The following is a 53,484-nucleotide window of genomic DNA, read 5'->3' on the forward strand; positions in this document are numbered from 1 at the left end:
GATCGCGGTTCAGGGGTTCTGCTTATAATCCCTGGACAGAGCACAAACTGATATTATCATCAATCTGTGACCAAATTGCAAGCTGGTTTCCTGTTAGTGCTGTTTGTTTTGTTTTGTTGTGTAAAACTTGGAATGTAGTTAAGCCTGGGGCTTGGTTGGCCAGGCCCCCTCCAGGGGCTCAACAATCTCAAGATTTCTCCCCCATCTTATCTATGGTGCTGTGAGTCTTGCACTCACAGCAGGCAGTCACTCCCAGTCAGGCAGTGTCCAGGCAGGTTAGAAGCAAGGTCAGAAGCCTGCTCATGCTTTGTCTCTGAAGCCTAAACAAGACTACTTTGTTTTAAATTTCCTAACACCCATTACCAGAAATTCAGTCAATTTGAGCTGTCCCAGAGCTAGAGACATGTGGGATCCACGTTTAAGCTCAGCACAGGTTGGGGTGACCATCACTGCAGTTCATTCATTCAAGCAAATAGCTAGTATTTAGCATGTGTCTATTTATCAGGCACTTACCATGTGAAAGGTGCTGTTCCAAGCACTTTCAATATTAACCCACTTCATTCTCATAATCCCATGAGGGGGGTATTGCTATTGTCTCCATTTTCCAGATGGAAAGTCTGAAGCACAAGCAATATTAAGTCACTTGCCCCAGATTATACAGGTGGTAAGTGGCAGAGCTGGGATTCAAACTAGGGCAGTCTGGCCCGCAGTGCCCGTGCTCCTTGGCGAGTGATGGTCCAGGGCCTGGGCTAGTAGCAGCAAGAGAGGTTAGAGCCGTGTGCAGCACAGACCTGGCCCCTGCCCCTTCCCTGTGCTTACCTTCTAGCGTGGCCCCAGGGCGGTCAATGGGTGATTACAGCACTATGGTGACGAGTCCCTCGGTCAGGGTGGGGATGCCGTGACACTGCTGCAGAGGGCCCAGTGGCGGGGCTCCAGTGCAGCAGCCAATAGGTTACAGGGACTCCTTTCTCAGGCCCAGCTTCAAAGAAGCCAAACAAAAGGCAGGGACCATTTCTGGTGGTGCAGTCTCCTGTTCGGCCCCTACTCTGAAGCCTGGAAACCAAACCGCTGTGTGAGTGGGGCTCCCATCAGAAACTGCAGGAGTGCAGGAACAAGCAAGGGTTCTTCCTCCTGTCTGGGGTCTCACAGTGGGGGCTCCCAACAGACCTGCTTCCTTGTTGCTCTTTCCTTGAAGAGACAGCAAATTCCCTGAGGAGCCAAGGCCTGCATCTTTCTCAATCATACCCTCAGCACCCAGCACAGGCGGGGACCTAGTCAGCACTCAATAAGCGCTTGATTCATTCATTCAACCAGTATTTACTGAGCATCTCCTACATTACCAGGAACTACTAGGCTCTGAGATACAACAGTGACCCCCCAAAAAACATCCCTGTCCTCACTGTGGGAGTGCCGGACAGTAAAAAAAAAAAAAAAAAGAGCAACAAAAATATGCAGGAGGGCTTCCCTGGTGGCTCAGTGGTGAAGAATCTGCCTGCCAATGCAGGAGACATGGATTCAATCCCTGGTCCAGGAAGATCCCACATGTCAAGGAGCAACTAAGCCCATGAGCCACAACTACTGAGCCCACACGCCCTAGAGCCCGTGCTCCACAACAAGAGAAGCCACTGCAGTGAGAAGCCCGTGCACCGTAACTGGAGAGCAGCCCACATAGCAACAAAGGCCCAGCACAGCCAAAAATAAATAAATAAGTAAATAAAATACACACAGTCTTAAGGGAAAAGGAAATCAAGGAAGGAAGATAGGAAGTATTGGGGGGCGGGTAATGAAATTTTAGATAGAATGGGCAACAAAGACTTCTCTGAGAAAATGACACCTAAGTCAAGACCAGAAACAGGGCAGGGGATGGGCCATGCAGATACCTGAAGGAAAAGTGTTCGAGGCAGGGGAACAGCAAATGCAAAGGCCTCAGGGAGGAATGTGTCTGACTTGTCTGAGGGTCAGGGAGAAGACCTCCAGGGCAGGAGGGAGTGAGCTGAGAGGGGGCGGTCATAGCAGGAGCTGAGGTCAGAACGAATGAACAAGGAGTGAAGACTGTGTCTGGTGCCTAGGAGCGGGAGAGCCAAACCAGCTGCCAGCGTGGCAGCCCTCCAAACCCTGCTGGGCCTCACAGGGGAGGCAGGGGAGGTCCCACAGGAATGCCTATTAATAACTCCCTCTCTCTCCAGCTCCATTCCAAAGGCCTCACTGGATTCTCAGGCCTGGATTCCCCACTCCACCCCCAACCTCAAGGCCTGGGAGGATAAACAGGGGCTTCCTTGAAACTCCTCCTCCTCTTCAATCTGGAATCAGGGCTGAGCCAGCAGGAGCAAGCTGAAATTAAGAATTGATCTTTGAGATGGGGAGGGAGGTGGGAGGGGGGTTCAGGATGGGGGACACATGTACACCCATGGCTGATTCATGTCAATGTATGGCAAAAACCACCACAATATTGTAAAGTAATTAGCCTCCAATTAAATAAATAAATTTTAAAAAATAAATAAATAAAATAAAATCAACCCCCCCTCTCTAGTCCTTCTGAGAGAAAAAAATCTTTTCAATTAGGGTCTTTAGACAGCAAATTCTCTTTCAAAGTCCCACTTTCCCACCTCCCTCCCTGACTCTGGCTCTGCCTTCAGAGGCAAAAAGAATAAGTGGCCTTGGGACTTCCTTGGTAGTCCAGTGATTAGGACTCTGAGCTTACACTGCCAAGGGCACAGGTTCCACCTCAGGTCTGGAACTAAGATCCTGCAAGCCTCAAGCACCCCCGCCCAAAAAAAAAGAATAAGTGGCTTTGCCTTCCTTTGGGGATCTGGGGACTGCACTGGTGCCCAAAGAGTCAAAAGTCAAGCTCTCTATTATCTAAAAGATGATTTGTAGTTCTTTAGATATTTTGGCTATGAGTTTCTATATATACTTTTCTGTATCACTTACTGTATTACTTCTGTATATACTTTTCTGTATTGCTTCCCACTGGCTCAGACAGTAAAGAATCTGCCCGCAATGTGGGAGACCTGGTTCAATCCCTGGGTCAGGAAGATCCCCTGGAGAAGGAAATGGCAACCCACTCCACTATTCTTGCCTGAAAAATCCCATGGACAGAGGAGGCTGGCGGGCTACAGTCCATGGGATCGCAAAGAGTCGGACACAACTGAGAGACTAACACTATTCTGTGGCTTGCTTTTTCACTCTGTTAATGACACAAACTCTTAATTTTAATGCCATCAAGTGTATCCATCTTTTATTAGTAGTATTTTTGTGTTTTAGAAGGGCCTTCATTTCCCAAAGACAATGAAAATATTTTGCTGTATTATTTTCTAGAAGTTTTATATTTTACTTTGCACATTTAGATCTATGATTTACCTAGAATTGATTCTGTGGATGATATAAGGGAGTGGTCAACTTTTATTTTTGCCATATGGATAGACAGTTGTCCCAGCAAAGTTTTTTTTTTAATCCTTTCCTAGTGGCACCTTTGTTGTATATCTGTTACATCTGTGCAGGATATGTCCAGATGTTTCTGGACATTCTATTCCATTTCATTGATCTATTTGCCTATCACTGCCTATTTGCTGTTTTAATTATTTTCACTATATAATAAGATAATATCTAGTAGAATAAGTCTTCCCACTAGTTCTTCAAGAGTGCTTTGGCCATTCTTGGACCTTTTTATTTCCATATAATTTAAAGTAGCTTGTCAGTTCTCCTGCACTTATGCACACATATACAAACCCTGGGATTTCTGAATGGGGTTTCATTGAATCTATAAATCAGTTTTCAGAGAATTGACACCTTAAACATATTGAATCTTCCAGTTTGTAAACACAGTATATCACTCCATTGATTTAGGTTTTCATTTTTCTCGATAATCTGTTATAGTTTTCTATGTCAAGGCCTTGCATATGTTTTTCTAGATTTATCCCCAGGTACTTTTTATGCTATTGCAATGACTTAACATTATATTTTTGAAGTTTCCAACTGTTTGTTGACCATATACAGAAATACAATTGATTTTCAATGTTTTCCACATGTTCAGCAACCTTTCTAAATTCATTTATCAATTCAAATGCTTATCCTTCAATTCTTTTGGATATTCTATGTACACAATCCTGTCTTCTACTAACAATGACAGTGTTGTTTCTTCCTTTCCAAGTCTTTAAACTTTTTGTTTTTATTCCTTCTCTTATTGCACTGCCTAGGATTCCCAACACAATGGTAATATGGGGAATCCCTCTCTCATTTCCAGTTTTAGGAGGCAAGATTTTAAGTATGATACTTGGTGTAAGATTTTTTTTTACACATACCTTTTTATCATAACTAAGAAATATCCAGACTCTAGGTGCCTGGGCTCAGTAGTTGTGGCACACAGGTTTAGTTGCTCTGCGGCATGTGGAATCTTTCCAGGCCAGAGATGGAACCTATGTTCCCTGATTGGCAGGCAGATTCCTATCCACTGTGCCACCAGGGAAGCCCCTCTCTCAATTTTCTGATTTTATTCAGTGAGGTAGAACTTCCAGAATAATATTGAGTAATAGCAGTGATGGCAAGCATCCTAGATTTGTTCCTGACATTAATGAAATTGCCTCTAGAATTTCATCTGGATCCTATCTGTTAATATTTTATTTAGAACTTTTAGAACTATACTCAGGATTTTTATATCTGTTTGCAAGTGAGATTGGCCCATATATTTCTTTCTCCTGTATCACGGTCAGGTTTGGTATCAGTTATCCTATTTTCATATCAAAAATTGGGAAAAGTTATCTGTTTCTATTCCCTAAAACAGTGTAAGATCTATTTACTTAAGTTCTACTAGAACTCAATGACATATACTCATTACCCAGGATCACCACTGTTAATATCTTAATGCATACATACACTTTCCGATCTCTGTTTATGTGCATATGTATGTGAGTACACATGAATATATAATACACCAAATAAGTTCACTCTCCACATTGTTCTGCAAACTTTTTTTCAGCCAACAATCTCCACCATTTTAATAAATTTTCATCTCATCTAATACCACATATTTATATTTTCCCAATTGACACCCAAATGACCCTTATAGCTGGTTTGTCCAAATCAAAACCCAATTCAGAACAAGGCATTAATTGAATCTGATTGTTTTGAAAGGGGAATATTTTTCTAACAACTATATTTGTCTTAAAATGGTAATGGCTGCTTTGGGAAATTGTAAGTTTACCCTCACTGGAGACTTTCAAGCAAAGCCTGGACCAATATGTGTCTGAATCCCTGCATGTGGGACATTAGAGCACGTGATGTTTAAGGCCTGTTCTAAATTTATGAATGACTTTCTCCAAATCCTATTTTTATGCCACTTCTGCACTGGATCTTATCCCCTCCTGCCTACTCAAGTACATCACTCCAGTAATTCTTCTCTTTCCTACATTATCAACTTTTATTTCTGTCTTGGCTTTTTCCTCATCACCATTCAAATATGCTGTTATTTCTCCCTCTTGAGAATACCTACTGTCAACCTTATTTCCCACTTCATATATTCCCAATTCTTTCTTTTCCTTTTATAGCAAAACTAAAAAAAGTTGTCTGTATTCACGGCTTCCAATCCCTCTTCTAGTCTCTGGAACTCACTCCTCCAGGCTTTTGCTCATACCACTCCACTGAACTGCTCTTGTCAAGACCTCCAATGACCTCCTGCTCCAATGGCCTCCATATCGCTAAATGCCATAGCCATTTCCAAGTCATCATCTTACTTACATGTGGTGGTCATTTGCCTGTTTGCTCTCAGAGCCATTCCCTCTTCTCCTGCTCTGCTGCATAGAACAGACATTTCCCAGCCACCCTGTCCCTCTGACTTTCTGATACATTTGGCTAATGAGAATCAATGGCTTAAGATTAAAGAGCAGGAGAAATGGAGAAGGGAAGGTATTCCCCTTCCTTTCCCTCTGTTTGGAATGTCATCTCTAGTGGTGACTGTACATCTTCTATGGTTCCCATGGGATAGGCCCTCCCTCCATGGACAAAACTCCTGCAGGGCTAGCCTTCCTGCTTCGGCTGTGTGGTCCCTGATCTTGGACTTGAGCGACATCACTTTTACCTCCAGTAGAGGTGAAGTCAGATGGCATCACCAACTCAATGGACATGAGTTTGAGCAAGCTCCGGGAGTTGGTGATGGACAGGGAAGCCTGGCATGTTGCAGTCCATGGGGTTGCAAAGAGTCAGACATGACTGAGTGACTGAACTGAACTGAACTAAGAGGAGAAGCAGCTTTCTGCTGTTGCTAAATTTCTGGGTTAATTAACCATCACCTCCTTGGCTTCTCAGCTCTTCCCAGGAAGAATAGTTCTCACTTAAGTAAGCAATTCCTCATGCTAAATTTTCCTGTTTACAATTCTGAGTGTGGCTTCTGTTTTCTAACCGGCCCCTGTCTGATATAAAACACCTACTTCTCTTAGCTGTCAGGATATTTCTGTTTTCCTTCGACTTGACTAGCCATTTCTATTCAGTCTTCCATGCTGATTTCTCCTCATCTCTTGACCATTTAAAGATGGAATGCACCAGGATTCAATCTCTGGACCTATTTTCTTTGCTATTTACACTTACATCTTTGGGAGTCTCAGCCTGTCTCATGGATAACATCTCTTTAAATAACACTGATGTGCTGAAAACTCCCAAATTTCTATCTCTAGCTGGACCTCCCCACCTGACTACACACTCAACTGCCTAGTTGACATCTCCACTTCAATAGCCAATAAGCACTTCAAACATAACATGACAAAACAGAGCACTTGGCTATCTCCTGAATGGGGTTCCTCCTCATCTCAATAAACTGCACTTCAATTCATCCAAGTTATTTGACCACAAATCAAGAAGTTGCCCTTGATTTCCCTCTTTGCCTCACTTCTCACAGTCTATCAGCTAGTACTGATAACAAAACCTCCAAAACACTGCTCCATTCACTTTTTCTAACTCTTTCTCTACTACCCCAGTCCAACCACTCTCATCTCTCACCTGAGCTACTACACTAGTCTCCTCCTTGCTCTCCCTGCTTCTCTTCTTGCCTCTCAACAATAAACCATTCTCCATATAGCAGCAAGAATGATTTTAAAACATAAATCAGGAGAATACGCCCAAGCCTCTGGCTGCCTGGGCCGCTCGCCGCGGAGGGAAAAGGCGCGCCGCACCCGGGAGAGTACGCCCAAGCCTCTGGCTGCCTGGGCCGCTCGCCGCGGAGGGAAAAGGCGCGCCGCACCTAGGGAGAATACGCCCAAGCCTCTGGCTGCCTGGGCCTCTCACCGCGGAGGGATAAGGCGTACTGCACCCGGGAGAGTGCGCCCAAGCCTCTGGCTGCCTGAACCGCTCAGGCCGGGGAAGGCACAAAACGCAGGAGCAACCGAATCTGCGCTTTTGTGGAGTACCCGAAAACTGGAACCGCATTCAACGCAGGGCCCGCTCCATATAGAGCAGCCGGGAGCCTGAGCAGTGTAGACGGCGAAAGCACAGACACCCGTGAGCGGGGCAAGACCCAGTGTGGCCGGAACACGGTGAGCGCTATCCACACAGAGCGGTATCTGTCTGCAGCGCCCCGCCCTCCCTGTAGCAGGACTGAACTGAACTAGAGAACCTAAATAAGAGATCACCTCCGCCCGCCTGTGTCAGGGCGGAAATTAGACACCAAAGAGACAGCAAACAGAAGCCAAATAAACAAAGGGAACCGCTTCAGAAAGGACTGGTGCAACAGATTAAAATCCCTGAAGGTAACACCGGCTACACGGGAAGGGGCCTACAGATATCGAGAAGTGTAAGCTGGAAAGAGGAGCTATCTGAAATTGAACTGAACCTACGCTGACCGCAACAACCTCAGAGAAATTCCTAGATATATATGTACATTTTTTTTTTAATTAAAAAAAAAAAAATTTTTTTTTCTTTCCCTTTTTTTTTTTTTTTTTAAATTTTTTATTTTTTCTCTTTCATTTTCTTTTATAATTCCCTATTACTCCCCCATTACTCCTCAACTTTCATTTTCATATATTTTTACGATTTTTTTATTTGGGGAAAAAAAAAAAATTTTTTTTTTTCTTTTCTTTTTTTTTTTTTTTCTTTTTTTTCTCTCCTATTTCCTTTTAGAGTCCTCTAATACTCCTCTATTATTCCTTAACTTTCATTTTCATTTCACTATAGCCACAAAAAAAAAAAAAAAAAAAAGAGAGAGAAACCCTATTTTTAAACTGAACTTCATATACAGTTCTAAATTTTTTTGTGTTTTTGTTTTTAAATATTGTATTTCAAAGAGTCTAACCTCTACACTAGATTTTCAATCTTTGTTATTCTCCCTCAGAACACCTCTACTTCCTCTATTCCCCTTCTCTTCCCAATCCAACTCTGTGAATCTTTGTGGGTGTCTGGGCCACAGAGAACACTTTGGGAACAGATAACTGCGTAGATCTGTCTCTCTCCTCTTGAGTCCCCTTTTTCTCCTCCTGCTCACCTCTATCTCCTTCCTCCCTCTCCTATTCTTCATGTAACTCTGTGAACCTCTCTGGTTGTCTCTCACGGTGGAGAATCTTTTCACCATTAACCTAGAAGTTTTATTATCAGTACTGTATAGTTGGAGAAGCCTTGAGACTATTAGAAGAATAAAACTGAAATCCAGAGGCAGGAGAATTGAGCCCAAATCCTGAGAAAACCAGAAAACTCCTGACCACACGGAACATTAAGGAATAAGAGACCATCCAAAAGCTTCCTACCTACACCAAAACCAACCACCACCCAAGAGCCAATAAGCTCCAGTACAAGACATACCACGCAAATTCTTTAGCAACGCAGGAACATAGACCTGAGTGTCAACATACAGGCTCTCCAAAGTCACACCTAACACAGAGACCCATCGCAAAGCTCATTACTGGACACTCCATTGCACTCCAGAGAGAAGAAATCCAATTCCACGCACCAGAACGCTGACACAAGCTTCCCTAACCAGGAAACCTTGACAAACCAATCGTCCAACCCCACCCACTGGGTGAAACCTCCACAATAAAAAGGAACCTCAAACCACGAGAATACAGAAAGCCCACTCCAGACACAGCAATCTAAACATGATGAAAAGGCAGAGAAATACCCAACAGCTAAAGGAACATGAAAAAAGCCCACCAAGTCAAACAAAAGAGGAGGAAATAGGGAATCTACCTGAAAAAGAATTTAGAATAATGATAATAAAAATGATCCAAAATCTTGAAAACAAAATGGAGTTACAAATAAATAGCCTGGAGACAAAGATTGAGAAGATGCAAGAAATGTTTAATAAAGACCTAGAAGAAATAAAAAAGAATCAATTAAAAATGAATAATGAAATAAATGAGATCAAAAACACTCTGGAGGGAACCATGAGTAGAATAACAGAGACAGAAGATAGGATAAGTGACTTAGAAGATAAAATGGTGGAAATAAATGAAGCAGAGAGGAAAAAAGAAAAAAGAATCCAAAAAAATGAGGACAACCTCAGGGACCTCTGGGACTATGTGAAACGCCCCAACATTCGAATCATAGGAGTCCCAGAAGAAGAAGACAAAAAGAAAGGCCATGAGAAGATACTCGAGGAGATAATTGCTGAAAACTTCCCTAAAATGGGGAAGGAAATAGCCAACCAAGTTCAAGAAACCCAGAGAGTCCCAAACAGGATAAACCCAAGGCGAAACACCCCAAGACACATATTAATCAAATTAACAAAGATCAAACACAAAGAACAAATATTAAAAGCAGCAAGGGAGAAACAACAAATAACACACAAAGGGATTCCCATAAGGATAACAGCTGATCTATCAATAGAAACCCTTCAGGCCAGAAGGGAATGGCAGGACATACTTAAAGTAATGAAAGAGAATAACCTACAACCTAGATTACTCTACCCAGCAAGGATCTCATTCAGATATGAAGGAGAACTCAAAAGCTTTACAGACAAGCAAAAGCTGAGAGAATTCACCACCACCAAACCAGCTCTTCAACAAATACTAAAGGATCTTCTCTAGACAGGAAATGCAGAAAGGTGGTATAAAAGTGAACCCCAAACAACAAAATAAATGGCAACGGGACCATACCTATCAATAATTACCTTAAATGTAAATGGGTTGAATGCCCCAACCAAAAGACAAAGGCTGGCTGAATGGATACAAAAGCAAGACCCCTATATATGCTGTCTACAAGAGACCCACCTCAAAGCAAGGGACACATACAGACTAAAAGTGAAGGGCTGGAAAAAAATATTCCACGCAAACGGAGACCAAAAGAAAGCAGGAGTCGCAATACTCATATCAGATAAAATAGACTTTCAAATTAAGTCTGTGAAAAGAGACAAAGATGGACACTACATAATGATCAAAGGATCAATCCAAGAAGAAGATATAACAATTATAAATATATATGCACCCAACATAGGAGCACCACAATATGTAAGGCAAATGCTAACGAGTATGAAAGAGGAAATTAATAGTAACACAATAATAGTAGGAGACTTTAATACCCCACTCACAACTATGGATAGATCAACTAAACAGAAAATGAACAAGGAAACACAAACTTTAACGGACACAATGGACCAGCTAGACCTAATTGACATCTATAGGACGTTTCACCCCAAAACAATCAACTTCACCTTTTTCTCAAGTGCACACGGAACCTTCTCCAGAATAGATCACATCCTGGGCCATAAATCTAGTCTTGGTAAATTCAAAAAGATCGAAATCATTCCAGTCATCTTTTCTGACCACAGTGCAGTAAGATTAGATCTCAATTACAGGAAAAAAATTATTAAAAATTCAAACATATGGAGGCTAAACAACACGCTTCTGAATAACCAACAAATCATAGAAGAAATCAAAAAAGAAATCAAAATATGCATAGAAATGAATGAAAATGATAACACAACAACCCAAAACCTATGGGACACTGTAAAAGCAGTGCTAAGGGGAAGATTCATAGCATTACAGGCCTACCTCAAGAAACAAGAAAAAAGTCAAATAAATAACCTAACTCTACACCTAAAGCAACTAGAGGAAGAAGAAATGAAGAACCCCAAGGTTAGTAGAAGGAAAGAAATCTTAAAAATTAGGGCAGAAATAAATGCAAAAGAAACTAAAGAGACCATAGCAAAAATTAACAAAGCTAAAAGCTGGTTTTTTGAAAAAATTAACAAAATTGACAAACCATTAGCAAGACTCATTAAGAAACAAAGGGAGAAGAACCAAATTAACAAAATTAGAAATGAAAATGGAGAGATCACAACAGACAACACTGAAATACAAAGGATCATAAGAGACTACTACCAGCAGCTCTATGCCAATAAAATGGACAACTTGGAAGAAATGGACAAGTTCTTAGAGAAGTATAACTTTCCAAAATTGAACCAGGAAGAAATAGAAGATCTTAACAAAATGATCACAAGCAAGGAAATCGAAACTGTAATCAGAAATCTTCCAGCAAACAAAAGCCCAGGACCAGATGGCTTCACAGCTGAATTCTACCAAAAATTTAGAGAAGAGCTAACACCTATCTTACTCAAACTCTTCCAGAAAATTGCAGAAGAAGGTAGACTTCCAAACTCATTCTATGAGGCCACCATCACCCTAATTCCAAAACCAGACAAAGATGCCACAAAAAAAGAAAACTACAGGCCAATATCACTGATGAACATAGATGCAAAAATCCTTAACAAAATTCTAGCAAACAGAATCCAACAACATGTTAAAAAAATCATTCATCATGACCAAGTGGGCTTTATCCCAGGAATGCAAGGATTCTTTAATATCCGCAAATCAATCAATGTAATACACCACATTAACAAATTGAAAGATAAAAACCATATGATTATCTCAATAGATGCAGAAAAAGCCTTTGACAAAATTCAACATCCATTTATGATTAAAACTCTCCAGAAAGCAGGAATAGAAGGAACATACCTCAACATAATAAAAGCTATATATGACAAACCCACAGCAAGCATCACCCTCAATGGTGAAAAATTGAAAGCATTTCCCCCTGAAATCAGGAACAAGACAAGGGTGCCCACTCTCACCACTACTATTCAACATAGTTTTGGAAGTTTTGGCCACAGCAATCAGGGCAGAAAAAGAAGTAAAAGGAATCCAGATAGGAAAAGAAGAAGTGAAACTCTCGCTGTTTGCAGATGACATGATCCTCTACACAGAAAACCCTAAAGACTCTACCAGAAAATTACTAGAGCTAATCAACGAATACAGTCAAGTTGCAGGATATAAAATTAACACACAGAAATCTCTTGCATTCCTATACACTAACAATGAGAAAACAGAAAGAGAAATTAAGGAAACAATACCATTCACCATTGCAACAAAAAGAATAAAATACTTAGGAGTATATCTACCTAAAGAAACAAAAGACCTATACATAGAAAACTATAAAACACTGATGAAAGAAATCAAAGAGGACACAAGCAGATGGAGAAATATACCATGTTCATGGATTGGAAGAATCAATATTGTCAAAATGGCTATACTACCCAAAGTAATCTATAGATTCAATGCAATCCCTATCAAACTACCAACAGTATTTTTCACAGAACTAGATCAAATAATTTCACAATTTGTATGGAAATACAAAAAACCTCGAATAGCCAAAGTAATCCTGAGAAAGAAGAATGGAACTGGAGGAATCAATCTGCCTGACTTCAGACTCTACTACAAAGTCACAGTCATCAAGACAGTATGGTACTGGCACAAAGACAGAAATATAGATCAATGGAACAGAATAGAAAGCCCAGAGATAAGTCCACGAACCTATGGTCACCTTATCTTCGACAAAGGAGGCAAGGATATACAATGGAAAAAAGATAACCTCTTTAACAAGTGGTGCTGGGAAAACTGGTCAACCACCTGTAAAAGAATGAAACTAGAACACTTTCTAACACCATACACAAAAATAAACTCAAAATGGATTAAAGATCTAAATGTAAGACCAGAAACTATAAGACTCCTAGAGGAGAACATAGGCAAAACACTCTCCGACATAAATCACAGCAGGATCCTCTATGACCCACATCCCAGAATTTCAGAAATAAAAGCAAAAATAAACAAATGGGATCTAATGAAACTTAAAAGCTTTTGCACAACAAAGGAAACTATAAGCAAGGTGAAAAGACAGCCCTCAGATTGGGAGAAAATAATAGCAAATGAAGCAACAGACAAAGGATTAATCTCAAAAATATACAAGCAACTCCTCCAGCTCAACTCCAGAAAAATAAATGACCCAATCAAAAAATGGGCCAAAGAACTCAACAGACATTTCTCCAAGGAAGACATACAGATGGCAAAAAAAACACATGAAAAGATGCTCAACATCACTCATTATCAGAGAAATGCAAATCAAAACCACAATGAGGTACCATTACACGCCAGTCAGGATGGCTGCTATCCAAAAGTCTACAAGCAATAAATGCTGGAGAGGGTGTGGAGAAAAGGGAACCCTCTTACACTGTTGGTGGGAATGCAAATTAGTACAGCCACTATGGAAAACAGTGTGGAGATTTCTTAAAAAGCTGGAAATAGAACTGCCGTATGACCCAGCAATCCCACTTCTGGGCATACACACCAAGGAAACCAGATCTGAAAGAGACACATGCACCCCAATGTTCATCGCAGCACTGTTTATAATAGCCAGGACATGGAAGCAACCCAGATGCCCATCAGCAGACGAATGGATAAGGAAGCTGTGGTACATATACACCATGGAATACTACTCAGCCATTAAAAAGAATTCATTTGAATCAGTTCTAATGAGATGGATGAAACTGGAGCCCATTATACAGAGTGAAGTAAGCCAGAAAGATAAAGACCATTACAGTATACTAACACATATATATGGACTTTAGAAAGATGGTAACGATAACCCTATATGCAAAACAGAAAAAGAGACTCAGATGTATGGAACAGACTTGTGGACTCTGGGAGAAGGCGAGGGTGGGATGTTTCAGGAGAACAGCATTGAAACATGTATATTATCTAGGGTGAAACAGATCACCAGCCTAGGTTGGGTGCATGAGACAAGTGCTCGGGCCTGGTGCACTGGGAAGACCCAGAGGGATCGGGTGGAGAGGGAGGTGGGAGGGGGGACTGGGATGGGGAGTACATGTAAATCCATGGCTAATTCATATCAATGTATAACAAAAACTACTGTAATGATGTAAAGTAATTAGCCTCCAACTAATAAAAAAAAAAAAAAAAGAAAGAAAACATAAATCATGTTACTCCTCTGCTTGAGAGTCTCTAGTAATTTTCCCCTGTACTTTTGCAACCCCAAATCCTTATTTGGGCCTGTAAGGCCACACACTGACCTCTGACCTCACCTCTTGTTTGTTCATTCTCTCTCACTCATTGCAGTCTAGTCACATTGGCCTTCTTTCTGTTCCTTCAACATGCTCAGCTTCTGTCTCCATAGGGCCTTTATATTTTCCATTGCCATCATCTGGAATGCTTTCTCCCTGGTCCTTACCTGGCTGACTTTGTATTCTCATCTTTCAGGTCTTATATGGCTCAAATGGCCCCTCCTTAGAGTCCATCCTGACCACTGTCACTCTCTATCACATCATACTATTTTAACTGATAATTTTCTCTTTTTTAAAATATACATTTATTTCATTCCAAGCAGAGTCGCTGGAGAAGGAAATGGCAACCCACTCCAGTATTATTTTTTTTTTCCACTCCAGTATTCTTGCCTGGAGAATCCCATGGACAGAGGAGACTGGTGGGCTAGTCTATGGGGTCACAAAGAGTTGGACGTGACTGAGTGACTAACAACAACAAAGCAGAGTCTCAGGGCGATTTTAAAAGATATGTTTTTCATGAGTTGACCAGCTTGTGAACTCTTTCTCTATTTTTTCTTTATTTTTGGCTGTGCTGGGTCTTCACTGCTGCATGCAGGCTTTCTCTAGTTGCAGTGTGTGGGCTTCTCATTGCGGTGGCTTCTCTTGTTGGGGAGCACGGGCTCTAGGGCACTTGGGCTTCAGTAGTTGTGGCATGTGGGCTCAGTAGTTGTGGCTCCCAGGCTCTAGAGCACAGGCTCAATAGTTGTGGCACACAGGCTTAGCTGCTCCATGGCATGTGGAATCTTCCAGACCAGGGACTGAACCCGTGTCTTCCTGCATTGGCAGGCAGGTTTTTTACCACTGAGCCACCAGGGAAGCCCCTGATAATTTTCTTGTTCACTTGTTGGTCACCCCTGCCCCCAGAATGTGAACTGCTTTGTTCTCCACTATATCCCCAGCTTCTAGTGAAATATGTATATAATAATAAATACTTAATATATATATATATTAAGAGACTGAGACTAAAGAGAGAAAAGGATGGGAGCAGATGCAACCAAGTGTGCCCCTATGTTCTTGGTGCTTTGGGGAGGAATATCATCTGCAGAGGGAGAAGCTTCATAGGCAGAGAAGTTTGAGAAAAGTGGTGGAGGCTCTGAATTGTTCCTGAGGGGAACAGGAGAGTGGCTAACCCAAAACACATAGTAGGATTAACCAGCTATGGTGAGAACCCATCTGATACAGGAACCATAAATTCACAATGTCAAACTCCACTAATTTATAAGATGTGGACATTCATCTATTTGGGTAAAAGAGAAAGCAGGTTGTAGGACTAACTCTAAATTGAGAGCTTGCAGGGCAGATGTTATAATATTCAAAGAAGGTAAGATGTATTTATTTTTTCAGTTAAGCATGGCTGCCATAATAGAAATCAAGTTCAAAGCTTTAGCCAAAATGTTTGATCATTAGGACTTATTGGCAGTGGCTTAAAATATTTGGGCAGAAGACTGTTACCCTACAGATTTTTGTAATTTTTTCTTGAAAAAATAAAGAACTATAAGTCTGGCCTGTGTACACCTAACTCTAATCATTGTTGCTATAATTAAATGTTACTGTCCACTTCCCAGGCCTGTTACCATTCCAGACTGGTTGACCCAGAGACCTCTGAACCAAGAGTTGAAGCATCCCCTTGACCTTGCCACAAGTATGTAATATAAAGTTTCTGTATGGCCTTCCCCAAAAGCAATGATCAGAGTTACTGTCAACTAGAAATGGGCAATACTCAAGACACTGGTTCTGGGGAGTCAGAACACCACCATAAGACAAGTCACACTGAGGACTCAGGGCCTGGGGTCAGGAATAAATGGAAATTACGGCCTGAGTTTATGTAAGAATAAGCCTAGCAAGCTTGGAAATACATCCTGAGATGATTTCCATTGTTTGAAAGGAGGTAAGGTTTACAATTGAAGGCAAAAGGAGAAGAGCACAGCAGAGGATGAGATGGTTGGATGGCATCACCAACTCAATGGACATGAACTTGAGCAAACTCTGGGAGATAGTGAGGGACAGGGAGGCCTGGTGTGCTGCAGTCCATGGGGTGCAAAGAGTCAGACACGACTTAGCAACTGAACAACAACAACAACAACAACAAGGTTTACAATAGCATCAGAAGAAATGAAGGTATACATTTGAACCAAATATTGGCAATATCTATACACAAAAAACCATAAAACACTGACAAAAGGAATCAAAGATCTAAATAAATGGAGAGATAGACCTTGTTCATGGGTTGGAAGATGCAATATTATTAAGAAGTCAATTCTCCCCAAGTTGGATCTTTTTTTTTAATCATATTTAATTATTTAGCTGTGTAAGGTCTTAGTTGTAGCTCATGGGATCTTCACTGCATCATGCACAATCTTTCATTGCAGTGCACAGGCTCTCTAGTTGTGGAGCACAGGCTCAGTACTTGCAGCTCGCAGGCTTACTTTCTCCTCAGCATGTGCTATCTTAGTTCCCTAACCAGGGATCAAATCTGCATTCCCTGCATTGCAAGACAGATTCTTAACCACTGGACCACCAGGGAAGTCCTCCACCCTGATCTTTAGATTTTGCACAGTTCCAATCAAAACCCCAGCAAGAATTCTGGACATACCATACCATTCCACTAAATTTATATGGAAAGGCGGAGGAACTAGAGTAAGTAAAACAATTCTAAAAAAGAACAAAGAAGCGTCATACTACCCAGTTGCAAGATATATATAAAGCTGTAATATTCAAATCAAAGTAGTGTGGTACTGATGCAAGAATAGACAGACAATAGACAGAATACAAAGTCCAAAAATGTAGTCAACTGATTTTTTTTTTCTTGCCGTGCCGTGCCATGCAGCTTGCATGATCTTAGTTCCCCAACCAGGAATCAAACCCAGGCCCCTGGCAGTGAAAGCACTGAGTTCTAACCACTGAACCACCAGGGAATTCCAAGATTTTTGACAAAGGCACAAAGGGAACTGAAAGGTGAAAGGAACGTCTTTTCAACAAATGGTGCTGGAATAACTGGACATGTTTATGAAAGAAAAAAAACCTAAAAAAAAAAAAAGAAAAAAAACCTGTACACATGCCTTACACATTATACAACAATTAATTCAAAATGGATCATAGATCTAAATGTAAATATAAACCTTTTAGAATATAGAAAAAAAAATCTGCATGATCCTGGGTCATACAGAAAGGCACTACACTATTAAGAGAATGAAAAGACAAACCATGGACTGGGAGATATTGCAAATCACATACCTGATCAAAGATTGCTATCCAGACTATATAAAGAGCTCTTAAAACTCAACAATACAAAAACAAACCCACTTAAGAATAAGTAAAAGATCTGAGCATATGCTTCACCAAGGAAGATACATAGATGGAAAATTAGCAAGTAAAACTATGCTCACAATGAAAAAAATAAAATAATACAATTTAAAAAATGGGCAAAGGACTCAAATAGACATTTCTCCAAATATAATATACAAATGGCCAAAAAGCACATGAAAAATTGCTCAACATCATTATTCACTGAAGAAATGCAAATCAAAACCATTGTATATCATTGCTGTTAGGATGGCTACTATCAAAAAAAAAAAAAAAAGGGAATTTCCTGACTGTCCAGAGGTTAAGACTCCATGCTTTCACTGCCAAGGGCCCAGGTTCAATCCCTGGCCAGGGAACTAAGATCCCACAAGCTGGGAGAAACAGAAAAAAATAAATAATTTAAAAAAAAAACAGAAAATAAGTGTTGGTGAGGATGTGGAGAAATTGGAGCCCTGTATATTCCTGATGGGAGTAAAAACGGTACAGTCACTGTGGAAAACAGTATGGAGGGTTCTCAAAAAATTTAACAGGATTACCATATGATCCAAGGAGCAAGTATCTTTTAATTTCATGGCTGCAGTCACCATCCATGGTGATTTTGGAGCCCAAGAAAATAAAGTCTGTCACTGTTTCAATTGTGACTACAGTCATGAAATTAAAAGACTCTAATTCCTTGGAAGAAAAGCTATGACAAACCTAGACAGCATATTAAAAAGCAGAGACATTATTTTGCTGACAAAGGTCTGTACAGTCAAAGCTATGGTTTTTCCAATAGTCATGTACAGATGTGAGAGTTGGACCATAAAGAAGGCTGAGCGCCAAAAAACTGATGCTTTCAAACTGCGGTATTAGAGAAGACTCTTGAGAGTCCCTTGGACTGCAAGGAGATCAAACCAGTCCATCCTAAAGGAAATCAACCCTGAATATTCATTGGAAGGACTGATGCTGAAGCTGAAGCTCCAATACTTTGGCCACCTGATGTGAAGAGCCGACTCATTAGAAAAGACCCTGATGCTGGGAAAGATTGAAGGCAGGAGGAGAAGGGGACAACAGAGGATGAGATGGTTGGATGGCATCACCAACTCAATGGACATGAGTTTGAGCAAGCTCCGGGAGATGGTGAAGGACAGGGAAGCCTGGCGTGCTGCAGTCCATGGGGTCACAAAGAGTCGGACATGACTGAGTGACTGAACAGCAACAACCACATGTTCCAGCAATCCCACTTCTGGATATATAATCAAACGAATTGAAAGCAGGGTCTTGAAGAGATATTTGTACCCAGTGTTTTTACAGCAGCACTATTCACAACAGCCAAGAGGAGGAAGTAACATGAATGTCCATTGATGAATGAATGTGTAAACAAAATGTGGTCTATGCATAATTCTATCATATGGTACAACATGGATGAAACTTGAGGACATTATTCAATGCAAAATATAAGCCAGTCACAAAAAGACAACTACTGGGATGATTCCACTCATATAGGTTTCTAAAGTAGTAAAATCCATAGAGACAGAAAGTAGAATGGAGGTCCAAGGAACTAGGGAGAGGGGAAAGGGAGAGTTATTGTTTAACAGGTATACACTTGAAGATTTATAAGATGAAAAAGTTCCAGAGATCTGTTGCACAACACTGTGCATTTCAAAATGGTTAAGACAGTAAATTTTATGTTACATGTTTTTTACCACAATAAAAAAAAGAAAAATATGTTCAAAATCATGTCATTAGGGAAATGCAAATTAAAAGTAGGAGATACCACTGAAAAACTGTCATAGATCAGAGGAGACTGAAGAGACATGAAAGCTAAATGCAGTGTGAGATCCTGGTCACACAGCCCCATACCGGACTTTCCCAGGACTCCCACCCTTCTTTTCTCCCAGTTCTTGCTAGCTCACATCTACCCTCACTCCTACTCCTTCCAAATTCAGAAATCAGGAGGGAAATAGCAAAGAAAAATGCCCTATACTATTTCCTATCGGCCTCTCACTACATGCCTTATGCTAAGTACAAGCCATGTAAGTAATATAAGGAGGTTAAAGTACTCTTCTTGCCCCAACACTCTGCAATACAGATGAACAGATAAAAACATGATGCAAACACTACATAATGGTGTCACTGAAGCAGCGTGACATTAAATATTTATGTCTACGACACTCCTTCACAAACAGCAAATGTGAAATAAAAGAGTCAACAGATAACTTTTATGTATCTCAGTTATCATTTCTTACTCTATCACATCTCCCTCCCACATGCCCACATAAGGGAGCAACATTCTCAGCTACTTGACAGGATGGTAGCTCCCTTGGGTTGCATACCCAGATCCCATTTTCATTCAGATCTGAGCTATCTTGCCCCCTTACTGGAATCTGACTTTTCCCTCTGTTAGTACAATGTATGATGAGGGTTGGTTTGCCTGCAGTTTTAATATTACAGGTAAAGGGAACTTTATGCAGATTCTGGCTCGTTACGGATTTTCTCAGACAGTGGAGAAATTCAAACCCTAGCCAATACCTGTCAGTCTAAGAACAGAGACAGAGCCATGTAAAAGGATCTGGCCTGCTGTAACTTTAAATATAACTCATGCAGCTTTTTTCTATGACACATCACAATATTTTTTTTCAAAAATCTTTAAACATTTCATTAACTTTGAAGAAAGAATAAGAACAGTTTCTTCATAAACTAGAGACACACAAGCATTGATCTATTCATAGACCTGCTTCTACACAGATGAAGAAGTTTACATCAAATGAACAAAAAATAGTACAGAAGACATAAATACAGGAAGACTGAGAAAAATCTGTCTCTAGAAATCAGGTCAGATGGACTCAAAGTAGGATAATCACTGGGAAGCCACGTAAAGCTTTCTGTTGGAGCATAAAGGTAGAATAAGTTCATGTAGTCAAGAAAACACTCTTCTTCATCCTCATCTTAAATGCTTGCCTCCAGCCTGGGTCCACAGAAAGGACCCGATCACTTGAACTGGTTGTCAATCAAGGTTCCCTTCATTTTTGCTTTCTTGGCTTCCAGTTCAGCCTGGAAAGAAAGAAAAGTTTATGTTCGGATACATGACATGAAATTCTGATTTTCCTGCCTTATTCTAACTTCCCCAATACTATCCCCTCATGCTCATTTAGTATACAAACTAGAATCGTGTATCTAAAATCATGATGGGTGCTCGCTTCGGCAGCACATATACTAAAATTGGAATGATACAGAGAAGATTAGCATGGCCCCTGTGCAAGGATGACACGCAAATTTGTGAAGCGTTCCATATTAAAAAAAAAAGACACAGGGGACACATACTAAGACCATCAGTGGTTGCCTGAAACCATGAATGGCAGCAAACCCTATATATACTGTTTTTTCCTGTATATGATGCCTATGATAAAAGTTAATATATAAATTAAGCAGAAGTTGCTAATAATAAAACAAAACAAAACAAAGCAAAACAAAATCATGATGGACTTCCCTGGTGGTCCAGTGACTAAGACTCCACGCTCCCAATGCAGAGGGCCTGGGTTCAATCCCTGGTCAGGGAACTAGATCCCACATGCCACAACAAGACCCAGTGCAGCCAAATAAATAAGTATTTTTTTAAATAAAAAAAATTGTGATGAATAGCAACTGCTTTCCAACCTTTCTAATGTTATGATACACATAGAAGATGATAACATCTGTATGGTAAAATGGGGTAAACACACAGGGCTGCGGTCAAAGGCAATCAGTGTAAGGATTCCACAACTCCAGGATCCCTGAAGAGCGGGGGGAATCAATGTTATGACATACCAGTATCCTGTTCTTAGCAGAACAGGAGGAATAACCCTGTTCTAGAACAGTGCTACTTAAAAGTTACGCAGTCCATGAACTGTTTGTTATCAGTCCACAAAGATACAAACAAAAATTGACAGTAAGCATTTAGAAGCTTTTATAGCTTCTAATTTGACTTCCCAGGTGGCGCTAGTGGTAAAGAATCTGCCTGCCAATGCAGGAGACACGGGTTTGATCCCTGGGTCAGAAAGATCCCCTGGAGGAGGGCATGGCAACCCACTCCAGTATTCTTGCCTGGAGAATCCCATGGACAGAGGAGCCTGGCAGGCTACAGTCCATGGGGTCACAAAGAGTCAGACATGACTGAAGCGACTTAGCATATACACCCACATAGCAATTTGACAGAGCAATAAAATAATTTCATAAAAAGAACTAAGGTAAATTCCTTTATGACATTTTATACATTACAAACCTGCTCTTGACAAATTTTTTATAAAGAAGACGCACTGGCCCTTCACTTCAGAAAGTCTCTCTAGATCACTATGGCAAGGTCAAGTGGCTCTCAAGACCCACTACCTGTATCACCAAAAATATCCTCTACAGAGACATCAATGCCAGGATGTCTTATTTTAAGGAAACATCATAAGTAAATTACTATCAGGAAAACAGAAATGTAGGCTCCATCACACAAGGACGGGTGTGCTCAACAAAGAGCCCAACAGTGGTGGTGGGAGCAGTGCTTTAAGCAGCAGTGAAAAGTCCCAATCCTGGCCCCCCCAGTGTAGCCCGACTGTACACCTCCCATCCTGGGGGAGTGCCCATGCACCCTGATCTTGGACTCCTGACCTTGGACCACAAGTAGCAGATTAAATGATCATTCTGGTTGGGGCTGGCTAACCAGAACTATTATTGGGGGCTGGGATCCTGCTCACTATCACAGAGCAGGTTATGTACGGATAGCCACAGCCCAGGGTTAGACACCTGGCAGCCAGCTACACCATACCCCCGAAAGACTTCCTAAAGGGTTCCCCTGCCCACCCGAGGGTCTTTCAGATGGAGGAACTGGAACAGTTCAGTGCCTGCCCCCCCACCCCACGCCACTCACCAGCTCCTGCAGGCGCCTTTTGCTCATGCCTTTGCGCTCCAGCTGCTTTTCAATCACCTTGGCATTCTGAGCATAAGAGTCAGCAACTTCTCTCTGAGGGAAGAATGAAGCATCCTCAGGCCAGCAGTCTCACCCAAGAGGAGTAACAGAGACCTCAGGAGAAGTTTATACTCCTCAGGTTATGAAATCACTACTGAAGTGGCCGAATTTGGCTCCCTTTCCACTCCAGCTTTGCAGTAATCTAGGGTAGTCAGGTTTCAACTGAAACCATGTTTAAATAACAGAGAACATCTCTGTGTAAACATCATTATACTTAAGTACCATAAAGGGAATTGCTTCTCCTGCTAAGGACAGATGCCCACACTCTCGAAGCTGGACTGAAAGGGACTGGAAATCCTTGAGTCCAGTAATTTTTCAACTGAAGAGGGATGCGCTCCCTAAGGCCTCTCAAAAAACAGTATGTAAAAAATGACTGATTTAGTCCAACTCCCTGTGCCTCATCCTACAGATGTCCCTGAAATCCAGGGAAATAGGAACTAGCCCGCTGTCACAGTGTTCCTTAGTAACTAGAGCGAAGTGTAAGAGGGAAGTTTCTAGCTTTTCTGCTATTCAATGGTCTAGTTTGAGAGTCCCCCTTCGTCCCTGCCTATCCAACTCCCCTGAGGGCAAAAGCACTTACAGCCTCAATCTCTTCTTCTTCTTCATCAATAGTAGACACAGTCACAGAGCTGAACTTGCCCATGTCTTTAGTCCGCTTGGTCATCATCACCTGGAGATGCAGGAAGAGGAACCAGTCTAGTTCACCTCTCTGAACCATGTGTGCATGAGTGTGTGAGTGTGAGTGTGCAAGTGCCCAAGCCTGGGTGTTGGGGGCAGGAGAGGATTGTTGGGGGAACATCCGCCTCTTTGGGACAGGCCGGCCTATCTAAAAGTGCCCATCTTTTAATCTGCACTATCGTTTTCTAATATTTGACATCAAGGGTTTTCAAAATATATTTAAAGATTAACTTTCTGCATTCCACCTCTAATTGCTCACACTGGAAAAAGAAGACATTTCAAAGGAAGTACATGTGAATAAAAGCCATACAATTTCCAACTTTATTCATAAAGCAGATTGTAAGAAAGAAAAAAGAACACACGATAGGTGTTAAAATTTTGTAACATCTGCTTATACACAAAAATGGCATCCTCTTAATAAAGAGAGCATACACAAGGGGCACGCTCTCATGCACCATAATCTAAAGTTTTAGGACTATATCTGTAGCTCCATTAACCCATCTGTCTCCTTCATTTATAATTACCTTCTTAGGAGGCTCTTGTTTCTGAGTGTATATGTTCGTTTTCCCAAAACCCTGGCCAAACTTGACCACTGCTCCATCCACAATGAAGGTCACAGGAGCATTCTTGGGCTGGGACTGGTAGAAGAGCGGCAGCCCACACCTGCAAATAGCAGAGTGAATCTCAGGCAGGCCTCAGGATCCAAACCCTCCAAACACTGCTTCGCAAAGTGGGCTCAGACTCTGCAAATATGTGTGTTTGTGGCATCAACTAATGATCAGCTCTTCCTGATGTTTCTCAAAACTACTTGATAAGAATCACTGAGGGCGCTTGTTAAAACTGCCGATCAGATTCCGAGGTCCCACCCCCCAGGGGATCCTGATTGAGTTACTCTGGGGGCTGAGGCCTGCAAATCTCTCTTAGCATCCCATGCAGTTCTGATCATTAGACAAGTATGGCAAACGCTGGCTCCTGCTGCTGATTGCTTTCCAGTCAAAACTGCTGCCATTCTTCCCAGAAGTCTGGGGAACTAGTGTGGGGTTCTGTCTTGTTCTGTTTTATCAGGGTCAAGAAGCAGCAGAAAGGCTCCACTGTGGCTGGTCCGCCAACTAAGTTTTGAGCAATCAGAACGAAGTTCACAGCATATTTTCTGTGGCTGGTCATTTCTATTCTACTTTTTCAGCTAAATGAAGTAGACCCACACCCATAAGATATGATTAAACTCATCTAACAAATCTAATGTGGCTGTAAACTAAAATGTCCTCTTAGCCAGTTCCCTGCTTTAATTCTCCTAGTCTGAGTCTTCTGAGAGCCAAGTTCAGTTCAGTTGCTCAGTCACGTCCGACTCTTTGCAACCCCATGAACCACAGCACACCAGGCCTCCCTGTCCATCACCAACTCCCAGAGTCCACCCAAACCCATGTCCATTGAGTCGGTGATCCAAGAGTGAACTGTAATTACATCAACAAGATTAAACTTGTTGAAGTTTAATATTCTCACTGCTAACAATCTAAAGCTGGATATCATATATATCTTTAAATAATACTCTCTAAAGTTCTTAGGTCTGTGGTCCTGTAATAGACTTTATAAATAGGTTTGGATTAAATTACACTATGTTATGTTTACCACAAGACTGAGCAACTCCACTCCAGGAGAAAATACATGTTCCCACAAGATTTATACTGGAATGTTCATAGCAGCTTTCTTTGTAATAGCCAAAGTCATTAACAACCCAAATGACCTTCAATGGGTCAATGGTTAAATGAACTGTGGTGTGATGGAATACTACTCAGTGATAAAAGGAACAAACTACCATTACACATAACTTGGATGAACCCCCAAAGCATCATGCTACGTGAAAGAAACCAGATGGAAGAGATACACATTGTATGCAGCAGAACACACACTGCAGAGTTTATGTCACATTTTATTTAATTATTTTTTTTTTATGTCACATTTTAGAATAGGTAAAACTACAGCAGCAGAAGGTAGGCCAGTGCTGGCCAGGGGAAGGGGGACTGACTGCAAAGGAGCCCTGGAAATGTACTATGTCACAGGAGGGGTGATGTTATGTGGCTGTAGGCTTCTGTCAATACTCATCAAACTGTCCACTTAAGAAAGCAAATTTTATTATATATAAGTTATACCTCAATCAAAAAATAATATGTTTCAAAACCCATTTTTTGTGGCCAGTTGGTCAGAGGTGTAATTTGGCCAACTGCAGCTCTTCAAGAAGCCTACTTGTATAACTGAAGTCTGAAGGCAGGTTAAGATTATAAGGATAAAAAAAAAAGATTCTAAGGATAAAGATATAACAGAGAATTGTCTCCAAATGATGCTTTTCCTAACACATCACTACCTCAACTTTCTTGTGCTTGGGGAAACCCACACTGTTAATACTTACTTTGCACATTTCTTCCTGTACTGTCGTTCAATGCCTTCAGGTCTGCACAGAAAATGGAAGTTAAAAAAGATCCAAACAAATCTCATAACCTACCAACCTCACTTGCTCATTTCCTCAAATGTTAAAATGGCTTTTCAAAAGATTTCCTTTCCTAGATCAGCTGTTGGTTTACACATGTATTCATTTTAAAGCACTTCTTCCATCCACAGGCACCCTCCTGACAGAGGAGGCAGTGTGGTAGTAGTTACAGTCACAAAAGCAGTCGGGTTCACAGTAACAACACCACCAACAATAACAACAGTGATAATCACTTGCATAGCTTTTATTATGTACCAGGAGCTGTTCTAAAGTGTACGTGTATTAACTCATTTAATCCTTACAACCACCCTATGAGGTAGGTCATGTTATCATTCCCATTCTACAGATGAGGGTGAAGAAGCACAAAGCAGTTACACAGTTTGCTCAAGGTCACAGAGCTAGGAAGTAGAACAGGTTGAGCTCAAGCCCTAGGTTGAACTAAGGTGGTCAAGCTCAACAGCCCACACAACATTGCCTTAGACAGTTAGCTGGGAGGTAAAGACTCTTCCACCTATCCAGTTGTTTCAGAGAAACCTGGAACTCACCTTTGTCTTCTCTTTCCCTCATCTCCCACAATTGCTTCATCCACAAATCCTGTGGATTTTAGCTCCAAAAAAGGTCTTGAACCTACTTTTCTCCACCCTCCTGCCACCATCTCAGCCCAGTTCACTAGTATCTCTTCTCCAGATTATTGTCCCAGCTACCCCCCAGTCTCCTCACTTCCCTCCCTGTTTCAACTTTTTAAATAAACAGTATGCACAGATGGTATAGAATAGAGTATAAAGTGAAAGGTAAATATCCTCTCCACTCCTCTTCCACACGCCTGGCTCCCTCCCCCAGCCCCAGAGGCAAATACTGTTACTGGTTTCCTCCGTTCCTCCCAGAGTTGATGACACAGCAAAGTTTTCTCTTCCTTTTTAGACAAATGTAGCCCACCTATTCACTTAAAGTGAAACAGCCTCTCTGTTCACTTAAATTTATATCTTGGTTAAAAAAACATGTGATCCTTCCCAATCAGTTGATAAAGAATTGCCTCATTGTTTATCAGGGCTCCATTCTATCTATTTGTATGGATGAACCAAAATGTCTTACCTGCTGGGTAAATCCTCCAAGTGTATCCACTTCAGATTCTGATAGATAACAGCCAAATTACTCTGCACAGAAGTTGAACCACTGTATACCCCACCACCAATGTGAGACTTCCTGTTTCCCTACAGTCTTACCAACACAGTATGTTATTAAAATGTATGACAGCCAATCTGGCCTGTGAAAAATGAGATCTCAAAATCTGCATTTTTTTTTTTAAGAGTGAAGTTAGGCATCTTTTCATATATTTAATAGACATTTGCATTTCTTTTTTTTTTTGATAAACAGTCTATTTTTGGCCTACTGAGTTGTCATTTTATTTTATTCTATTTATTCTTATTGTTTTGTGTTGTGTTTTGACTAAGCTGTGCAGCACATGGGATTTTATTCCCCCACCAGGGATCGAACCCGCGCCCCCCTACAGTGGAAGCGTGGAGTCTTAACCACTGGACCACCAGGGAAGTCCATCTCTTTATTTTATATTAAGGAAACGTGCAAATGTTAAGGGTTCCTGCAAATATTTCTTCTCCAGCTAGACATTTGTCTTTGACTTTTTCCCCCACGTGGAAATTTTAGATTTTTATGTGATCAAATCAATCATGTATATGATACTTAGTTAGGACTTCTCCACTCTAAGTTCATATCTAAAATAAAAATTCTGAGCACTTATTCTAGAACCTGCTTTCATTACTATCTCACTCTCAATCATTCTCCAAAGAGAGGCAAGAGTGGCTTCCCAGGACAGCTAGAATAGAACAGAAACTCTTCACTATGGCCTTCTAGGCACTGGCTGGGCAGAGAATCTGATCCGGCCTCATCTCCTACCTTCCTTCCCACTCACTGTGACCTCTCCACACCAGCCTTCCTCTGTTCTTGGAACAAATAAGTGCTTTCCCATCTCTGATCTTTCATACACACTCTTCTCTCTGCCTGGAATGCACTTCTCACCTGTTGCAGTCTCATCTTTTTTGGTGTCAGTTCAAATATCACCTAGTTATAACAGCCTGCCCTGAACACCTTTTTGAAGAGGTTCTCATGTGATTCTGGATAAGCCCTTTGTTTTATTTGTATGACTTTCCATAATCATAATTACTTTATTTTTTTTGTCATCCCACTAGACTGTAAAGACCATGAGATCAGAGATCAGCAGAGACCACGCCTATCTGGCTCACACTCTATTCCCAGAGCTGAGCACAGTACTGCAATAAATACTGACTAAATGAATTCTTAAAAGAATTTAAGTTTAGCGTGGAAAATTATAACCACAGAGGTAAGTTCTTAGATGGAGGAAAGTGAACGGGGTGACAGGAACACAGAGATGGCAGCACCAAATCTGTCTGAGGCAGTTATGGAAGGCTTTGTGAGGTGATGTCAACAGTCCTGATAGAAAAATGGGATTTCAAGCAGAGGGGCAACTCTGTGCAAAAGGCCAAACAGCAGAGCATATTCAGAGAATTACAAATAGTCTGATGTTCTTGGGACCTAAAAAGATCAAGGAAGTACTACTGATCTGATAAGACATAAAAAAAAAGATTTTAAGATTATACTATGAATAACTATACACCAACAAACCATATAATCTTGATGAAAAGAACAAATTCCAGGAATGATAGAATGATACAAACTACCACAACTCATTGGAAAAAGAAAATCTGACTAGACTATGATAAGTATAAGGAGATTGATTTAGTGATCAAAAAACTTTGTGCAAAGAAAAGGCCAGGACCAGTAGCTTCACTGGGGAATTCCTCCAAAAGTTCAAAGAAGAATTAATACCAATGCTTCACAAACATTTCAAAAGAGGAAGAAACACTTCCCAATTCATCCTGTGAGTCCAGTAACATTACCTGAACATCAGGCAAAACTATCACAAGAACAACAAAAACAACAAATTAGAGATCAACATTGCTTTTTATACAGACAAAAATCCTCAAAAAAAAAAAAAAAGCAAAAACCGAATCAAGCAGCATATAAAGGATTATATATACCACATGGCCAAGCAGAATTTACCCCAGGAATGCAAGATTGGTACAACATACAAAAAAATCAATCAATGTGATACACTATAATAACAGAATAAAAGAGAAAAAACACATGATCATCTTAGAAGATGCAGAAAAAGCATTTGACAAAATTCAAAGCCCCTTCAATAAGTCAGAAATAGAAGGCAACCTCCTCTACCTTATAAAAGGCATCTATGAAAAATTCACATCTACTAAGCCACATAAATGAACATCATACTCACTGGTAAACGACAAACCTTTCCTCTAAAATCAGTTGACAATTCCAGTTACAATAGCACCAAAAAGAATACAATACTTAGGAGTAAACTGAACAAAAGAAGTGCAAAACCTGTGCACTGAAAACTACAAAACATCACTGAAAGAAATTAAAGACCTAAGTAAATGGAATGACGTTCCATGTTCATGACCTGAACACTTAATGTTGTTAAAATGGCAACACTTTCCAATGAATCTACAAGTTCAACATAATCCCTAGCAGAATCCCAGTTGGCTTTTTTTTTTTTTTGGCAGAAATTGACAATCTGATCCTAAAAGTCACATGGAATTGTAAAGCATCCAGAATAGCCAAAAAAACAGTCTTGAAGAAGAACAAAGTTGGTAGACTCACACTTAATTTCAAAACTTAATACAAAACCACTGTAATCAACACAAGGTGGTAGTGGATGTGGAAAGTGACAGGTTGCAGGGCACATGATTAGGCAGACTGCCATATTTTCAGTAACCAGGGCTCCCACGTTCATCTGGCTAAAGAGGAAGAGTACGATCAGACTGAAATTTCGCCCTGGCTAGGAAGGGAGCATGCTCAAGAGGGCCCTTGGAAAGACTGTTTATGATTAGAGCAAGAACTACATCAACCAAGGAGGAAGTCTACCATGCCTTGTTGGTAAACTCTGAGAACTGTGGCCCAACAGAAGCACCTGGCCAGAGACCACTGGCCTGGGCAATACCGGGCACTAAGGCTGGACCCAAAGCTGGCTCACTCCCAGGATCAGGCTGATTGGATTCCAGGGTTGCCACTGCAGTCTGGGGCCACCCAGTTTTCTGGCCTGGTGGTGAGGGCATCTGCCTTATAGTGCCACAGGAGCCTGTGGCCTAGTTTTGTTGTTAGATTACTGTCTGTATTAACTAATATAATACATGTAATAAATATTTTGGTAATCCTAAAGACAATCAGTTAATAATTTTCAAAATCAGAAACCTAAATAAAGGTTACCAGAGAGAGAAAAAGCACAAGAGAATGAATTTGCTTTAGATGGAGCATGTTATTTATAAATCTTCCCCAATGTTACCTGAGGGGCCTTCTTTTGTGAATTTCATATGTTTTATAATCTGCACCCTCCATTTGTATTTTGTATATAACCAGTTTTCTCTTCAACTGCATAATTCTAGCCTGATTTGGCACTGAATGTTGCCTAGCAATAGTTTCTAACTCTTTTCATCAGTGTGGGCTGATAACAGTTTGGTTTCTTAAATACACATAGCTAGTGTCAGCTGGTAGTTTTTTCTGGTTCAACACTAGAATATAAGCTCTGTAAGGGCAGGGTTCTTTGCTTGTTTACTGGATGTAGTGTATTGCCTATACATAAAATCCAAATTTGTCTACTTTAGCATTTTATTCTGTCCCTACTCCAGGCTCCATGAACCCCTTCTGGTAAAGTAACCTGGGCTCCAGCCACAAGGGACTACTTAAATTTCCCAAGCACACTGTATTCGATGCTTTTAATGCTTCCATAGTCCTTCCACCTGGAATGTTCCTCACCTACTTGGTGAAATCCTAGTTCAAGGCAAAACACAAACACCACCACCTTTTGGTGTCTTTCCTGACCACCAGTCAGGCAAGAAGACCTGCTCCTGTCTGTTTTCCCAGAGCCTTCTGTTCACACCAGTATTTTATCATATCACAATAGTGAATGTGATATCACATCATATCACATTCCCTTGTTGAGCCATGAACTTTTTAATGGAAAGGACGGTGCCTTACTCATCTTTGCAGATCCAGTCCTTAGCACAGTGTGCCCTGGTGTGCTCCAAGAGATTACAAGTTGAATAAACTTATTTTACTTGCAAAACCCCCAAATTACAGCTATCAAATGGCAATGGAATCACATCTCACCATTTCAGGAAAGCACAATAAAAACATGGCTGTATTAACAGAAGTTGAGAACCACCACAAATGTCAAAGTATTGGGCCCCAAATACATGACCTGTTCGATACTAGATGGGGTATTTATACTTCTCAGAATTAGACCCCAACACAAGCAGAAAATCCTAGACAGAGAACATCAACGTCTTACCTCCGAAGATATATAGTCTCCTCATCTTCGGTGTTACAAAACTTGTGGGCGTGTTTGGCACCATCAATCACACGGGACCGGTCCCGGGGCCTCATGGGCAACTTCTCTAACTGACAGTCTAAAGGAATGAAGAAAGATTTGGTCACAAGAGTCACTGAAAAATACCCTGAGGCAATCAGAACTTTTCAGAGGGGCCCTTTGCACTGTAATTTTTACTACAATTATCACATTTATTGAAGGCTATTATTGAATTTTCCAACAAAAAATGACTTGGTGTCTGGAGACCTGGATTTTAGCTCCAGCTGTGTTACTGGTGATCTTCGGCAAACCACTTCCTCTTTGGGGGTCTTTCCCCTTATCTGGTTATATTACCTCAAAAGTCCTTCCCAGTACTGCTTTTCAAGTTTTCTAAGAGTCTTTCTCTTCCTGGAACATATGCTTAGGAAAGGAGGGGCTTGGACTAGAGTGGTAGAAATGGAGGTGGTAAGTAGTAGTCAGATTCTGGATAGCTTTTCAAGGAAGCACCTGAAGAATGTATTGATGGGCTGAACGCAGAAGTCAAGAAAGATTCTGAGATACTGGGTGAATAGCGGTACCATTGATGCAATAGGGAAGTCTGAGAGGAACAGTGGAGAGCAGAAAGTAGGGGATCAGGAAGTTAATTTTGAACACGGTCTCTTTTTAAAAATTTTATTTAATGTATGACAAAAACCACTACAATATTGTAAAGTAATTAGCCTCCAACTAATAAAAATGAATGGAAAAAAATTTTATTTAAGTATAGTTGATTTACAGTGTTGTGAGAACATGGTCTCTTTTGAGAGGCCTATAACATCCAAGTGGAGATGCTGAATAGGCTGAAGTTTGAGAAGAGGTGCAGGTTAAAGAGGAACATTTGAAAGTCATCAGCATACAGATAGTAATAAAAGCTTGGAAATGGTTGAGATCACCTAAGGAGTGAGTACAGTTTGAGAAACGGTAAGAGGTCTGAGCCACAGGGCCGTGCAATGCCTGAAAGTCTGAGACAGAAAGAGGAGCCAGACACTGAGAAGTGTGAATTTCGAGGTAGGAGGAAAATCAGTAGAGTGCAGAGTCTTGGATGCAAATGAAAATGTTTCGAGAAAGACGGACTGATCATCTCTGTAAAATGCTGAGAGGGGGATTTAAATGGGCATTGATAATTGATCACTGAAACAGGTAACACGTTGGTTAGTAACTCTGACAAATAACGTTTATACGGTTAGGTGAAAAAGTGAGGGCAAGAAGGAATGGGAAATAAGGATGCAGAGACAGCCCACAGGCGCAATTCTTTTTAGAAATTTTGCTATAAAAAAAATCAAAGAAATGAGGTTATAGCTCGAGGGAAATGTAGGCTCAATGGGGAGGGGTTCTTTTCACTTGATAAAAGCTATTACAAAATCCTTGTACCGGGCAGAAAGGTCACAAAGTTTCTAGAGGCAGAGAGGGAGAACAGGGAGTATATTTTTTCTAAACGAGGAATTTCCTTTTGAAGGCGGTCTGCATACAGAATTACAAGATGAAGCACAATACAGAAAAGCTCCCTGGAGTGAGGCGGCGATGGGTACGGAGGATTTTAATGGAGGGGGAAATCTTCAAAGAGACGCGGCTCTCAGATCACAGCCAGGGGAAATCCGCCCTCAAGAACCCGAAGTTGCACTCCTTGCAGACCACTCACCCAGCACCAGGACCATCTGGCCGCACAAACAGTAGTAGACGTGAAGGGGCTTCTCGCCGTCGTCATATTCCTCCCGGTCCCGGGTGTCAGAGCAGACAACGGACCGGGACACTACTTTAGGCATACTTCAGAGCGGCAGCCAGAAAACGCTAAGCCAAAATTAAGGGTCGCGCAAAAGTGACGTCACACACGCGTCGCGGCTCTTCCAACTGAAAGGTTGGTCACGTGTCAATGGTAGTCACGTGAACTTCCGGGCCTTCCCATTAGTCTAAGATGCAGGGGGGATGCCTGGTGTCTGCCAGAACCTCCTTTGCCTTGGCCTAAGTTCTGGGGGACTGCTTTACCTGGGACTTGGGACACTCTTAATCACTTAAATTATTCATTTATATTACTATATACATTGCATATGTATATGCATATATGTAACTAGAAATAAAAAAGGGCTATTTACACTTTATATGCATAATACAGATTTTAAATGTGCCTCTAAATGTGCTCAGACAGTAAAGCGTCTGCCTATGCGGGAGACCCAGGTTCGATCCTTGGGTCAGAAAGATCTTCTGGAGAAGGAAATGGCAACTCACTCCAGTACTCTTGCCTGGAGAAAATCCCATGGATGGAGGAGCCTGGCAGGCTACAGTCCATGGGGTCGCAAAGAGTCAGACACGACTGAGCGACTTCACTTTCAAAGGAGCTCAGTCCTGGGTGTTCATTGGAGGGACTGATGTTGAAGCTGAAACTCCAATACTTTGGCCACCTGATGTGGAGAGCTGACTCATTTGAAAAGACCCTGATGCTGGGAAAGATTGAGGGCAGGAGGAGAAGGGACGACAGAGGATGAGATGGTTGGATGGCATCACCAACTCAATGGACATGGGTTTGGGTGGACTCTGGGAGTTGGTGATGGAAAGGGAGGCCTGGCGTGCTGCGGTTCATGGGGTCGCAAAAAGTTGGACACAACTGAGCAACTGAACTGACTGATTCAGGATGAGTACCTAATGAAGTCGAGGAATCTTAGAACTTGAGATCTAGTTCACATAACATATAATTCACCCTTTCAAAGTGTATAATTCAGTGGGTTTTAGTATATTCACGAAGTTTTGCAACTATCACCACTACCTAATATTTTCATCATTCCCCAAAAGAAATCCCTTAGCTGGCACTCTTTCCACCTCTTTCCCAGCCCCTAATCTAGCTTTCTGTCTCTCTGAATTTGCCTCTTCTGGAAATTTCTAATGAATGAAATCATACAATATGTAGCTATTGGTATCAGGTTTCCTTCAGCTTTGTTTCCAAAGGTCATCCATGTTGTACCATGAATCAATCAGTTAAAAAACATAATGAATCACTAAAAAGGAACTTCATTCCTTTTTATGACTGGATAATGTTCTGTTGTATGGATATACCACATTGTGTATATTCATTCATCGGTGGACAATTGGATTATTTCCACTTTTGTAATCTAATGAGTACAGCAGTGCTACTATGAACAGTGGTGAACAGGTTTTTGTAAGAACATATGTTGTTATGCTTTTATGTTTTGTGAGGGCATATGTTCTCTCAGATGTTTGCTAAAGAGTGGAATTTCTGGGTCATATGATAACCTTATGTTTAACTTTTTGAGGAACTCCTAAGAATGTTACCCAAAGCAGGTTTATTATTTTACATTTACCACCAGCAGTGTATGTGGGATTCTGATTTCTTCATGTCCTCACCAATAATTATCTTTTTTCCTCTTATAGCCATCCTAGTGAGTGTGAGGTGGTATCTCATTGCCATTTTGATTTGCCTTTTTCTGATGGCTAATGATACTGAGCACCTTTGCATATACCTTTTTTTTACATTTAAATATCTTATTGGGAGAAACCCCTACTCCAATCCTTGCCTATTTTTAATTGGGCTATTACTATATTGTTGAATCATGAGACTTCATTATGTATTTTTGGATACTCTATGCTAATCAGGTGATTTGCAAATAGAGACATCTGAATGATCCCGTTTGCCACAGGTTTAGGGAACATCTTCCCACGATTCCTTCCTCAACCCAGAAACTCTCCCAGAATGCTCTTTGTGGAGGACCAGAACCTGAGGCCACCCAGAGTAAGGACATTTAGACAGCTTACATTGGATCATTTCAAGTGACACCATTTGACACTATTTTGGATGACACCAAAATAGTGGATTTTTAACAAAGAACTTACTGAAGAAAGCAGGAGTTTGGTGACCAGAAAATTGACAGAGTAGCTGGAAGAAGAGTAGTGTTCTAGATATACAAGATGTAAACCAGTGGGAATTTAAAGCCATCTGCTAGCCTTCAAATGAACCTGAGTTAAAGCATAAAAGAAGTATCAAGTCTTTTAAGACTCACAGCATTTTCTCCTTAGGTCTTAGTGCAATGTCATCCCTATAAGTCTATGTTATTTAGTATTTCTTTATCTTCTACTGTGTGCAGGTGATGTGCTTATTAATACAACTCTGGTTGCATAGTGATCAGTTATAAATAGTCTCCCTCCCTCATGTGGCTTAGTCTAGTGCAGGGATGGGCAAAGGGATAGAGAGTAAATATTTTAGGCTTTGAAAGTCAAGAGGCAAAATCAAGAACTTTATGTAGGTATTTATATCACTAGAGAAAACAAATTTTCACAAATGTTTTATCAATGGAATTCAAAATATAATAATTGAGTATAATTTTTCATAATACAGATCTACTAGTGAGAGGAATGACATTCTTTTATGAAGAGGATAATATTTCACTTAATTAGCATTCAAAGTGAGTGTTTCCTATTATCAAAATCAGTTACAGTTGGTTTTTTTTTTTTTTTTGCCATGCCTTGCAGCATGTGGGATCTCAGCTTCCAACCAGGGATGGAACTCATGCCTCCTGCAATGCAAATGAAGAGTCCTAACTACTGGACCACTGGGGAATTCCCTTTTATTTTTTAATACAATTTTAAAGGTTTATAAATTGTTTCAATTTGTCAAGATTGCTAAGAATCTCATTTTTCATCTGTAATGAAAATTTACAACTTGATTTTTTTCAAAAGAATTGACAAATTGCAAGCAACTGTTAATAAAGGTCTTAATAAAAAATCAGCTACAGACATTTATCTGTTAATGCTTATCCATAGTAATGAGATTTTATGTATTTCATCTTTGAGAAAAATCATAACACAGATAAGTACTGCCATATACTGATATCAGTCTACAAGCATCTGAGTTTTAATTGAGCATATTCACCTCTTGGGGCTTCCCTCGTGGCTCAGCAGTAAAGAATCACCTGAAATGCAGGAGATGCAGGTTCAGTCCCTGGATTGAGAAGATCCCCTGGAGAAGGAAATGTCAGCCCACTCCAGTATTCTTGCCTGGGAAATCCCATGGACAGAGGAGCTTGCTGGGCTACAGTCTTTGGGGTTGCAAAAGAGTCGGATGCAACTTAGCGACTAAACAACAGTTCATCTCTTAGATAGCACTTACAGAATTCTATCAGATTCTTCTCTTGACATTTGCGTTTTAGCATGTTGTTACATTGCAGAATGATCACTTCCAATTGATGTTTAAGTGGGAGTTCCTCAATTGCACAGTTGAACTGCTTTTGAAATACAGAAATTTCCTTTGCACTCACATCAGGGTCCATAAAACACCATAGGTTTTATGTTCAGAAAATACATCCACAGCAAATTCGTGTGGGAATGCAAATCTAGTCTGTTTTAACTTTTAACAGCACAGGAAGTGATTAAGTAACTAGACATTACTTGTGGTTCAAAAAGTGCCAGTTGTCATTGAAATGATTTCACTGCAGCATAAATGTCACATGTAAGAAGCATTTTTGCTTTGTAATTGTAGGTTAAATTTATTAAATAACATTATTAAGTCTCCAGCAAAAGCTAATTCCATTCAGTATTCAATAATAGTGAATGGAATAGTTGAGGGTGGTTCTTCTGGCTCAGAAAATTTTCCCAATTCCAGCCATGAGCTATAAAAATACAAAAACAAACAGATGAAACAACAATGACAAAAAACCCTTACAACCGCTAAGCTGTTGAACTGCTGTTGGTGGGTCAAGTTAAAATATTCAGCCTTTATATCTGACAAAAATTCATGAAACTGACAATGTTTAGTCCACGAGAGTGAATGAGGTTCACTGTTGACACAAATGGTTGAGTAACACAAGATAGACTAAAATATTTTCCTGTGAAGTACCTATTGTTCAGTAAGATAACAAATAACTATAGGATTTAAACAGCTTCCATTTTTGCAAGTTTTGTACATTTGCCCAACTAAGCCTTTTTCTCCTTCATACATATTCAAAATGCATCTTAGCAGATTCTACTTCAGGTTGTATTGAATTAGTGTTTTTTTTTACTTTTTTGAAAATATTCTCATCTGCAGTCATCTACAGGCTGTCTGTATTCTTGGGCTTCCCTTGTGGTTCAACTGGTAAACAATCTGCCTGCAATACTGGAGTCCTGGGTTTGATCCCCAGGTGGGGAAGATCCTCTGGAGAAGGGAAAGGCTACCCACTCCAGTATTCTGGCCTAGAGAATTCCATGGACTGTGTAGTCCATGGGGTCACAAAGAATCAGACACAACAAGCGACTTTCACTTACAGACTATCCGTACAGGCCAATTCTTCCACCATTTTAAACCCAGCATTGACCCTCTGAGTAAACAACAATTGAGGAGTATTGTTAAGATCTGTCAACTTATCAAGAGCCAAGGGAAAACACTTGAAACCATTTGCCCTGTTTTTAAAAACTTACTATTGGTGTTGCTTCCAGTGTCCTCAACTTCTGAGCCACTGTTCTTGCTGAAAGTCTTTAAAAAGTTTATTTTCCTTGGACACATTTCTTTGGCTTTTGCAATCAAACATGATTTAATTAACTCACCACCAGTAAGTAGATGGTTTTCTTTGCTTGGCTAACAAATGAACCACTCAGAAACTTACTTTGGCAGCAACCTCATTTTCATTTTTCACTTTTGTGAAGAATTCTGCTATGATAAGATATTCTATTTTAAACTTTCTAATTTGCCTAACCATTGCTTTCCTGTGAACTGGGAACATTGTGATGAGTACTTAGTTTGGTAATGTCGAGGTGTATTGTATTCTTTTAGCCATGCTATAGCATCACTGTGTAATAAACACAATGTTTTGCCATCTAAATTGATGACCAAGTCATCTACACTCCACCATGCCTTGAAAGCACAACGTTTAAAATCCACTTTCTTATTTTCTTGTTTTGACATGCTAGGCACGCAGTTGTAATTTTTTAAAATGCCAAAACATGGTGAAAGAAGTGGTTACCAAAACACTGTTTACAACCATGTCACTGTGATTTGTAGTGGACTGACCAACAGTGGGAAGTGGTGAGGGCACCACACACTTTATGTCACAGCTACTCTGTCATTGCAGCACAAAAGCAAACATAGTGAAACTTTATTCATGGACATTGAAATTTGAACTTCATATCATCTTCATGTGTCATGAAATATGATTAAATACTATCCTTCTTTTGACTTTTGCAACCATTTCAAAGTATAGAAACAGGTTCATAGCTGGCAGGCCATAGGAAAAAAGCTAGCAGGCTGGATTGGGTTACATAGTCTGCTGGTGAGTGTGGCTGGTTTGATTTTATTCTCATATGCAACACTGTGGCCATTTGTATCCATTTTCTCTTGTTGCTGTAACAAACTATCACAAACTTAGTGGCTTAAGAAAACTCAAATTGACTTTGTTACACTTCTGGAGAGCAGAAGTTCAAAATCTATCTCACTGGTACTCATTTGTACTAAATTTTATTGATGGAAATGGAAACTATAGAAAAATAAATTCCATGCCTTCACTGGCTAACAGAAATACAAACTGCCAACTTCATAAGGCAGGAAATGATATTTTATTTGGTCTCTCACTTCAATCTGGAATAGTTCAGGAAAATCACAATCTATTCTGAAAGCAAAAATGAAAGTCTATATTTCCCTAGTCATATAGTCCCATATTTCCACAGTCCTCCCTTTTAGGAAAATTCTCAAATCCTTGCCTATGAACAATTATTTTTTATCTTCTCTGCAGTTGCATTGCTAACACATGCATGTATGCTCAGTTGCTCAGTCATGTCTGACTCTTTGTGACCCCATGGACTGTAGCCCACCAGGCTCCTCTGTCCATGGGATTTTTCAGGCAAGAATACTGGAGTGGGTTGCCATTTCCTCCTCCAGGGGATCTTCCCAACTCAGGGATCGAACCTGCATCTCCTGCATAGCAGGCAGAGTCTTTACCCCTGAGCCATCAGGGAAGCCCACATCGCTGACAAACTTGGCTCTAAATTGAAAAGGACTTCTAGTTTCTTGACCCCTGTGCTTGGGAGGGAAGGGGGGATGCTTGCCTGTGTAGAAGGTATTTCTTCAAGATATCAAGGTGGGAAGGGGGGTGGAAGGAAGGCTTGGCCAGCTCTGCTATAGTTGGTACATTCCAGTCGTATAACCGTCTGTGCTGGAGAACTATCTTCTGTGTGCTGCTTGCTATGACAACCCTGCTTCTGATGAGGAATGTGGGGGCACAGTGTTCCTGCAATGCAGTTCCACTCTGCAGTCAGGCAATGCTCTCCCCACACTGTGGTGCCCTGGGGCTCCCAAAGAGCTACTTCTTAGCCATACAGCAAAGGAATTTCAGAAAACAGACAAGCCCACAACACACTCACACACATCTCTAGCCGTCAGTGAGTTTCAGACATTTATACCCAGTCCCTTATAGCCAGAAACCTCCCAGACCTCACCTCCTCTCCAGTATACTATATACCATTTCTCAGTGGGATGTTTTCAGAACACCTCTCTCAGGCTCAAACACCTATAAAAGCTGCCTAGCAAGCCTGAATTCCTCATCCTCACACTTAAGGGCATTTAATCAACTTCTGTCATCCTCACTTTTCCAAGTCAAGGTCTTGACAGTCTGCATTAGCCTCTCTAATCTGCCCACTATCCCCAGATCCTAGTTAAGCCCCACGTCCACGTTTGTGTTGTTCAGGAGCCACTTGTGTTCTTCCCTCCCTAGTCCTGCTTTTGTCTCTTCTGAAGCAACACTGAAATAAACCTATTTCAGGAAGCTTGCTCTAACCCCACCAGACTGATGATACCCCTGCTGTACAGATTCTTCAGCATCTGTGGAGTCACTTGTTTCTGCTCTGCAATTTGCTGCTGCTCTGGAGGCAGAATTCTAAGATGCCACCTCCTTCCTCAAGATTTCTGGTCACTTCTTGAGCTATTCAGTCAAATAGTAATCTGAGTTCTGCTATCAGGCAATTTTGCAGATATAATTAAGGTGCCAAATGAGATGATTTGAAGATCAGGAGATTATCTGGGGTGGGCCTGACCTAATCAGATAAGGCCTTAAAGTGAGCTGGGCTCTTCCTAAAGAAAGAGATTCAAATTGTGAGAGGAAAAGAAATACATTTTTTAAAAGTGTGATAGGGATTTGCTGGGAGAGAAATTCTCTGCTGCTGGATCTGAAGATGGAGTAGGCCACATGGCAAGGAGTGTAGATAACGTCTAGGAGCTGAAACTGGTCCCTGGCTGGCAGCCAGTAAGGAAATGGGGCCTTCAGTCCTGCAACCACAGGGAACTGAAGTTGGCTAACAGCTTGTGGCAATTTGCTAAACATCAATAGAAAACGAATGCACTTGCTTTCATAAATCTTGCTTTTGTTGATTCCGTATGTGTGTATTAGTAGACAGCAAGCTCCTAGATGAGAGGAAAAGGAAATTTTTAAATTTACTTTTGTACCCCCTTCCCACCACAGCCATAATGTGATGGTATATTAGGGAGATTTGCTTAACCGATATATTAGAATTAATGGGAGATATAAATCCTTGGCCATGAGAGTACCTGTTGTAAAGCAGCAGCTAGAATCATTACCATTGTCAAGTGCCTCCTGTTTCCCATTTTAGAAACAAATTCCTGCACATCTGATATCTTCTGGATATCTTCAGGTAGATGTCTCACTAGTCCCATGAACTCAGCAAGTCCCCAGATATTCTGTCCCCAAACTGCCCTTCCCCTCTCTTTTCCCTTATTCAGGTAATGGTACTTCAAACTCCCAATTATCTTGGGGGTTAGAACTTGAGCCATTGTTTGGCCACACTGCACTTGGAGGCTTGTGGGGATCTTAATTCTGGGACCAGGGGTTGACCGATGTCCCCTGCATTGGAAGCACAGAGCCCTAACCTCTGAACCACCAGGGAAGTCCCCAGAACTTGAGCCTCCGTAGACTCCTTCCTCTCTCTTGTCCCCACATTCTGTTGGCAAGTCCTTTCTGTTTTTATTGTCATTGCCTGGTTCACTACCTCTCACCTGGAATACTTCAAGAGTCTTCTAGTTGCTGTCCTGGGACCCGTCTCCAATGAGTACAGCTCTGATCACCTTGCCTTTCTGCTCAACCAACTTCCAAGGAAGCCATTAGCTTGGCATTCAAAACTCTCCCTGAGTGAACCTAAACCTACTTTTCTCATGTTTCCAAAAAATTCTTAAATGCGTATTTTGCCTACCTTCTATGTTATTTGGGGTTGACCTTTTTAAAAAATATTCTTTAAAACTGTTATTGCTTTTGCAGGTCCACATACTAACTGTGACTCTTCCCTGCAACCTACAGCTTTTTCACCTGCATCTTACCGTTCCTTTTACTTCAGACTCACTGCTCTTCCAATTCTCTGCAATCGGATATTCTCATACCCTTGGACTCTTCTGAACATATAGTAGCCACTTGGCTTGTTGAACTGTCAAGGGGAAATGTGGTTCCAGAGCCAAATTGTGAGTGCCCAAAGCTAAAGCCTTATTCTGCTTGCCTCCAGCTTTCATTCCCTCCCCCAGGACACACACCACCATTTCATTCTGCTTTGGGGTAATCATCGGCCTAAATGTTGGGGCCCGCACATTCATCCCATAGAGAAGGGGGACCCTCGACCTCACCGTCGAGGTTGATTTACTCTTCGGATGTTCAGTGATTTTGACCAGTCACACAGGTTCCTCCCCAGCTTCCCGTGTCCGTAGGAGGTGTACCCCCTAGAGTTCCGGCTTTAGGAGAACCGGTTTCGCCTTCCTCCACTCTGTCCTCATTGAGATTGAGACTTCATCCTTTTCCCCCTCAACCACTGTGTGCACTTTAAATAAGTGATCTGATCTCAAAAAAAAAAGAAGAAAAAGGAAAACCAGAAAAAAAGCTTCCCATGGTTCGTCTTAGAATTGGCAAGTGAAGGTGGACCAATTCCACCACCCGATCCTATTGCATTCCCGGCAATTAACTTGAGGCCCGCAGCTTGCTTCTCACCCTGGCTCCCCGCGTCCCTTAGGGGTTTAATGACCTAAGCAACTTTCCGTCCCTCCCCCCACCCCTGTCCCGTCTTGGTACGGCCTGTCCGGCCTTTGGCGTTCCACCCCCGTTCTTTCCTTCCAGGTTGGTTCAGCCCCGGTCTACTCTGGGGTGGTGCTAAGCCGGCGCCAGACCGACCCTCGACTTAGGAGAGGCAGTGCGGTTCCTCTAGGCGCTTCTTCGTTGGTTCCTCCGGCTTCCTCCGCCTCCTCACCACCCGCGGGGACCCGAGAGCTCGGTGTATGCCCCACCCCTGACCCCGCTAGAGACATGTCCACCCCGGCTCGGCGGCGTCTCATGAGGGACTTCAAGAGGTAACCCGCCCGGGACTCTGGGGGCCGGGGGCTGCGGCCGGGGCGCAGGGCGGGGCCGGCAGCGGGTCGGGCTGGCGGCGGGGGCTGGATAGCGGGAGGTGCCTGTGTTGTTTCCCTGAAGGTTGCAGGAGGATCCTCCAGCCGGAGTCAGCGGGGCTCCGTCCGAGAACAACATTATGGTTTGGAACGCGGTCATTTTTGGGTGAGTCTGCGTTCCGGGTGGTGGTGAGAGCTGGGGGACCCGTGTGCCCGCTGGGATCGGCCCGGTGCGGAGGCGGGGACTGAGCAAGAAGATTTGGGGCTCGTTGGGCCTAGGCGCCTCCCCGGAGCCTGTGCGTCGATTAGGTCGGTTCCCGCTGCCAGGGGAACCATTTGGGGTTCGGAGGGGGGCGGGGCGGGGAGCGGTGGCGCTTCGGCCTGCCTGGGGTTTCGGAGCCCCAAAGCTCTCTTGGTAGTGGCTTTGCAACCCGGGAAGTGGGTGGTTTACCAGAGGTGGGGCGAGCAGAGCTCATAATAGCCACCTCCTCAGATGAACCGGGGAGAGAGGAGCCCCCGCTGCGGGAACTGACTTGTTTCTCTCTTGTGTTGTAGGCCTGAAGGGACCCCGTTTGAGGATGGTAAGAGAGTTTCTTTACCCACCTTTCGGGACCCTGATCTTCTGGGGAAAGGGTTTCCCAGTCAGCCTGGAAGTGCCTCCTACTTAATAACCCGCTTCTCCCTAGCCTCTGCCTACTAAAGGCTTGAGAAGAGTCCAGTCTGTGGCAGGTTGTTCTGGCTATTGTCCGCTTGACTAAAACTGCACCTTTTTTCCTGCTGCTTAAAAAAATCTGAGTAAGGCAGTCACTTTTTAAAAGGAGCATGATACCACTGATGTTAAGGGTTTGTGAGGTTTGGGATGTGATCCTGCTAAATTCAGCATCACCACCGCCTCCATCAGGATACTGAGTTAGGATCAACCCAACCACTTGCTGATAGACTTGGAGACCCCAGGGACCATCTGGTTCAGGATTCTGTCATAAGGGTGGGAACTGTGTTCAGCAGGTGCTTCATGTGTGTTGTTGGATGTTGAATGGATGCAAGAATGCCTTGCACACAACTGTCTGGTTTCTACAATCTGACATTGAGTGCTTTTCAGCCTCACTGCTTTAAGATGGTCTTTACTGACACCTTCAATAGCCAACTTGTTGTTTCATATTTTTAAATGAGTTTTCAGCATGTGCTTTTATCAAGACTTTATGATCAGTGATCTCAAGGGAGTTTCACAATTGAGGGGAGCCTTAATGTACTCTCTTACCAGTGTCCAACCTGCTTCAAGATACTACACGTACTTATACGTACATGATTTTTAGGTTTAGGTTTGACTTTTAAAAACACACTAAGTTGCTTTTTAAGGGCTTTTTAAAGCTTCTTGTTTTGATATAATTATAGATTTGTGTGGAGTTGTAATAAGTAATAATACAGAGAGACCTTGTATACCCTTCACCTGTTCCCCCCTCTCCCTTGGTAACATCTTGAATGACTGTGCACAACCAGGAAATTGACATTGATATAGTTTTATGTGCACTCAATTGTGTGTGCATGTGTGTGTGTAGTTAATTGCTTTTGAAAGCTTAATGCATTTAAAAAGATGATTAAAAGTATTTGAACTGATGATTGACATCTTTAAACAGAAAAGGGTCTTTCTGTTATTTATTTTCTTCTCAATGCCTTGTATTCCTTTGGTCACAGAGCATTTGAGAGAGATCTGTATACATATGCACACACATATGCATACACCTCCATTTGAAGGTGGCAACAAAAGAATTTCAACAAACTACTCAGTAGAAACAGTTGCCAAGTCAGATTGCCTTTGGATGTTACCAACCACAGGATGTTGTGAGGTAAATGAGTATCAACCAATTCTAGGATTTGTCTCAAACACTCAGATTTCTCTAGCAGACTGTAGACAGTAACTTGGATACTTTTAGTTTCTTTTCTGCCTTCACCTCCTGGTTAAATATCACTGTTCTTCAGTGCTTTGATGAAATGACAGCAGGGGAGTGTGATCCTGAAGGCATACTACTTTGGCGCGTGCGGTAAATCATTTGAACTGATCCTGATCCATAGCAAAAGCTAGCTAGGCTTAATTTTCCTCCATTAGATCGGTGCTGGTTCTTCATACTTAAGCTTTATGTGCAGATTAGCTGTGTATTTGCTTTAGCTCCAGCAGGCTTTATTTTCATTGGCTTCTTTTTTCCTCCTGATTTTATTCAGACTGCTTTATGCTGGGCACAACTTTATTAATAGTACATCGCTTTGCTAGGGGTTGGCAACTTAAATATTTCAAGGGTGCTTCTCTCGCTTTAAGTGGTATGAATTGGAAAAGTACTTATGGAATCCATTATCTACCTGGACCTTCCCCCTTGACATTACTGGTTCTATTTTTGATGATGTGTCTCTCCACCCTTACATTACTGAAAGGAGTTACTCAGGCTAAATGACAGTACCCTTTTCTGATTCATTCTTTTGAGTAGTCTGCTATCCCTGAATGCATCCTCAGGTGTCTCGAACACTAACCAAGGTTACAAGAATTTTTTTACCATTTAAAAATACTTCATTTACAGCTAGGAAATTTACTGGAAAGGCCCGATTAGGAACAAGTGGCATAGTTGATTTTGCTGTTGCCAATGTATGATACAAATCAACAGCTTCAAAACTACTTTTGCTGATTCCTTGTAACCATCTGGAGCAGACGTTTCCAGAACAGCTAGGCCCTAGTTAAAGAGCTGAACTTTTAAATATAGGAACTCTTCAAGGTATTTCAATTTAACTTCACACACTTGAAGTAAGAGGACTATGTTCCCAAGAGCTTACACTACCAAACAAAACATTGAATGCATCTTCATAAAATATCTTGGCATGTATGCTGAATATGAAGGTTAAGAAACAATGTATTCTCCACCGCATCATCTGAAAATTGTTAATAGAAACAGTAAGATACTAGTATTTGATTTTTACAGTGGATGTATTCTTAAGAATTTGGTGTCTTTATTTTTAAATGAATCACTTAAACAGTCCACAAGGGCTGTTCTTAAGGTACATAAATCCTGTAATGAAGGTTGATTATTATCTTAAAAGTCAGACTTTTTCAATCATTAAAAAAATTTAAGTATATATACTTTGCTTCCTCCTCAGGGGTCACAAACTGGTGGCTAAATGGCAGAAAACACCTACAGAGGTGCTTTCTTTGTCCAATACAATATTTTCAAAGGTTGAATTTGTGACTGTTTTTAGGCAGAACATACACTAACCAAATCACTCCCTATTGCCATACATCAGCCATTTAACACATTTCTATAGTTGTCCGGGTCCCTAGGTATAGATGGATTAATTCATACTTTCCTTACAATGTTGTGGCCTCCTCAGGAAGATAAAAAAATCAGTACAGGTTGTGTACAATAAAGGCGAGGCTCAAGTTTTCAATTATTTTAAAGCCTAGCCTTCTAAATATTCAGAGGATAAGCTTAGGCTCAATTGCATAATATTAATTCTAGGATTTTAAATATCCTTATCGTTCATTTTGGGTCTCAGAAATTGCAATGAAACTTGTACTGAAGAGGTTCTTATTGTTTAATGCAGCTAAAAGTATGAAACATCCCTTTAAATGTGTACTTTGAGTAAGATGTGGGTAAGTCCTACTAATTTATATTCATATTGACATAAGCAGGTGGTTTCACTTCTCAAGATATTAAGTAAGCTGTTCTAAAAGACTTGATTAACTTCTTTGGTAGCTAGGTAACCACCTTGTTGAACTTTTCAGCAAGCAGTAGGCAGAAAGCTCAAGTCAAGGGTTTTGTGAACCACCAGCTTATGTTCTCAACTTGCGTTTCACTGTGAGTGTTTGGTGTAGGTCAGAAAGAAAGTACTATCTAGTATTTGAATTCATTAATTGTATTTTTCTTACTGATAATGGTTTGGATTTTGGGGTTTTGCCTCCTTCAACTGGGTCTAGAGATGTGAAACTGTAGAATTATTGTAACTAAAGTATTTATGAAGTACTTGTTTTATATCACTGTGCATCTTTGCCTCATTTAAACCTCACAACAGTGTTATGTAGTGAGCATTATTATTAACCCATTTTCCAGATGAGGAACTTGAGTTATAGTCAAGTTAAGCAGCTTCCCCCACGGTTTCATAACGAGCAAGTAGCAAAGCAAGGATTTGAACCTAGATCTGACTGCAAAGCTTCCACTTTGCCCCACTGTTTATACTTACGCTTGCCTTCTGTGTGGCTTTACCACCTTTAAGTACCATATTTAATGATGGTTTTAATTTAAAGTACCTGGGAGCTCTGCACACTATTAAATCTGCCCAATTTTAGAGCAATTTCTTGATGATAAATCTCTAAGCTATAATTTAAGTGTGTATCAACACTGAGCCAAATGTGTTTATACTTGAGATACATAAGGAAGCTCAAAGTTTTGAACTCACACTCATTCCCAGTTTTTCTTGCATATTATATTATTAGTAGAACTGAAAAAGAAGAACTGTGCTTTCTCCCTAAAAAATAGGAAGAGTTATGACCAGGTGGTGATAAAGGTGAAGTGTGTTCTGATGGACTAGAGCATGTTTATCCATTTCAAAATACTATACTGTTTGTCCTTAGTTATAATTCATAGTATCTTTAGATCTGACTTTAAATTTTAGGGAGTAAAAATAGTTTCTTGAATATGTCTCCGTATGTTGCATTTTACATTATTCTGAAACTTTGGGACACATGTTCATACCAAGGGCGCCTTTGTTAGCAAATTGTTTACTGTGAGTTTGCTGGTAGAAAACACATTTTGGTATTGTTATATGTAACATCTAGGAGTAAAATGATTGTGACCTTTTTTCTTAAGTGGAAAGGTGGAATGGAAGCAAGGAAGAAATAAATTCCTAACTCTGAAGGAACTAGTAACACATTATAATCTTATCTGAAGTGTGGTCTATTGTATTAGAATAAGTAATGTATTAAATGGACCAGAGTAATAGATTGGAACATGCATCACCTTATAGCAGATAGTAACTGGTTCCTTAAGATTACTTGAAGAAATTTCAGTCAGGAAAAAACAGTTGCCCAGTTGTTTTCTTGAATTTATTAAAACCAATTAAAAATAACATCTTGAAGGAAATAATCTCCCCAAATCACAACTTCCAACAATTCTTTTTTTGTTGTTTGGCTGTGCCTCGTGGCATGTGGGATCTTAGTTCCCCAGCCAGGGATGAACCCACATCCCCTGCTCCCCTGCAGTGGAAGCATGGAGTCTTAACCACTGGACCGCCAGGGAAGTCCCCCAACAATTCTTGAATTAGATCCAGCTTGTCTATTTCTTATAAGTTTCTAACCTAGTATGTTTTAGGGCCTCCCGTGACCTTAGTTGACACATATTCAAGAAAAATAATTTGTTTCAATGGTAGCGTAAACAAACATCATTAGAAAGAACTTTACTGGAGACACGAATGCAATCTAATGTGATTTTTAAATTATTTCTGCCATTAATTCCCTCCATTAGTGTGAATTATTGAGTTGGTTTTATAGTTAAGTATCTTGTGAGTCATACTTAAGGGTTTTTAAGAGAGACTGTGAAGTTTTTTCTGGCTTACATTCAATTATGTTTTCATTATAGAGTTGCTATTACATGAAAAGGAGCCAGGGAACACTTTTATACTTATTCCCTGCTGTTTTAAAAATAATTTGATTGTTGATTTGTATTTCTAACATTGGTTTTTGAACCTTTGTGCTCATTCTTTCTAGTCCGTTTAAAAATCACTGGAGAGTTTAAGATGACAGCTGATGAAGATTGGACTTTATTAAGGTCTTTCAGTCTTCTAAAGGAGGAGGGCCAAATTTTGGCTGTAGTTGCTTGTCATTTTAAGGATGTCTTCAAAATATACAGGGGCTGAAGTTATCCCGCAGGCAGTAATTTTGAGTTTAAGATAGCTGAATTTAAGTTTGGGGGAGAATAATGGAAAAGCAAAAACTGAATCAGCTTCAAGCGGCGGTTCTCACACTGTTCCTGTTTGGGGCAGTTCCTCAAGCTGTACCTCCTACCTGGTCTCTCCTCTCTACTCTCTATCTTTGCATTATTTCATATAATACTTGAGAAACAAGTCATGTAGCATTAAAAACAAAGTACTACTGAACAAAATGATAAATGTTCTTAACCGTTGTTTTTCTAATTACAGGAACCTTTAAGCTTACAATAGAATTCACTGAGGAATATCCGAATAAGCCACCGACGGTTAGATTTGTCTCTAAGATGTTCCATCCAAATGGCAAGTATCTCTTTTTAATAGAGTATTCTAAATTGCTGTATTGTTTATTTGGGGAAGTATTCCACATTTCCTACTTATTCGTCTGTAGTACCTGAGTATTTGTGTAGGCATCTTACTGTTTTCTGAAAGCTGGTCTTGTTCATGGTGGCCTATTGCTGTCTCGGTCTAGGTCCTAGAATGAAGCTGTGAAGGGACACTGCCTTTGTTTGGAATCTGAGAGCCTTCTGGTTTTGATGATTTTATCATTTACTTAATAAATAAAAATAAAGGTGTTCTTGAGGTTTCCTTTTAATGTAAGGCCAGATTGGGGTAATTTTGTGTTGTAATTATATTCACTAGCATTTAAAACAACCGTTTTCAGCTTTGGATGCAAATCAGAATTAGCATGGAACATTTAAAAGCTATGGATGCCCTGGCCTCACTCCAGACCTGCTGAATATCAGATTCTGTGGTTAAGGTCCAGGTATACAGTATATTAGAAAAGTACCACAGGTGATTCTATCTTAGTACTTCACTTTTTTTCCCTTCCTAGTAGCAAGCCTAGAACAACTTACCTTTTATTCAGGTTAATATTCCAGGGCATCAGGTATTTTTATCTTCATGCCAAAATGAAACTTTGTGAACTCTGAGCTATCTTTTGTTATTTCAGTAAGAGGTAGTGTTTAGAAATTTGGTGGAATGAATTTCCCATAAGCCTGTGGATGACTGGGAACCCTGTTAAAAAAAAATTCATGTGGTTTCCTGGATAACAGGACAGTTTTTTCAGAATAACAAGCACTAAGTATCTTCCAGTTTTACACAAATTATATTTGACATTCTCTGATCATCCCAGTTGTTTCACTAGTAGTGATTATGACACTTCTTTTAGGAATATAATTGAGAAGCAGCTTAGGAATCTTTTGTAAACCTCAAAAGCAAAGTATTCTTGACTCTATTTGTCTTGACTATGATGTTAAAACCTTAATGGTTTTGTTATGTTTAAGATAACCTACTTCTATGCTCTTAGTCTATGCAGATGGTAGCATATGTCTGGACATACTTCAGAACCGTTGGAGTCCAACCTATGATGTGTCTTCCATTTTAACATCCATACAGGTGAATTTTCCTTAATGTGACTATCCTTTGATCCATTTATATTAGCAATTGTTTTTTGAAAGTCATAAGTTAAGTAAAAAGTAGGTCATTAAGACCTAAGCCACCAGAAAACATATTTGCTTAGCTATAGCAGACTAATGTAACTGAAGATTATCACGCTGAGAGCAAATTTAGCTGCTACCTAGGATAATTCAAGTGATTGTATCTAGGCACTGAGGAACTGACTTGTTACAAAATGTCTCTATAGTCTCTACTGGATGAACCCAATCCCAATAGTCCAGCAAATAGCCAGGCTGCTCAGCTGTACCAGGAGAACAAGCGGGAGTATGAAAAACGTGTTTCTGCGATAGTAGAACAGAGCTGGCGTGACTGTTGACCTGGGTGGAAGAAAAGAAGCAGCAGTCATAAGGAAAATATGTATCGATGTGTTTGTCATCTTCCTGTTCTTCAGTGTCATTACATTTACTTTATTAAAAGCAAAATAGCTGTTGTGCCGTTTCCATCTTCCCTTGCCGAGCTTTTCCTATCCCTTCTACCTTCTCCTTAAACATCAGAGAACACCCTCTATGAGATCAAATGTACTGTACCTGGGTTACGTGCAAAAATACTAATGCTTAATTTCCCTTCTCTTGTATCTTATTTACAGTTTTAGGGCAGTTTTGTGTTACCCTACACTAAGCTTTTAAAATGAATTGTTTTACAAGTGGTGCTTATGCATAGCTTGATGACAGGAATGTTGTTTTTAACAAAATGATTGCTGAAGCCTTCACCCTGGCTGGTCCTTCACTTGTGTTAGATTTAGAAGTGAATTTTTGGAATATGGCATGTAGAAAAAAGGGAAACAAATCCTTGTAAACATCCACTTTGAAAGAGCAGTGGAAGCTTAAAAGGCTGTGATACTAAGATTTAATCAATGTGAACTATTTTTTACTGAAGGAAGGAAGAATGTTAAAAGACTTGGCCAAAGGAGTGCCACAATCATGTTAACTCACACATCCTCTCCTTGCAAGATATTCACTGGACACACCCAAGCTAAGTTTCAGAATACTGCAGTCTTCTGGATTTTCACTTTTTAAAGAGGTGTGGGAGCAGAGGAATGGAAACAATCATTAGTTTTTAATTAAGCTAGGAAGGTTGGAGAAACTTTAATCTTTCTAAAGGATCTGTTCTGCCCTATGTAAACAAATTTATAATCCCACATTGTTTTTCTTTTAGTTTCAATTAACTCAAGGAAGGGAACATATCTGTGGCAAACTGTTTTCCACTCAAATCCTCAGTTAATGCTGCATGCTTTAGTTTCTTCCTCCCTTTCAGTATTATAAGAACATTAAAGTCAATGTTTGCAGTCTTTTCTTTGAATATTTATACTTTTAGACAGTACCTTTAAGTAGCAGTGTGGGACAAGGCTTGTAAATGTTTTGTCTGATGTTCCATTGTCATCTTTTGTGCATTTATCACTCTTTTAAATCTAACTTTGCATAAGTAACCCATGTAAAAAATGTACATTTTTCAAAACTTGTAAATAAAAATAACCTTAAAATTTTGTAGTCAAAGTATAATTATATTTTAGCTGAATATGAATACAGATCCTGGGAGAGGGAAAAGAGAAGATGTTGCTGGAGAGGACCTTTATTCTTTTCAGTCTTAAGTATTTCATGCTTTTTAAAACATTCTAACAGAATGTAAAACTATTCAAACAAAGTTATTTCAGCATATATCATAGGCAATTAAGGGAATGAAACTGCTAACTGGGGAGAATTAACCTGGAGATTTACCATCATCCTTAGAGACCAAGGTCTAACATTGACCCTGACATTCCATCTCTTAAAAAAAGCCTTAGCTTAAAAAACAAACTACTGTAAAATGGTATTTTAGGTCTCGAGTAAAGTTTGGGAATACAGGTATCCTCAGTGTTACCTCGTTTAAACAAAACTTTCTTCTGAGGAGCAACCTAGTTCATTTTATAGAGACAAGGACAATGACTGGAAACTCACTTCTTAACTTGGTCGGGGGGGCGGTGATAAATGAAATTTAAGTCCTTCTGGTGTATTTAAAGAAGATTCAACGTGAGGGAGCTCATCCTACGCTGAACACATGAACTGGTTACATTCACCTGGGAACAACGTCCTTAAATACTTTCTCGTAAGTTCATTTCTGCTTCTAAGTAGAGTGACATTAAATCAGTATTTGGCAGATTAGTTTTACATAAATTTCTTCATCCTGCTGTGGCTGGATTTTTCTTTTCTTTTTTTGTCTGTGCTACATGGCTTATGGTTAGATCCCTAACCAGGGACTGAACATGGGCCATGGCAGTGAAAGCACCAAGTCTTAATCACTGGACCACCAGGGAATTCCTGTGGTTGGGTATCTTGAATATTGACACTGTTACTCGAAAAAATTAAGGTGAGATTGGGAATATGCATGTTTATTATTTTTTTCTTTCATACACCTCCTCAGAAACACTATTCCCAGTATCTTTCATGGGATAATCCTTTTAAAATCTTACAACAGCGTCAACAAACTGACTTCCCCAAAGCATCATATCCATGGTCAAAGGCACCACAATTCATTCATTTCAAAGTTTTAATGCAGATTTGCCTTTTTTCTTTACAGTTTTTTTTTAAACAAATGCTACAGGCTAACAACACCATACACTAATTTGTAACAATCATAAATTTAAAACACATATGTGAGGGCCCCTTTCAAATGGCAGATTGAACTTGAATCTTCAATTCTGCACCTGCTGGTATGGCAAAGGGAGTATGATGAAGAGCTAGAGTTGTAATTAAGAGTCCTTTATTTAGGACTCATCTCCAGCTTCAAGAGTTACTCATAGCACAGTGAATAATGTACTGTATACTATTTTTAAAAGAATCCCAACCAAATGCATGAAATTTCCATTCATTTTGTAATCAAAGGGGAGGGAAAAAAATCTAAAAAGTAGATCTGTGAGCCTTAATGCTATAAATATATATGTAACTGAAAGCAGAGTTAGTTCCTCAGTATAATTTATTCAAACAAAACTTAAAGCTGCTCATGTACCTGTGCAGGTTTTATAGCAAGGTCACAGTTCTGGGTTAAAATGACTGCTATCTCATGTCTCAAAGAAAGGGAAAATATAAGAACCAACAAAAAGGGGACAAAATAGAACAGCAAGGTTGTTAGCAGTTCATTCTTGCCAACCTCATTTCTCAACATATTCTCAAGTTAGATGACTTCACCCTAGTTCCACATCAATACCAAGGCTGATCCTAAGAAGTTAGGAAATCTGGACCCTCAAACTGAGAACCAAATATATACTTGGGCCCATTGTTTCAGAGCTTAACTAACTATATTAATATTCTATTAGTTTTAACTTTTATATAACATTACCCTACTCCTCTGGCCCCTGAATCATTTTTGGGAAGAGGAAAGAAATGTAAAGAGAGAAAGGAGTTTTTACACTCAAGCTCCAAAGCCACCCTTAACCAAGAGAGGTGAAGGCAGGCTTTTCTAATGCACTAATTGAACGATAGCTTCTCAA

At 40.6% G+C, this 53,484-nt stretch overlaps 2 protein-coding genes and 1 non-coding gene across 3 annotated transcripts; 2 read left to right on the forward strand and 1 right to left on the reverse strand.

Annotated features, from left to right (window-relative positions):
- Positions 1 to 19,315: 19,315 nt before the first annotated feature.
- STEEP1 (STING1 ER exit protein 1) lies at positions 19,316 to 33,092 on the reverse strand. Its single transcript, XM_020888101.2, has 7 exons — positions 32,901 to 33,092; positions 31,205 to 31,322; positions 25,723 to 25,764; positions 23,843 to 23,981; positions 23,221 to 23,310; positions 22,542 to 22,634; positions 19,316 to 20,701 (listed from the first exon to the last, which is right to left on the reverse strand). Exons 1-7 carry the CDS (start codon positions 33,022 to 33,024, stop codon positions 20,639 to 20,641), a joined length of 669 nt encoding a protein of 222 aa, XP_020743760.1. The 5' UTR covers positions 33,025 to 33,092; the 3' UTR covers positions 19,316 to 20,638.
- On the forward strand, positions 20,840 to 20,946 carry LOC139033597 (U6 spliceosomal RNA). The gene has a single exon (XR_011486136.1). It is a non-coding gene; the product is annotated as a U6 spliceosomal RNA (small nuclear RNA).
- Positions 33,093 to 42,329: 9,237 nt separating the features above from the next.
- On the forward strand, positions 42,330 to 51,501 carry UBE2A (ubiquitin conjugating enzyme E2 A). The gene is made up of 6 exons (XM_020888100.2): positions 42,330 to 42,569; positions 42,691 to 42,771; positions 43,161 to 43,186; positions 48,777 to 48,866; positions 49,873 to 49,961; positions 50,209 to 51,501. Exons 1-6 carry the CDS (start codon positions 42,526 to 42,528, stop codon positions 50,335 to 50,337), a joined length of 459 nt encoding a protein of 152 aa, XP_020743759.1. The 5' UTR covers positions 42,330 to 42,525; the 3' UTR covers positions 50,338 to 51,501.
- The last annotated feature ends 1,983 nt before the right edge of the window (positions 51,502 to 53,484 follow it).

This window comes from Odocoileus virginianus, unplaced genomic scaffold, assembly GCF_023699985.2.
Source record: "Odocoileus virginianus isolate 20LAN1187 ecotype Illinois unplaced genomic scaffold, Ovbor_1.2 Unplaced_Scaffold_20, whole genome shotgun sequence".
NCBI lineage: Eukaryota > Metazoa > Chordata > Mammalia > Artiodactyla > Cervidae > Odocoileus > Odocoileus virginianus.

Coding starts and splice junctions, on each gene's coding strand:
- STEEP1 (XM_020888101.2), bottom strand. CDS start 33,024: ATGCCTAAAGTAGTGTCCCGGTCCGTTGTCTGCTCTGACACCCGGGAC. Junction 23,311..23,842: donor AACAAGAGCCTCCTAAGAAG/GTAATTATAAAT, acceptor CTGCATCTCCAG/GTGATGATGACCAAGCGGAC. Junction 22,635..23,220: donor AAGAAGAAGAGATTGAGGCT/GTAAGTGCTTTT, acceptor TTCTTCCCTCAG/AGAGAAGTTGCTGACTCTTA.
- UBE2A (XM_020888100.2), top strand. CDS start 42,526: ATGTCCACCCCGGCTCGGCGGCGTCTCATGAGGGACTTCAAGAG. Junction 42,570..42,690: donor CTCATGAGGGACTTCAAGAG/GTAACCCGCCCG, acceptor GTTTCCCTGAAG/GTTGCAGGAGGATCCTCCAG. Junction 42,772..43,160: donor TGGAACGCGGTCATTTTTGG/GTGAGTCTGCGT, acceptor CTTGTGTTGTAG/GCCTGAAGGGACCCCGTTTG.